At 46.6% G+C, this 54384-nt stretch overlaps 9 protein-coding genes across 12 annotated transcripts; 6 read left to right on the forward strand and 3 right to left on the reverse strand.

The window, feature by feature from the left end:
* The first annotated feature begins 2917 nt into the window (after nt 1–2917).
* On the forward strand, nt 2918–11937 carry LOC117846313 (uncharacterized). Its single transcript, XM_034727458.2, has 10 exons — nt 2918–3093; nt 3286–5780; nt 5869–5980; nt 6057–6151; nt 7082–7320; nt 7696–7782; nt 8320–8419; nt 9085–9298; nt 9408–10596; nt 11523–11937. The coding sequence occupies exons 2-9, from the start codon at nt 3357–3359 to the stop codon at nt 10571–10573; spliced, it is 4437 nt and encodes a 1478-aa protein (XP_034583349.1). The 5' UTR covers nt 2918–3093; nt 3286–3356; the 3' UTR covers nt 10574–10596; nt 11523–11937.
* A 438-nt stretch (nt 11938–12375) lies between these two features.
* On the forward strand, nt 12376–14729 carry LOC117846314 (small ribosomal subunit protein uS13z/uS13y/uS13x). Its single transcript, XM_034727459.2, has 4 exons — nt 12376–12534; nt 12621–12781; nt 13970–14158; nt 14437–14729. Exons 1-4 carry the CDS (start codon nt 12532–12534, stop codon nt 14540–14542), a joined length of 459 nt encoding a protein of 152 aa, XP_034583350.1. The 5' UTR covers nt 12376–12531; the 3' UTR covers nt 14543–14729.
* Nucleotides 14730–25686: 10957 nt separating this feature from the next.
* Nucleotides 25687–27041, reverse strand: LOC117846291 (uncharacterized). Its single transcript, XM_034727432.2, has 3 exons — nt 26564–27041; nt 26380–26489; nt 25687–26188 (listed from the first exon to the last, which is right to left on the reverse strand). Exons 1-3 carry the CDS (start codon nt 26988–26990, stop codon nt 25964–25966), a joined length of 762 nt encoding a protein of 253 aa, XP_034583323.2. The 5' UTR covers nt 26991–27041; the 3' UTR covers nt 25687–25963.
* A 4723-nt stretch (nt 27042–31764) lies between these two features.
* Nucleotides 31765–34846, reverse strand: LOC117845826 (uncharacterized). Of its 4 annotated transcripts, XM_034726912.2 has the most exons (5): nt 34446–34844; nt 34234–34355; nt 33902–34100; nt 33705–33818; nt 31768–32579 (listed from the first exon to the last, which is right to left on the reverse strand). In XM_034726912.2, the coding sequence occupies exons 1-5, from the start codon at nt 34479–34481 to the stop codon at nt 32574–32576; spliced, it is 477 nt and encodes a 158-aa protein (XP_034582803.1). In that variant the 5' UTR covers nt 34482–34844; the 3' UTR covers nt 31768–32573. The 4 variants fall into 4 exon arrangements, with proteins under 4 accessions (XP_072147907.1, XP_034582803.1, XP_072147908.1 ...); XM_072291806.1 differs by having other exon boundaries at nt 31765–32579; nt 33705–34100; nt 34446–34846; XM_072291807.1 differs by lacking the exon at nt 31768–32579 and having other exon boundaries at nt 32587–33818.
* A 3526-nt stretch (nt 34847–38372) lies between these two features.
* LOC117843364 (uncharacterized) lies at nt 38373–40876 on the forward strand. Its single transcript, XM_034723941.2, has 4 exons — nt 38373–39131; nt 40085–40385; nt 40478–40532; nt 40647–40876. The coding sequence occupies exons 1-3, from the start codon at nt 38373–38375 to the stop codon at nt 40498–40500; spliced, it is 1083 nt and encodes a 360-aa protein (XP_034579832.1). The 3' UTR covers nt 40501–40532; nt 40647–40876.
* Nucleotides 40877–43731: 2855 nt separating this feature from the next.
* LOC117843975 (uncharacterized) lies at nt 43732–45723 on the forward strand. The gene is made up of 4 exons (XM_072291808.1): nt 43732–43986; nt 44841–45144; nt 45271–45327; nt 45449–45723. Exons 1-3 carry the CDS (start codon nt 43819–43821, stop codon nt 45291–45293), a joined length of 495 nt encoding a protein of 164 aa, XP_072147909.1. The 5' UTR covers nt 43732–43818; the 3' UTR covers nt 45294–45327; nt 45449–45723.
* Nucleotides 45724–46749: 1026 nt separating this feature from the next.
* LOC117845722 (non-specific lipid transfer protein GPI-anchored 15) lies at nt 46750–47891 on the forward strand. The gene is made up of 3 exons (XM_034726786.2): nt 46750–47222; nt 47309–47434; nt 47571–47891. Exons 1-3 carry the CDS (start codon nt 46868–46870, stop codon nt 47687–47689), a joined length of 600 nt encoding a protein of 199 aa, XP_034582677.1. The 5' UTR covers nt 46750–46867; the 3' UTR covers nt 47690–47891.
* A 502-nt stretch (nt 47892–48393) lies between these two features.
* On the forward strand, nt 48394–49524 carry LOC117845723 (non-specific lipid transfer protein GPI-anchored 5). The gene is made up of 3 exons (XM_034726788.2): nt 48394–48706; nt 48799–48888; nt 49303–49524. Exons 1-3 carry the CDS (start codon nt 48394–48396, stop codon nt 49395–49397), a joined length of 498 nt encoding a protein of 165 aa, XP_034582679.2. The 3' UTR covers nt 49398–49524.
* A 2560-nt stretch (nt 49525–52084) lies between these two features.
* Nucleotides 52085–54106, reverse strand: LOC117845721 (protein ANTAGONIST OF LIKE HETEROCHROMATIN PROTEIN 1). Its single transcript, XM_034726785.2, has 2 exons — nt 53892–54106; nt 52085–53429 (listed from the first exon to the last, which is right to left on the reverse strand). Exons 1-2 carry the CDS (start codon nt 54052–54054, stop codon nt 52375–52377), a joined length of 1218 nt encoding a protein of 405 aa, XP_034582676.1. The 5' UTR covers nt 54055–54106; the 3' UTR covers nt 52085–52374.
* Nucleotides 54107–54384: the final 278 nt, after the last annotated feature.

Genomic DNA, 54384 nt, shown 5'->3' on the forward strand with positions numbered 1-54384 from the left:
CTGACGTCGGCTCCTATAAAGCAAGGAAAGGCAGGCACACGTAGGTGCAAGCTAGCTCACCACAATATATTCCAAATTATAGATTGTTTTAGTTTTTATTTTAAATTTATATATTTTACTACGTAGTTTAAGTGCATATAAAAACTATAATTCTGAAAAGCCAAACGACCTGTAATGGGAACCAACGCACCAGCCAGCTCACGAACGAAATTATAACTAACATCGACGTTGATCGAATGATGTGTGCGTTTGGTTCCTTGCCAACCAGAATAAGAATGTTAGCTGAAAAAAAAATAAAAAAAAGAGGACAGTGTGCAGCTGCTAGAAAAGCCCCGCCTAAATTGGTTGTGGATTTGTTAGCCCCGTACGTGACTGGCCAAAATATATATCCGGGCTTTTAGACTGCAGTATATATCATATCATATACGTCATGTTTTTTTTAAGGCAAATCATCTACGGATCGGAACGAGACATGGGCCATCAGAAAAACAAGAATGAGACATGGGCCTTAAGCGGGCCCACAAAGCCCAATGGTGCTCTTCGAGCGAGCTTGCCCCCTCGGCCCAGTCGATCAGTCAAGAGCCCAAATGAGCTTCTCAGTCATCAGTACCGGACGGAGCTGCAAACTTGACCATTAGCCCTCATCGTGCTGCGGATCTTATTTTTCCACACAAAAGTATATCGGTAATACTCCCTCAGTTCTTTTATTTGTCATTTTGGCATGCTTCTTACCATTTCCCCCCGCAGCCATGTGTTACTAAAGTCGTTATAAAAATGTAATGATTCAAAAATTATTCATAGTAAGTCCAGCAATGCCATTTTTATGTATAAGGCCAGTTTTTAAAATTCCACGCATTACTAGATTGTATCTATATGAGAATGAGGCATTATTCCTTCAATCCAAGCAACTCCATGAAAGATTTCCTTGGATTTGAATAGCACAAAGGGCCCTTTTGGTGGAACTTTACATAGCTTGAGCTCCACCACTAGCGTCAAAGGAGCCAGAGCCGGTGAAGTCAAACAATGTGACTTCACCGGCTTCAGCCGTTCCATAGTTTGGGCCTATTTGGTTTCCTTTGCTTATCCATAAGCAACTTAAAAATAAGCAAATAAAGTTACTTATAACCCAAACACTCTTGCTTTGTAGAGTTGCTTATAAGTTGCTTATGCATAAGCAAATAAGCAAGTTTTGAGTTGCTTATGGTTGCTTATGGGGCACTTTACTCATCCTACCCTCATTCTCTCTCCTCTCTCCCAGAACTACTCTGGTGCCGCTTCCGGCCGCCGGCCGCCTCCGCGCCGGCCGCGGCCGCCCCCGCCCGCCGGCCGCCGCCGCCCCCGCCTGCCGGCCGCCGCCGCCCCCGCCCGCCGGCCGCCTCCGCGCCGCCCGCCGCCGCTCCCGCCCGTCGCCGCTCCCGCTCCCGCTCGCGCCCGCCGCGTCGCTCCCGCCCGCCGCCGCTCCCGCTCCCGCTCGCGCCCGCCGCGCCCGCTCCCTCTTGCGCCCGCCGCCCGCCCGCCGCTCGCGCCCGCCGCCCGCCGCCTCTGTACTAAGAGCTGGTAATGATTGGGGGTAGTGGGAAATGGGATGGCAGGGGCAAATATGTCATATGCAATCAGATAAGCAACCCAAACCAAACACCTAGACTTATAAATAAGCAACTACAAATAAGCAAATAAGCAACTTATAAATAAGCATCCAAAACCAAACAGGCCCTTCATTTTGGCAGGAGAGGAAAAAATGGCTTCCATGAATAGTAGCACAACAACATCCGCTACAGTACTTGAGTCAGAAAAGCCAGAGCTACCTAGAGCTCTACCAAAGGAGCCCAAAATCAACATTTTTTCTTTATGGAGCCCAAAATCAACATTTTTTCTTTATCCCCAAGCGGCAGTTTCCCCCGGAGTGTGCCCTTTAACGAAGCTTGATCTCATGCATAGATAAATTTAGGATACCTATTATATTAAAAAATCTGAAAAATATCGAGCTCGTCCCAACGTAAGTCCTCCAATGCCTTACTTTTAAACTTTTTTTTTGTGAGGAGCCTTACTTTTAAATTTAGATACGTCACCATTGGAAATTGAATTGTACGTCCTTTTGCAGTTTTGCTTTGGAAGAAGACTATGAACTTGTTAGTACGGTGCATACCAATGAAGGCTGGCAAAGGCTGGCAGATGATGATGGGTCTGTGACAAGAAATGCTAAACTACGAGGTGTTAGTTGCTTTAGCACCAACCAAAAGATCGTTGCAGAGTTTAGTTGCCTAGTTGGAGGGAATAAAGAATGGTCATAAAAGCCATGAAAACGTAGCTGCTAACAAAATCAGCATTTTCATCTGTACATCAAATCTGGCTGGGATAAGAGATCAAGGTTTTAGCATTTTACCTAATTTGCAGATCAAATACCTATCGTTTTTTTTGCATAAACTTTAACACCAATGGAACACACATTCTTTTTTACCACTGCCTTTACATGCAAAAAGCATGCTATCAACTTTCAATTCTTTTTCCAAGCACTCTAAAATTTCTCAAAATATTTACGTGCAATCTCGTGATAAGCCCCCTATCCTCGCTTTGACCATACAACTTTTATTTTTAGAGGAAACCTTGATTCACCTTTCTATTGTACTTGCCTACCCAATTTATCCTATTTGCACCCGTTGTATTTTTAGCTTTGGTGATTTGGTTTTAAAATTTCTTGTAAATTAGTTATCGTCCAAAATTTATCTCTGTATTTTAGCGGTGCATACTGTTGAGGGAAAAAATATAATTACTTCTAAAAAAAAACCAAGGAAAAAAGGGAAACCGAGCCCAAAATTGACACGCAAAAACACCGACCCTCCTCCCAGGGTGTTAACGGCAAACATTGACAGCGCGAGGGAAATTATCAAGCAGCCCCCTCCCGGATCCCCCATTTTAGCCCCTAGACCCCCACGGCCCTCTCCCGACGACGAGCACGAGAAGCAGGCGAAGCCAATCCCCCGTCGGCTTCTCCCAGTCCCATCCTTCCCCAAATCCCCCGCGATCCCCGAAACCCTAGCCCCCAGCGCCGCGAACCAACCGCTCCGCCGCCTCCGCCGCGATCCCGCAATCCAGGTGAGCCCCAACTCGTCCTCCCTCGCGCGGAATTCCGCCCGGAAACGGCTTCCGGGCCGGGCGGAGGCCGCGCCGTCGCGGGATTTTTTTTTGGGAGTTCTTATCTCGCGTTGCTTCGGTTGAGGGTTGGGTTGAGATTGCTTGGGCGCTCACGAGCTGAGTATTTTTTTCTTCTCGTGGTTCGTGACGCAGGGCCGCACGGCGATGGTTTTGGAGCGGAGCGTTTGAGCTGTTTGGGATTCGTTCGGGAGGGTTTTTTTTTTATGGGTTCGGACGGGAATGGGCGCGGCTCGGCGGCCGCGAGGAAGCCGCGGAAGAGGCAGCTGGTGATGGAGTCCAGCGACTCCGAGGCCGACGAGTTCTGCATCTCGCCGCCGCAGAATGCTGGCGGCGCCGCGTCCGTGGGCAATGCTGGCGCCGGCGGTCGAGGTGATGGTGATCAGTTCGGGGAGGAATCCGTGGCTGTTAGTTCTGAGAAGGTTTCAGCGGTTAAGTCCACTGATGGAGAGGGTTCGGAGAAGAACAAGGGAGTTGAGGTTGAGAGGAGCAGTCCACAGCCTGTTGCCAAGAAGATCAGAGTTGAGGCCGTCCATGGTAGTGGCAGTGGGAGCAGCGGAGGTGCAGCTAAGGGTGGAACTGGTGGGAAAATGCGGCCCCGGGGGCTCCCTTCGTGGCGGTTTGAAAAGGCGGAGGTAAGGGGAGGGCGAGTTCTTGATGATAAAGGTGGGGTGGATATGAAGGCAAGCAGTGCCTCAAAGGTGAAAGAGCAGCTATCGAGTTTGGATGACAAGAGGAGACGGGTGGAGCTGCAGAAGCATGAAAAACGGACACCGTTGAAGACCGACCAGGGCAAATCTGCTGATTCTGGCCAACAGGAGGTTATTAGATTGCAAGGGAAAAGGGGTGTTTTGAAGATATTGCCAAAGAACGATAAGTTGGTCAGGGATACTGGTGATGGCAAGATTCTGTCGAAGAAAACTAAGGTGGATGGGGAGACTGGCAATGTCAAGGTTCTGCCTACTAATATCAAGGCGGATGAGAAGACTGGTGATGGTAGGATTCCAACAAAGAGAGGGGTTTTAAAACTCCTGCCGAAGAACAATGGCATGACGACAGAGACTAATGATGGCAAGCTTCTGCCCAGGAACAATAAGGTGGATGGGGAAACTGGGGTTGGCAGGATGGTGATGAAGAACTCCAGGGTGGATAAGGAGTCCATTGATGGCAAGATTCTTACCAATAAAACTAAGTTGGATGGAGAGTTTAGTGGTCACAAGGCGATGAAGAACTCTACCATGTACTTGGAAACTGGTCCTGAGAAGTTTCAGCCCAGTAGCAGTAAGGTGGCTGGAGAAAGCAATGAGAGCTATAAAGAATATGAGGAGAAAAGTGGTGCTATTGCAGAGTTTCAGAAGCAGGATGCAAATGGTGAGAAGAAACTTATGGGAAATCTAGTCTCTCCCATCATGTTGAGGAAAAGTGATCCAAGCGTAGTGGGAATTTCTTTGGGCCAGAAAATGAAACAGCAAAATTCAAAGCAACAACTGAAGAACTCCTCACTAAAGCATCATCAGGCTTCTCGGAGTCAGAAAGATGAGAATACTAAATCAATTGAGCACAAGAATCTGAAAAAGAGATTGCTAGAGCATAAAGGGTTGCAGGGAAATTTATCGAAGAAGGCAAAATCAAAAGCCATTGACCTGCAAGGCACATCTGGCCCTGTGCTCAACAAGCTTGGAATGAAGAAGCCAAGGGGAGGACCTGTCAACAAACTCAAACAGGATGTCAGGAACCAGATAAAACGCTTGCTTTTAGATAATGGATGGAATATTGAACTAAGACAAAGGAAAAACAAAGATTACGAAGACTCTGTCTATGTTTCTCCTGAAGGGACTGGCTACTGGTCAATCACTAAGGCTTATGCAGTTTACCAAGAGCAGTTTCAAAATCAACGCGATATGGGCTGTTCATCTAAGCTTAAGAATATTATGCCAGGTGCTTCAGATGCCATATCAACGGATGATCTAGCAATGCTGAAAAAGAACATAGTTAGGAGAAGGACGAATAAAGAAATTTATGGTGCTAAAAAGAAACCTGGGGCCAACAGAAGCAAAGGCTCAAAAGATATCCTTGCTGATAGAAGTTCTAGAAAGAAGCACCAGAACAGGGATGATGGGGTAAAAATCAAGCATCGGAGATGTGGGCTTCTTGTCCGCGGGGGTACTCATAATATGGAAGATAACATGGATGGCTATATTCCATATGAATGGAAGCGGACAGTATATTCATGGATGATAGATCTGGGGGTTATTTCTGAAGACACAGAGGTCAAATACATGAACAATAAGAGAACAAGAGCAATGTTGCAGGGTAAAATTACCAGGAAGGGTATTTTCTGTGGATGCTGTTCCAAGATTCTAACAGCCATGAAGTTTGAACTTCATGCTGGTTCGAAAGAGAAGCAGCCCTATGCAAACATCTTTGTAGAAGGTGGTAGGGTTTCTTTGTTGCAATGCTTACACGATGCATGGGAGAAGCACACACGATATGAAAAGAAAGGATTCTACAAGATAGATCTTGGTGATGATGAACATGATGACACTTGTGCTATTTGTGGGGATGGTGGTAATTTGGTGTGCTGCGATCACTGCCCCTCAACTTTTCACTTGGATTGTTTGGGAATTGAGGTAACCATACACATATCTGCAATGACTATTCTGTGGTTGCATGCTTTTATGTTATATTTAATTTAATTTATGTGAATTGCCTCTGCAGATGCCCTGTGGAGATTGGTATTGTCGCAGCTGTTTATGTAGGTTCTGTGGTTCTGCCCAAGAAAAGACATCTTCTCCTGAGTTACTTTCTTGCTTGCAATGTTCAAGGAAATGTAAGATTTTCTACTACGTGCAGCTCTCTCTCTTGCAATGTTCACTTGTATATTGCCTTACACAACAAGTCTGCAGACCACCAAGCTTGTTCACCCGGAACCGGGAGTGACTCCGTTTGTACCAAACCCAGTACCTCGATTGATTGCTTTTGCAGTCCAGGATGTGGAAAGGTACAAAGTTTTACTTAGTTCATTTTTTTTTGTTGCAACTTGCAATAATCTTGTTTAGTATTTTCCTGCACAATTTGTGTGCCATTCTGCCATCACATGTGCCAATATGCACATGATTCAATGGTTGGTGGTTTAACAACACACTAAGTTTTGAGATTGCATGATTTTTTGTCATTTAAGGGTTTGGTAATGCATAGGGAGATGAGAATACCTGCAATTACTAGTGTCAATCTATTTCAGTCTCATAGTAACCTGCACTAAAAAGGTCTTTTACTTCTGTATGATGGGAACATATCATGCATCAAACCTCAGGTTTACTGGATGCATGCCAGTTAATCTGAGAAAATTTTGGTCCTCCTGTATTTCTGGGAATGTATGGCATAAGAAATCTCGCTTACATGATGGAATGCATACTTTATTACATGGATCCCCAGCAAAATCATCTGCAGCAAATATAGATTCTTTCCAAATCTGCATTCAGTGCGTTATTGATGCTTACTATTGCTGAATGGCTTCAGGCGCTTAACTGATGAATCTTAAGGTGTTCTGTTACGCTTGATACTTCAGAATTTCTTGGGTAGAATATATTAATATTCATACTTTATTATATCTAGATGATGATGATGTTTCTGAGCTGCATGGCTGGTCAGAATCATGCCCTTTAAGGCTTATATTAAAGCATTATATCAATAAATCTCCAGGAAATTTGCTGCTGATAAAAAAAATGTGCATGTATATCTATCATGTTATAAATTTGCCTTAGCATTCAACATATCAGCATGCGGGATTTCCTGTTTTACCTTATACATCTTGTTAATCATGGTTAATGTCTTGAGAAATGTATGTATTTGCTGGTTCTTAGCTGTATATGTATATTAATTTTTAAAACACATGGACACTAAAGCTGTTCTGTTCGTTGAAATAACACAGGTTTATAAACGACTAAAAAAGCTTCTTGGGATAAAGAATGATATCGAGGCTGGATTTTCATGGAGTCTGGTTCGCTGTTTTGCTAATGATCAGGCCATACGCCCCAAAAATAAAGCACAGTCGGTCCATTGCAGCTCAAAGACAGCCCTTGCTTTCGCAGTTATGGATGAGTGCTTTCAGCCACACATTGATGAGAGAAGTGGAATTAATATGATTCATAATGTCGTATATAACTGTGGGTAAGTATGTTTTTGTGTTCTTGATTCATTGTGGTTGTAGCTCCATTAAAAATCAAAATGAATGGTTTTCCTAAGCTAGTTGCAATTCGAATGGAAGTTCAAAAACTCTTAGAAGCTGGGAATCTTGTTTTCTTAACCTTCTCTATTCTTTATGTTTGCAAGAGCATCTCTATATGAAAGTCAATTCAAATTTGGGTTCATGGGCTCTAGGAAGTACATATTTGGGGAGCAAGTGTTATCGTTCCTAGATCTTTCATCTTTATCTTAGTATTCCTTATACTCCATGTTGTTCTTCATAGCCATTCTAGATGTGCCATTTTTCTTTTTTCTCCCCAATGTAATCACTTATTGAAATTCTGTAATCTGCTATTGCAGGTCCGATATCAGTCGTTTAGACTTTAGTGGCTTCTATACATTTATCCTGGAACGGGGTGATGAAGTAATATCCGCGGCATCTGTAAGGTACATTTGTATTTTCTCGGTTTGAAAGGAGTTTCGGTGGTTGCCAGGAAGTGCTTACTGCCTTGTTATGTGTGTGGCCCCCGTGGCAGTAGGCACAAAACAAGTACCCTGTCAGGGTGTAATACAGATTTCTATAGCACTCCACTAGTCATTTGGTTAGCTATATGCTAATGAACTTAGATGCCAGTGTGTTAGCCATCCCCATCTGTTGTGTCACGATTATTCAATTCAACTTCTGCCTGCAACATGTGTATGCGGAAAATTTGTGTCTAGGGTGCTCTTTAGCATGATATTTGAGTTTCACATGTCTTCCATTTCACCAGTAATTTGTATCTGTTGTATAGGCAGTTAATCTACTATTGTTTTTGAAGTTTGGTATTTGTTCTTCATTCCTGACCAACCGCTACTTGTGACGCATAATAAATAATGTGAAACTTACAAACTTGCCCCTCATTTCTTGTTCTTGTTATGAATTTATGAATCCTAACATAATTTCAGTTCTAAAATGCTTCATTTATTTTTTTCTGCATGAATCAGGATTCACGGAACTGATTTGGCAGAAATGCCATTCATAGGCACAAGAGGCATGTATAGGCACCAAGGGATGTGCCGTCGACTACTCAATGGAATTGAATCGGTAATTTGCTTTCTCTTCTTAGTTGTACATTCATGTGAGTACTAGTGCTTGCTCTGCTTGCTGTCATATGTTTCTCCTTGCGTATTGTGTTGTACTTCCCATGTCCTTCAAATATATTTCTGCCTTTCTTTATTCCAGCTTACCTTCATGTGGGCTGCTGATGTTTATACATGCAGTTCTAGTATGTTTGCAGAATTGATCTTATTCACGCATTAGTACCAACATGTCTCTTGAGTCTTTCTTCACATGACTTGAAATTGTTAGATGCATCATCTGTACCCTAGTATGTTTCCTAAATTGACTGGCATACCTATTAGCAGACAACTGCGCGAATTATGTGTTGCCTTATAATTGAACATCCATTTGTGTTTATAACAAAGAGCGTATCGCAACATCTAAAATGGGTTTAATCTGAAATGGCATCAATTCTATCGTATCTTTATGAGGCCGAGGTATTGTACAAAATCCTATGGTCTAGTTCCTTGTTTTTCTGTTGTTCAGAAGAAGAGATCCACCAACTGACTTCAAGGTAGCCTTGTCTTTGACTTTCCCAAACTAAAACCCACGTAATGAGGCTAAATTTCTTGCTTTTGTAGCACACATGTATTCACAATCTTGTTTTCAGACTTTCTGACATGCTTTGGTATAATTTTATTGTTTTGTAGGCCCTTTGCTCTCTCAATGTTCGAAAATTAGTAATATCTGCGGTACCAGAAATGGAAAACACTTGGACAACTGTGTTTGGTTTCAAGCCTGTTGAACCTTCCAAGAATAAAAAAATCAAGTCGGTAAATCTCTTGATTATCAATGGCACCGGTCTACTAGAGAAAAGGTTACTGCCAACTGGTAAAGTTGATGGACAGACCACTGCCAAGCCAGGTTGCAATACCAAACTGTTCTAAGATCAATTTCTCTTGTGCTTGTAATTTCATTTCTTTTGGTAATGCTTTAGTTTCATGTCTGAACACTGCTCATTTGTTTTGTGCAGCTAATGCTGTTGGCTCTGACAAAACAGATGCTAAAGTGTTTGGTGAAGCAAGTGGATCTGCGACACCTGTTCATGTTTCGCGTGAATTTGATGTTGCTAATGATCTTGAAATTAAGTGTCATGAGAGTCCTCGCTCCTTAAATGGGAATTCAGCATGTTTGACATCTGACCAGCCTCCTGCTGCTGAAGAAAATGACGTAAAGAGAACTCTAGAAAGGACATCCCCAGTGTCTGTAGGTGATGATGAGTTGCATACACTTCCAGGAGTTAATTGTGGAGATAACATGCAGTTGAAGGCTGAAGCAGACAACACTCAAGAAGAGAAATGCAGAGAAATAAATGGGAAATTAATTACTGAAAACACTGTTGCAGAACAGAAGTGTGAAGATAAACCAAATTCCTGTCATTCAAATTCACGTGAGGTTGGGGCCATGGATCCATGTTCTTGTTTATCTAATGAGGTTGGGAAAATTGAAAATCGTCCATCTAGTGAACTTTTTGTTGGAGCTGCTCCCATAGCAGGCAAAACTGAATCTAATCTGACATCCGATTCTCCATCTATTCACTGTGCCAATCAAGAGCATGAGAAATCTGGTGCGGCTCCTGTTGACACTAACACACCTCTAGTCATTATGGATGAAAAGCCTGATAGTCATGAGCTGAAGACTGTGGTTGCTGATGGTTCTATTCAAAGCTCAATGGAAGCTAAAAGTTTGGAAGATACAACTAATATAGTAAATGGAACATCAAAAGATTCCTATATAGATAAAGATACTAGTGAGGATCACAGAGCTTCTGCAGTTGACAGTGGAGTATCTGTGAAGGGATCTATTAAGCAAACGGAGATTATCAAGGACAAAGTTGGTTCACTTTTACCAGGTTTGAAACATCCTAGTTGTAAAGATATCTTGGAGAAGTTGACTGAGTCAAAGTCACTTACAAGTGATATGGTTGAAACGGGTGGCATGGCTATGAAAGTGGGAATGACAGTTGAGAGTTGCAATGAAGCTGGAAAATCAGCTCCCATGCTTGACATTTCAAATGCTGTTTGTAAGGTTGTGGTTAAGCCTACTCAAACTTGTGGGGAGGGTCAACTTTGTGGAGAGGATGCCATATGCAGTAACAGGGAAAGTGACCTAGCTTCTAGAGAACCTGTCAATGCATGATGTTTTGTTTTCTGCTGTGAAAGGTATGATTCTAGAGAATGCAATATATCATTAAGCAACCTTATTTATGAAATGGTTCCTTACATTGCGCTTTTTAACTTTTTGTTTGGCTATTGAATTGAGTGCATATTTGCCAGTTTGTCGCCAGTAGCTGTAATTTACATGCTTCTCTTGTGGCAGCAACTTGTGGAAGACATGTTCTGAATTCTAATGTAGTCATATAACTCTTGGTTATGAATTGATGTAGTTGCAGTTGAATTAAGCTTCATCTGAAGTCAGGTATGGGTCATGAAACTTGACAGTTTGTCACAGTTATGATCCAGGATTTTTTGTAAATCAGACAATTGAACTTATGACATCTCAATTCTATTTTAGACAAGATAAATAAAAAAGAAACTGGATTGCTGAGTTGCATTTCTTTACGATCAATGCTTATTTACTGCCAGTTATTCTAAGATTTATGTGTCTTCATAGGTGATGCAATACTTGCTAGAAGAGGACTGACAAGTTCTTGTTCGAAAGTTCCTTTGTTGGTTTTCGTCTGCCCTTGTCATGGGCAAGAATATCTGAATAGCCAGAAAGGATTGCAGTTTGACTATCCTATGTTGGTGCTTAGACATTGTTTAGATGATGCTGTGATAGCTAGTCCGAAACTATTAGTGATCAGTGCTAGGTGTTACTTCTTCAGTAAGCTGGATTTGCCTTAGATGGGAAAGAAAATTAGCTAGATCGCAGTGGCTGTTTAAATTTCCCTAAATTCTCATCAAACTGTTCAATGATCTGGCATGATTCTAGTTCCAAGGGTATTTCGTCATTTTCTTTCAGTTCAATTCTGAGATTTCCCTTTTGCAGTCCTTACACTATTATACGCTTAAGCAAAGGTTCCTCACGATCTTTAACTCAAAAGGACTTGCTTTATTTTCTGTACTGACAGTGTCCGCTTTTGCAGCTGTGGCTCGTCGATGTTTCAGGACTTTTGGTGGTTCTTCTGAGGCTGTAGATCATGAAGCCTTTTTGAGTAGATGTTAGACTGCGCCGTAGAATATGGACAAGGGAGACCTGCAAGCTGGGTCATTTTTTTGCTGTACATACATACATACTCCTAGGTGGGAGTTCTCTGTTATCCTGGTCCACCTGAACTCTCTGAAGATGGTATATGGATGTTTAGAATGTAGACATGCCGACATGGGGCATATGATCCTTCGCTACATATCCTGTACAGAACTTTGAAAAGGTATCCTTTCTATATGATCCTTTGCAATTGTTCTGCTTGTGCAGTACCAGTAACGAAAATTCCGGGTATTAGCATCAAGCGTGCGACACTGCAGAGAGGATCAGAAGACGGAATGCTGGTTTGAGCTCTATTGTGGTGTTTTGTTTGAGAAATCACCTCATCCTGGGATGGTCCATCTTGAGTCGATTCTGTAAAATTCGGTGGATGATCCCGTTCCCTTGTTTATATAAGAAATGAGGTGGTGATGTATCAATCCATTTCATTTCTCAAGCCAAACAAGAATCTAACCTTATTCCTCGAATTTTGGCGATCTGTCTTGCAATCTATAAGTTTAAATTTAGTATTATAGTTTTGAAACCAAGTCACGTTCAAATCTTCAAAAAAAAAACATGGCCAAAACAAGAACAAAAAAGAAAAGAAAAAAAGGGTAAAATCCTGTTCAATGGGCTCAATGTTGTTAACGGCCCCGTTCCGGCCCAACCTGAAACAAAAGAGCCCGTTAAGCCCACTGGATCCACTCCCCTCGATCCCATCCCGCATCCATCCTAGCCGTCGACCCGCGGCCCCTAGGGTTACTTCCACCCGCTCACACTCCCACTATAAAACGCTCCCGCCTACGCCGCCGCCCCCTCTCTGAAACCCTACCCAGCGCAGCCGCAGCCCCTCGCCGCCGCCGCTTCCTCGAACTCCGGCGCGTGCCCGAGCTCCGCCAGCCGCTGCCGCCATGGTAAGCTCCGCCCTCCTTTGCGGACGCGCTGAGCCGTCACGGGGTCGGTGGTTTCGTCTGACGCGCGGCTGGGGTTGGTTTTGCAGTCGCTGATCGCGGGGGAGGACTTCCAGCACATCCTGCGTCTGCTCAACACCAACGTGGATGGCAAGCAGAAGATCATGTTCGCGCTCACCTCCATCAAGGGTGTCGGCCGCCGCTTCTCCAACATCGTCTGCAAGAAGGCCGACATCGACATGAACAAGCGGTGAGTTTTCAAATGGCTTTTGGGGTCGGTTCATGTAGCGGAAGCCTTTGGATCGTGGTGGGAAGGGGTGCTATGGATGGTTGCTTGTTTGATTTGTGGGTGGTTCGTCGGGAGTTTTGGGGGAGATCGCTCCCATTTAGTCGTGGATTGGAGAGGGCTAGGGAAGCAGCTGCAGCTTGATAGGTTTTGAGTAACAGCCATCTGATTAAGAATTTGAGTCCAAGAGGTTAGACCCTTTTTTAGATGTTAGTACTTTTGACATTAAGATCCTGTTTGTTGAGTAATAAACGAGGAATGATTGATGCTGTGTGAGAGATTGAATGTCTGCTGTTGCACAGATGTATTGACATAGGCTCATAATTTAGTTTTAAATGGTAATTTCCCTTCTTTGCTTATGTGTAACATGTTATTTATCACATCTAATTTGCCAACATAACTGCGGTGTTTGGAAGAGTAGTTTCATTGTGAAACTGAAGTTTGTTCCAACTTAACAAGTTGATTAAAACCCCTGCTAACTTTATCGTAAGTGTTGTATCTTTCGTTGCAGGCACTGGAAGTTATTCATGCTGTAGCTCTAGAATCTTAACAATATAGAACCTAGTTTTGATCAGTTTCTTGTGAAGAGTGCTTGTTCTCATTCACTTCAATTCAAGAAAGAAACATGATCAGTAAATCGTTCAATGTTCTTAGTTATCCTGAATTTAGGTTTGTTTTGCTTTCAGGTCTAGTTGGGCAATAGTTTTTTTTGTGCTTAAAAATTTAATAGGAACATATATTGACAAATTGTGATTGGCGGACAGTTAATCTAAGAAACCGTGGCTTTTATTAGTTTAATTTGGTTTTCCCCTGTTTCAAGCTTTGCAGCTGGGGATTTACTGTATCTACTGAATGTTCACTTGTAGCAGTCATCTGTAGGTCTGCAGCTATCCTTAGATGTCTTTCTGAATACTGTTTGAGAAAATGTAGTGAAGCCCATTGGAAGATGATTTTCTTTAAGAACGCATGCTGCCTTAGACATTAACCATCGCAGAAGTCTTGACATTTTGCAACACTTCTAGTTTTCTCAAGCAAACCACTTTCCAACCAATTTTTCTATGTGCTACATTAGCTGGCTGTGCCAGTGGGTTGTTATAGGTAGAAAACCCATTGCACGAAGTATATAGCTCTGATGATTATATTTTTGTGCAGGGCTGGTGAGCTGACCCCAGATGAACTTGAGCGCCTCATGACTGTGGTTGCCAACCCCCGCCAGTTCAAGGTCCCCGACTGGTTCCTCAACAGGAAGAAGGACTACAAGGATGGTAGGTTCTCCCAGGTTGTTTCCAACGCTCTTGACATGAAGCTCAGGGATGACCTTGAGAGGCTGAAGAAGATCAGGTGAGTCTCTTGGGAACATCTTTTGTTGTATGTTGCTTTGCATTCACACAGATTCATCGTCACGGCTTTGCCAGATATACTAGCTGCTTTTAATTCCGTTCATAAATGTACCTAGTCAGTTTAATTGTGTAATTGTGATGAAAAGCCTATTCATTTGTCTCGAAACCTCCAGCTGCTCTTTGCGCAGAATATGCTCACCTGTGGTTTATAAACCTCCATTCTGTTGCAGTTTTTTTCATTATATGACTGTCTTGTAACAAAAAACCCTTGTTATCCAGGAACCACCGTGGTCTGCGTCACTACTGGGGCCTGCGTGTCCGTGGACAGCACACCAAGACCACCGGAAGGCGTGGAAAGACTGTTGGTGTGTCGAAGAAGAGATAAACTCCTTGTCATCATATTGGCCTAGCTTATGTCTTGAGTATCCGAACCTTTGCACTGTGTTTTACTGGAGGATGTTTATCCCTAGGATATCTGATGAGCTATTTGGGTTCCTGAAATACTTGTAGCGACTCTTTTGGTGGCTGTGTTCCAAGCGCGGATTGAATTCAGTGTTCTTTGAAACCGTAAAGTTTTGCCTGTTTGGAAAATTCTATGCCCTTTTGTGTCGTTTGATCTGTTAGGCTACAAAGGTTGACTACGTGCTGTTTCAACCTGAGTTCCAAACTTACAATTTGGTGGAGGATCCGGAGCATGGTAATGGTTTCGTGATTGGGTGTGGACCAAAGATTGGATGCATTTGTGCACGAATCGAATGCGTGACTGGCGACCATTAAGGAGTTAAATCGCATCAGTCAAATTTGGTCGAAATTTGAATGGAAGGGTGCTTGGGATTTTGACGGAACGAACCGAACTGCTGTAGCCGTGGATGGGACTGAAAATAGAGCAAGCACCTCTCCGTTTTACTTTTCTCCGTTAACAGGAACTGCATCAGCACTTGATTAGTTTCACTTGTTACAGATGACTGCGCACAGCTTCTCCTATGAGTTTCATTTCCATGTTCATGGTGTATTCTCCATACCGCTTCAGAACTGATGATGCATTGTTGAAAACATCCCTTAGTATTCCATCAATTGATGACCAGCCAAGAAGCATATGCATAATGAATATGATGCTCTGTTGTGATGGATCATAAATTGAGCAAGAAAAGAAGCCAAATGTGACAAAGTTAAACACATGGACTGCTCCATCCCTTCAGTTGGAAGCACCGAAGCCGAGTAGCAGACAAAGTTACTGAATTCCTTCTCATGGAAAAGAGCAAGGGTCTGAATCCTATTGATCAACCTATCACTTGATGAATCTCTATCCAGAGAGCACACAGAATATATATCAATCCTTTACGCGCTCTTCTACATGCCCTCAAATTAACAGTGGAATATGCTACCTCAACAAGGACTGCATTTTGCAAAGGTTCATGTAAATTCAGTTGCACAGCTTTGCCACAACAGATTATCATCATTGCGCGAGGCATCACCAATCTTGAACCAGAAGGGCACATACACACACCAAGCTCCTGATACTTTGATGAGCCACTGGCACGAGTAAGCACTTGATCAGTGACCAACTGAACAATCAACTCAGCCTGCTCGTCATCCAAGCCATTACCCCTTGCAAGCTGCGGCAACAAGTCCTGACGCAAATCGAGCTCATGTGATGGCTCCTCATCATCACCCATACCCAGATTCATAGCTGATGCTGAGCCATCGTCGTAGGCAAGCACTTCATCCCTGACAAAATCTTGTTCCGCGTCACGTGGAAACTCTCCATCACCTTCTAGCTATCAATCTGGGTTATGAACCTCTTGTTCTCTTTATAGAACTGACGCCGTCCAAATCAACCGAGGAGAAGGTCGCGCCACCACGCGGTGGCGGCGTCGAGGGCCTCCGGCGTGCTGCGTCGGGGACGGGGGCTTGCGGCGCTCGTCGGTGGGTGCCGGCGTCGTGGGCTTGCGCGGCTGGGGCGTCGGGGAGGCGCGGCGTCGGCGGTCGGGGACGGCGGTGCGTGGGGCGCATGGCGGCACAGGGTTAGCACTAGCAGAGGTCGCCCGCGGCTGCTCCGGCGCCTCCCCGGAACATTTTCGGGATCGCGATTAATAGTCGCGATCCAAAACCGGGGTCATTTCGTAAAATGGCGGGTGGAATATTTTCAAAAAACCCCCTAATTCTTTTGAGTCTTCAGTCTAGTTTCTTTTGTTAGATGTTAGTACTTGACAATGAGATCCTGTTTGATACATGGATGAGGAATGATTGATGCTGTGTGAGGGATTGAATGTCTGCTGTTGGATAGATGAATTTACATAGGTTGATAATTTGGTGTTAAATGATAATTTCCCTTCTGTGCTTGTCTTCACCAAGCGATGTGCAACTTGTTAGTTTAGCACAACTAATTTGCCATATCAACTGCTGTGCTTGGAAGGTTGAATAGTTAGTTTATGGTGAAACTGAAGTTCTTTTCCAACCTAACAAGTCTATTAAAAGTTAAAACCACTGCTAACTTTACGTGAAGTGTCATATACATGCGGAGTGCGGCAGCAATGTTTTCATTGTAGGTACTGAAAGTTCTTCATGCTGTAGCTTGATAACTTTAACAATCTAGAACTAAGGTTTTGATCAGTTACATGAACAAACATGACCAGGAAAGGGTTCAATGCGTTTAGTTATCCTGAACTTAAGTTTGTTCTGTTTCAGTTGGGCAAGAGTTTTTTTTTTGCACCTAAATTTTGAATATGAAGAGAAATTGACAAATTGTAATTTAGTAACAGTTTTCTCCTTTTTTTGGTTCCCAAAGGTGATTGCTGCAATTAATCTAAGAAATTGTGGCTTCTAATGGATCGATTTGGGGATTTACCGTATATACTGATTGTTCACTAGTGGCAGTCATCTGTCGCTCAACGGCTAAATGATATTTGACAAAATGTAGTGAAGCCCATTGGAAACAATTTTTCCTTTAAGAACACCTGCGGTCTAAGACATTAATGTTGCAGTAGTCTTGGCATTTCGCAACGTTTCTAGTTTGCTCAGGTTTTGGTGTACTGCACAACTTTCCTACCAATATTCCTATGTGCGACATTAGCTGACTGTGCCAGTAGGTTGTTAGTCTTAATGTATGTAGCTAAAATGCCTATTGCATGAAGTTCATCTCTGATGATTATATTTTTGTGCAGGGCTGGTGAGCTGTCCCCGGATGAGCTTGAGTGCCTCATGACTGCGGTTGCCAACCCTCGCCAGTTCAAGGTCCCTGACTGGTTCCTCAACAGGAAGAAGGACTACAAGGATGGTAGGTTCTCCCAGGTGGTTTCCAACGCCCTTGACATGAAGCTCAGGGATGACCTTGAGTGGATGAAGAAGATCAGGTCAGTCTCTTGGTACATTTTTGTGGTACCTTGTTGCTCTGCTACATAAAGTTGTATTCATACAGGTTCATGGTCAGGGTATATTGTTAAAAATACTAGCTCCATTTTTTTCTGCATTAGTTGCTGAACATGCCAATTCATGATTGTACCTATCCAGTGAGCCATTTATTATCTTTCCTGAAAGAACTAATGTGACAGAAGCCTATTTGTTTGTGTTGAAAACTGTCAGCTGCTCTTGGCACAGAAAATATGCTCATAGTTCTGTTCTGTCGGTGCATTCCTATTATTAGGGGGTGTTTGGGAAACACCTCCTAAACTTTAGGACATGTCACATCGGTTGTTTGATACTAATTAGAAGTATTAAATATAGTCTAATTACAAAACTAATTGCACAGATGGAGTCTAATTCGCGAGACGAATCTATTAAGTCTAATTAGTCCATGATTTGACAATGTGGTGCTACAGTAACCGGTTACTAATGATGGATTAATTAGGCTTAATAGATTCGTCTTGCGAATTAGTATAGGGGTTCTGCAGTTAGTTTTATAATTAGCTCATGTTTAGTCCTCCTAATTAGCGTCCAAATATCCCATATGACACTTCTAAAGTTTAGTACCTCGTATCCAAACAGCTCCTTAATGGTGCTGTCTTGTAAGAAACCCAATCCAGGAACCACCGTGAACTGTGTCACCACTGGGGCCTTCGTGTCAGTGGCCAGCACACCTAGACCACCGGAAGGCGTGGAAAGAAGCACCTGGTTGAAATTGTAATCTGTAGTATTGAGATGGAAGAAGACAAAAACACAGGTGACCATGATTCCAATACGTAAGTAATACAATCCCACTTTGTCATTTCCATGCTCATGTTATTTTCCTGCTTGTTCTTTGCAATTGCACAAGTCCCCTGCTCATGTTAATTTTTGTAGCGGACCTATACTGTCTAATTTGGTACCTCATGTTAGCATGGAATTTAGATGAGGTTTGAGCATTTTGGCTTAGCTACGTTGGGCAGAAAGGATTTGAGGTCAGAAAAAGGTATACAAACAAGCGCAAGCAGCACATATTTCAGTGGTATATTGCTAGAGAAGAATTGATTTACGCTGTTATCATTCTGTCCATTATTTCTTTAAACCCTCTAATTTTCTTTTACTGCAAGATACAAGAGGCTGGGGTAGAGGCAGGCAGTGGTGGTGCACAAGCACAAGTTGCAGATGATAGTGTTTCTAGGGACAAGGTGTCAAGGACAACCTTGATCCTGTTCGCTTCAGCTTATTCAGCCAGCTTATCAGTCACCAAACAATGTTTTCCTCTCACAACAAATCAGCCATTTTAGCTTTTCAGCCGGCTTATAAGCTGAAGCGAACAGGCCTTAGCTTTACTCAAATGTTGACATTTTACACATTTGCATATGGTATATTTTTTAAAAATAACTTCTTTCTTTAATCCACAGGGACCATTGACAGATGATGTTTTTACTCGGTTCTGGTAGAGTGCTTCTATTTTTGGGTCATTTTGCAAGCAAGAGAAGAAGTGGTAGAGTGCTTCTGTTTTCGGGTCATTTTGCAAGCCAGAGAAGCAGCAGTATGCAAGCAGACATTTTGCTAGCAAGTATTCTGGGAGCAATTCAATATGCCATTTTGGACTTGTCAGGCTTCCAGTGAAGTAGATGCTTCCATTTTGCAATTAGGCATGGTACAGCCACCATTCTGCACACATGTAGTGAGAATATTGCTTCTAGATTGACATCCTGCATTGATGCAGTGTTTGGCTGCATATAATCGTAGTCTCAAATTGATAAAGACATTCATTTTTACAATCTCAAATCCAGATTCAGTGACAGCACTGTCTTCTCCTAGTCTGAAACTCTCGACATCCAAGGCCTGCCGAACCGGAAGCTGTGGAAGCCACCGTCGTTGACGCGGACAGCGGACCTCGACACCAGCGACGGATGGCCATCCTGCGCTGCTGCCGGAGCGCCGGAGCAAAATCTGGCCGGGGTAGACGCCTCGGCGTCGCCGACCCGTATATACAAGGCCCGTCGCCGTCTCAGCCTCTCAGGACTGCAGGGAAAGCAGCTCCCGACGCGCCGTCGCCGTGCCGGCAGCGTTTCCGGAGGAGCCTGGGCCGTGAGCGGCGCGCACGGGGAGCCGGAGGAACGGCTAGGCGGCGTTGTGGCTGCAGACGGCGTTGTGGGGCCAGCCGGCATCGGGGCTTGCTGTGCTCATCCGTGGCTGCCGCCTGCCGGCATCGTAGGCTTGCGCAGCCAGGGCGTCAGGGAGTCGCAGCGCCGGCGGAGCGGGCTCGCCGTCTGCTCTCCGACGCATCCCCGGAACATTTTCAAAAAGGCCCCCGATTTGGATCGCGATCAATAGTCGCGATCCAAAACCGGGATCCTTTCGTAAAATGACGGATGGATTATTTTCAGAAAATCCCCTAATTTGGATCTGGATCGCGATTATCCGATTTAGGGGTCCTTTTGAAAAGTTCCGGATCAAGTATTTGCAAAGCCCCCCTGATTCGACGGTTCGATTCCCGGCCGCCGCCGCCGCCGCCGCCGCCCCCCCATTTTCCGCCTCCTTCCTCTCCACCGGCGGTGGCGCCAAGATCGCCTCCTGCCCCGCAGACAGCGCGAGCCCGAGTGCGGCCCCTGCAGCTGACGTTCCCGCTCTGCCGCCGCCACCGCCGCTGGACCACGTCGTCATCGACTTCCCGGCCACCACCGCCGTCACGCGGCCCGTCGTCGTCCGAGGAAGCCGTCCGTGCAGCTCATGGTGTTGTTCGCCGCCGTTCGTGCAGCTCTGTCTAGCTCCAAGAACAATCACCATGGTCATCAACCGACTCGGTGTCAGCAAGCTAGCTCTAGCGACTTCTGGTGTACAATTAGTTATAGTTCTTATCGACCATGTTGGTTGTTGTAGTATATTTTGTTTGTTTAGGCTTGACATGATCAAGCATGTGTGTGTTGCTCCTCTGTAGAAAAGATTTCAAGGCTGCTTGATGCTTGTCGAAACAAAAACAACAAGTCAATGAGTCGTGTGTTTTATTCAGGCCTTCGAAGATGAAGCAACGTGTGTTTGGTTGTCCAAGCCAGAGACCGAGAGAGAGAACGAAACGGTGCCGAGCCACACGTCGCCGCCCCGGACGGCGTTCCTCCTGCGCCACCGCCGCCACAGACCCCGCCCCGCCCCGCACGTTGTCGTGCTCATCGATCCGGCCACGGCCCCGCCGCCGCCTCCACGAGCTGCTCCACAACACGTGGCGCGGAGGTGCCGACGGCCGTCAGCCCCATGGCGAGGGCGCTGGTCCGGGGCCTGTGGGTCGCGTGCATGGCCCTGGCCGTGCTCCTGCTGCAGGCCGTGTCCGGAGTGAGCGGCGCGCGCCGTTCGTCATGGCCGCAACGCTCTTCGCCGGCGTGTTCACGGCCGCGCTCTTCGGCATCTGGGTGGCGGACCAGCGGGCGCGGCCGGCGGCGGGGGCGGAGGCGGAGGCCAGCTCGTCGTCTTGGCGTTCGACATCGGCCATGGAAAGGCTCTGGCCATGAACTCCAGCGCGGCCGGTGACTGTGATTGTGATGCTGAAGCAATGTGTATATGTATTTCCTCTGTAAAAAAAAAAACATCCATGGCATGCTTGATGCGTGGCAAAAGAAAAGCAAGATCCACCTAGAACTGAACCAATCAAGGGAAGTCGATAGCTACTCTCCGAACATCTCAATCCCCAAATTTCGGTGATGTTGCTGGATTTGCAGGATCAAGAGCATCAACGAGAGCTGTTATTACTGCAACATCATCACACTTAGCTAACAGTGACATCCCACTGGCCCAGGCCAGATTTGCGTTACTGCAGCATGCGGCTACGGTAGCGACGAGAAACACTGTAGCGCCAGGAGATAGTCCTAGACTGAAAACGGAGAGGAGAGGGAGTTGAACCAGCTTAAATAGCTGACTTGAGGAACCTAGTAACTCCGGTTGCAACTTTTTGCACGAAGCGAGGAGGAAAACTGAAAAAAACAATTGACAGAAGAAATCCCATGACACAACAAGCAACTCCCTCCCTCCTCTGTTTTCCTTCACGGTGAAACAAAGCAACCAGCTTCTCTCCTCCCCCTCCAATCAGAAGCCAGTAGCAATAGCAATACATCGCATTGATTGCATCCCCTCTCCAACAATCCAAGCAGCCGGCGTCGCTTTTCCCGGTGCCCAGTCGAAGCAGGTGAGAAACACAGGAAGCTGCTTCCCGATCTCCTCCCGCACCTGGCCCATAATCATTAATCAACCGAGGAGAAGGGTGCGCAACGTGGCGGTGTGGCTGCGGACGGCGTCGTGGGGCCAGGCGATGTCGGCGCTTCCGGCATGCTAAGGCTAGTCCCAGTGCAAGGTTTCATTGCACTGTTTCTAAGGATGTCACGTCATCTTATGAGGTGTATTCTCATGAATGAAACAGGGAGTCCCAGTGCACAGTTTCATTTCACGATTTTATAGGATGCCCATGACATTTAATTGTGAGGCATGTGATTGGATATGGTTAGATGAAATGAAACTCTATAGCCCCCAATGCAAGTTGGAAACAGTGTATACACGGTTTCATCCTGATGAAACTCCTTCCCTCTCTCACTTCATAACTACCATGCCATGTCATCACATATGCTGATGTGTCACCGTATTTAATGTGCATAAAACCTTTATGAAACTTCCACTGGGATATTTGCAAAAGCCGAGGGCAGGGGGCTTGCGGCGCTCATTGGTGGCTGCCGCCTGCCGGCTTCGAGTGCTTGCGCAGCCGGGGCGTCGCGGGCTCGTCGTCTGCTCTCAACGCATCCCCGGAATATTTGCAAAAGGATCCTTGGATCAATGTCCAATTTAGGGGTGTGTTTTAAAATTTTGTAATACATATTTTCGAAAAGCCTCCTGATTTGGATTGATCGCGATCTAATTTAGGGATCCATTTGCAAATATTTTTGAATTCGTATTTGCGAAAGGCCCCTGAGTCGGACGGCTTGACTTCCAGCTACCGCCGCCGCCACTTCCGACGCCAGGACACGTCTTGGTGGATATAGATACCACGTCCCCCTGTTCTAACCATTCACGGCATGGCCCACCAAGTTGAAGCTGGGGGCACGTCCCCGTGGACATCTCGTGCCCCGTCGCGATCCCGGACAATGCTCCTACCGCGCCACCGCCACAGGTCCCGCATGTCGTCGTGATCATCGTCGTTATCCATGGCGCTGGCCGTGCCGGCGCTGATCCTGCTGTAGGCCGTGTCCGGGGCGAGCGACGCGCCGTTCCTCGTGGTCACGATGTTCTTTGCTCGCGTGTTCTTTCTTTCTTTTTAAAACAAACCAAGTTGGAGAGTGCCGATTATATTAAAAAGAAAAATGAGCTTAGACCGAGTACAACAACAAAGTAACAATGGTAACCAACGGATCGTGCCGAACTCAACTCAACTCGAAACAAAACAAACTTTGTGGGCGGTCAGATTGAGACATTGACAAGTACCGACTACTATGCCACAGCACCACAACTTGGGAGAAAACGCCAACAAGTAGCTCTCATCGCCAGCGATGTCATCCCCGAGGATGTCCCACGTCGAACTAACCGCTGCCACGCAGGACTGGCCGCCGCAGTCCGCTGCAAGCTGTGTAGTTACCACGACACCTCCACCATACCGCCGTCGTCCTCAGGTCACGCACACACAGTCGCCGATCTCCCAATCCACGGCCTTGCGTCGGCAAAAGTCAAAAGAAGAGCACACTGCACCATACCGAAGAGGTCACCGCTATGCAGGATCTAATGCTGAAGCACCGCTGCAGCACCATTTACACCAAACGACCAAAACACCACACCGGGTCCTGGCCCTCCAAGGCAACTCGAACGTGTGAGGACCTCGCCACATCCACCGCCGCACACCACTCATCGGACACATCACCTTAAAGGGAACGGGGTCTCGCCACTTCCGCCATTGGACTCCACGCCAAGAATCCGAACTTGCTTTGCCGTCGGGGGTGACATGGTGCCACTGAGCTACTCCACTAACTTCACCTCCACCTTGCTGCCGCTAGAATCTCAGCTGCACCACGTGCACAAACATAAAGTTTTTAGAGATAATGGCTCATCACCTTGGCGAAACGTATCAAACATCGACCAGAGGAGGGGTGTGCAAAAACACCAAGACAACGCCTCCAAGGAGGGGAACAACGCCCAAAGGTGTCGTCGTCGTCGCTAACGTTTGCACACAACCCACCTCACACACAGTTGAACGCCGACAGCAACGCCACTCCACCACCAGCGTAGATCCTCCTCGTCGCGGGTCGCTGTCAAGACCCACACCAGGCCCACTGCACAACTCGCACCACCATGGCACCACGCGGCCATGGCCTCGCCTCGTGGCCTTCGAGCGCCCGTCCTTGCCGGTGTCGCTCCACCTTCTCGCGCCGCGCTGGGCGCCACTACGGCCTCCTTGTGCCGCGCCTAACCCACAGACGCACCTGCACGAATGGCCGCCTTCTACGCATCCACTCGTAGCCATCACCGCCGCCACCTCATTGACTCTACGGCCTCCGCTTTCTTAACTCCGCACACGCGCACTCGCCGGATCTGGCCTCCAAGGCACCAGATCAGCTGACCGGGTCGCAGCCGCCGCCAACACCACCATTCTCGGTGGTACCATCGATCTGGTGCCGCGAAGTGAGCCGCACCGCTCACGGCCTCCACTCCACCCAGCCACACACGCACTCGTCGCCCCTGCACGGGAGTTCTGGTGCATCGTCCGGTAGCGCAACCGCCACCTCCATGCGCCGCTGCCTCTGCATCCACGCGACGCACTCCGACGCGCCGCCTCCTCTGTAGAAGTTTGTTTTTTTTCGAGAATATGCAGGAGAGCTGCGTACCTTTGTATTAAGAAGAATGAATAGAATTGTTACAACGCGGGCCTACCGGGCTCACGCACACGGTTTTGAAATTTAGCTTGAGCTTACATGGCAACTTAATTACATCCGTTTACACACAAAGGTCAGGGTAAGAAACCACTAAGGTACCGTTGCTTCAGCATCGTCATGCTGTTGTCGTGGCCACTGGAACATTGCTAAGTGTTTGGCTCCTGCCGCGCATCAATCAGCAGCTTATTCTCGGATTAGCTCAGTCAGTTGCAGAGGATTTCTTTTTGGGGCTCTATCAAAGTTTTTGTCGTTCCGCTGTTTCCAAATTGTCCAAGAGATCAACATAAACAACGAGTCCATCCCTTTTCTTAGTGATCTGCTCATGGCTCGCCGCTTATGCACCCAGTAGTCCGTTAAAGAGGCTTCAGACAGTGAGGTGGTGTTCTGTATGTGCAGCACTGTCGAGACGATGTGCCAAACCTCCTTTGTGTAAGGGCAAGCAGCTAGCAAGTGCACTGCTGTTTCTTGCTCCTGTTCACAGAATGTACACTCCGCGCTTCCCTGTAACCCATGTCGATGCCTTCTATCAGCCGTCCACAACCACTCCAGATGAAAAATTTCACTTCTATTGGTGCCCACGATTTCCAAATCAGCTTAGCGGCAGCGAACTTTGTGGCTCCAAAAAAGTTTGTAAAGGCCGCTTGATGCTTGTCGAAAGAAACACAACCAATTCAAGCTGTCATGTCTCGGCAGAAGATCCTGCAACGCCGCCGTCGCCACAGCCGAAGCGGGCCACGTCGCCGTGGGCATTCCGTGCGCCGCCGTCACGCCGCGCCCCGGACGGCGCTCCAGCTGCGCCACCGCCACGGGCCCCACACGCCGCCGTGCTCATCATTCCCGGCATGGACGCCGACGCCGGAGGCTGCACCCCCGAGCCGAAGCCGGGCCCGGGGCACGTCGCCGTGGACATCCTGTTCACCGCCCCGGACGACGGCACTCCTGCTGCGCCACCGTCGCCACGGGCTCCGCACGTCGTCGAGCTTCATGTGTTGTCTAGGTTGCAACTTTTTCAGGCTTGCGCTGCTGCAGCAGTGCGTGTACGTAATCTCAACCTCCAAATCTCGGTGATGTTGTTGAATTTGCAGCAGCAAGAGCATCCATGGGAGCTGTTATTAGGGCAAGATATCATCACTTAGCTAACACTCGTTGCTACTGCAGAGCAATTGACAGAAATCCATGAAACAATAACAAGCAACTCGACCCAGGGGAAGTTCCCCTGTTCCATCGATGGGCATAGCTAGAGTGAGTCTTAAAAGAGTATCAACCTGATCCGCAACCGACATTGGCGACAGCAAGCCATTCCCTAACCACAACTACTAAGACCTGTCAACCAAGAACACTGAGGCTTCCTACTCTTCAACCCCAGCATGCATCGGCTACAAAACAACCCTAGAAGAGGTTCTAATCCTAATAGCATAACAAGGGAGGTCAGCCTTGCGCAAAAGACAACTGTCCAGAACACATGGCCGGCCGGTTGCGTTCCTGATACTGGTACCTGCCCAAAACCCACGGCGTCGTCATCAGCTCCGGCGATCCAGCCCTTCCAATTCCAACAGCCGCTTCATGGCGCTGCAGTGCTTCCTCCCCCCGAAGTGGTCCTTCATGACTTGCTTCGTGTTCATCATGACATTGCACGCTTCGCATAGGTTCGGTCTGAAGCTCGCCTCACCCTGGGCCTGGGATTCTTCAGCGCCTCTCCTTCGCTTCGCCGCCACCAGTTGGTCATCGCCCCGATAAGGTGGAACCTGCAGCAAACCACATGATGAGTTGACAACAAGGAATTGGAACCTGGAACACACAGATGCAGCTGACATTGAGCAACAATGACCCTGGCCAAGTATGGCGACTGGCTGAAACACAGTTCGATCAAGGGAGCCCAGAAACAAAAAGATATGGAGAAAGAACACGGGGAACGCCAGGAGCACCAGGGCGCTACCTCGGTGATCGCCATTGGGCCGTGGGACTGGGACCTCAACGGAGACTCCTCACCATCGGCGCCGCATAGGAGGTAATTACCTGCCAGCCCCCGGCTGCCTCCGGCTCCGGCTGCACGCAACAAAGTTGGGTTACACACCAAGCCATTCAGAACAGTAGAAAAATTGACAAGCATCTAGTCTCACCAGTAGTAGGCTGCCGCTGGCCATCAACAAGGTGATGACGAGCACGAAGCAGATCCATACGGGCCTTGGCGAGCTGCTCCTGCGTCTCCAGCAGATCGCCACGGGTCCTGGCGAGCTCCTCTTCCTTCTTGTCCCGGGCAACCATGGTCAGCAGTAGCGCGTGAGGTGGAACTAACCCGAACCAGCGGGAAGCACGGAATGGCAATGGTGATCTTACAGCTTGCGGCGGAGCCAGTCGTTGGAAGCTCGGAGGACGCCGGCGTTCTTCTTGGCGCGGCTGCAGCAGCAATCGTGCCATCCGAAACAGCGAGATGCTGAGCATGTGAAGAAACGAAAGAAAGAACGAACAAGGCAAGAGAGAGGGGCTTTTGCCTTTGTAGAGCTCGTCGAGGCTGTCGTCCTCGTTCAGCGTCCACCGGCCCTGCATGTGGAAAGAAAACTTAGAGCTAGCTAGCAACTCCAATGAGGATCCACGAGTCGCGACGTGACGGTGCGTGGCCGGTCAAAAAACTGTTGGATTGGTTGGGGTTGGGGGATGGATGGGGGATTAATTGATGATGTGCCAGGGCCCAGGGAGCAGGAGCTGTGTTGTTGGATGTCTGTCTTTACGTGGTTACCGGTTAGTGTACATTAAGTGGTAGTATTAATGTATGGCTTTATAACTACTATAAAGTTTCACTATAATAATAATAACAATGATTTTTTTATTTGCCACGTACAACATATTTTCATACAAGTAACAAAACACCATTTCTCCTCACCTAGACTGCATAAAGATAATCTAGGCACACTCGATCCAGTTGAGATGATTGAGTACGTTTGGCTCGCGCATGAGCAGAGATGAGTCCGGCTCACACGCCCTAAACGGCTGTCAGGACGAACAAGCGTCATCCTTGTATTGTTAGTTTGTTTGACTTTCTTTTCCTTTTGTTAAATGGTAATGCACCTAATGGTAAGCTTGGAGGGAGCATCGAATTTCAAAAACTTGCTTGCAAGCTTTTCTCCTTTCCAAATTGTAGGTCGTTTTGGTTTTTTAGATGCATAGTTTATGTTATGGACTTCGATATAGTGTATGTCTAGATCAATAATAATATCTATGAATGTAGAAAAACTAAAACTACTACAATTTGAAATGGAGGAAGTACTGTCCACTTCTTCCCAATAAACATCAAGCCATTCAAGCGGTTGCTTGCTCAATAACTCAAGGCCAACTGCACAAGGCAAGCTCGTTTTGGACATGACAAGGCAAAGGCAGCTGACCTGCAGCCTGCAGGGCACAATGCAGCACGGTGATCAATGTTGTCCTGCAGAGCGTCTCCTGTTTATTACACACTCGCTACGTAATGCATCTTTTTCTTTGGAACATTGATGCTGAATTACCAAAATAGTAACACCCACCAACCGACATGGCCACTGCCTACATAGAAGAACACCAAGGCTTTCTACTCTTGAACCCCAGCATGCATCGGCTACAAAATAATGGACCAAACCGGCATGGCCACTGCCTACATAGTAGAGGTCCTAACAACCTAACAAAGGAGGCCAGCACTGCGCAAAAGCTGTGGGTTCAGCTTCACTTGGTAGATTACACTTCAGTCACTGCTCCAGTTGCCAATTATCCATAGATGAGCATCGTATCAGGGCCTGCAACTGTTTATTCCATCAAACCTGAAAGAAGCAGCGTTGTTAGTGTTTCACATTTGGTAGAAGGGCAATACATCTTTGTAGCAAAATTGCACATTTGCAACTAGATGATGTAATGTTTATTTTAATCAGTACAATTGTCATAAACATCTATGCTGAATGATAGCTGCAGCTCTGTTCAGCCCCTTCATGATATGCTATGCATAAATTGGAGATTATATGGTTTCAAACAATTGTAATTTCCCTTTTTCATGCCTCTTCTGAAATGCCAGTTACCGTAACCGTGTCAATCATATCTAGAAGGACCGGGACGGGTGACCGGGGAGTTGAATGGGAGCCTTTTAAAAAATCCTCTCCGAGAACAAGACCTATATCCCGATTGCCACTCAAACACACCTTGCTCCTAATCACCAAGATGAAACAAGTTAACTCGTGACAAGCTCACCCTACGAACGACTAGAAAAGCTCAAAGCATGCCGGAAGCAAAGCAAAGTGAAGCACCGAAAAACTTGCACAAGAGGAAAGCAAAGCTACTACTAAACCTTCACTTGTCTAAGCATGCAATGAATTAGGTACTGCACTCTCATCGTAAAGCTACAGGAAGCTACTTGCAAAGCTAACTGGCTATTGATCAAGCAATGATTGCCTAATCATTTCTTCCATAGCATAAAAGTGAAGGTACCACATTCACAAGTAAACAAGCCAAGCAGATGCTGCCGAACCTGCACAAGCTGCGGGTGACTTCCCAACAACAAGGTCAATTCCCAAAATCAACCCACACACCTCTCTTCTAGAATTGCCAGATCCACATAGCCAAGAGAGATGCTATTGGACCTAGGAACAATACTAGAGAGCTCTTGGCACCTAGCGGAAGCAAGCACGAAAAGGGCTAAAGAGAAAACAAAAGCTTCAGAGAAGAACCAGAACCACAGGAACCAAAACCGGAGGGGAATATTCCCAAAACCGGAGGCGAATCTTCCATAGCTGGGGTTTCCTCTTTTCAAAATCGAAACCTCCGGTTTTGCTCAGACAACCTGTAGGAGCTCCGAGAAAAATAGCAAAACTCGATCAAACGAACTCCAAAAATCATGAAATTTGGACCATGGCTTTCCAAGACCGTCAAGATTCTATTCCCAAGCAATCTCCCCAAAATAAGTAAGTTGCAAAAACCGAAACTTCCTATTTTCCAAAACTGGAACTTCCTGTTTTTTCCCGTGCGGGTCAAGATCCAAAGAAAATGGAAACCCAATCAAATGACATCCAAACTTCACGAAATTTTAGCCAAAGGTTCTCCCGGAAGAAGTGAGTCTTTGATAAAAGATCTCAAAAAGATCAAGACATCACCTTGAACTTCATGATTTTCGTCAAGAACATAAGAGAAGGGGAATTTCGGGGAAATCCAAATCCAGACCAAATTAGTGAGGGATTTGAGGGGGAATCACAACAAGGTTGATCACAAGGATCCCAACAACAAAAAACCTAACAGATTTGACGAGATTTGAAGCCAAACGCGAAAAATAAGAAATCCCCTAAAAATGCCTCCGAAAATACCAAAAAGATAAATTTCATATTCAAAGAGGATAGAATAAGTGAGCACGAAATTGATCTTTGGATGACACCACCATGTTCGGTTACAAGCTTTGGATGGCAAAAAATCAAATCAAAGTTTCTCTCATCTCTCCCCCTCTCACCCAAAGGCTCTCACAAACAAATGAGAAGCCCACAACCAAAGAGCCCAAGAGATGTAGCTACCCCAACAGCCACTCCTCATATATATAGGCATTTGATAAATGTCCAAAATACCCTTACATGAAGCACATAACTCAAATACCCCTAGGGGTAAAACCATCCAACCTTTTCTTCGTACATCTGATGGACCCGACGCCTTCACGACTTCGCTTCGCCTCAACGCAAGCCTCGCGATGGTGCCACGCATCCTCTAACTCAACGCCATTCGTCCACACCGGACTCGCCTCCCGATTTTGAGGCCAAATCGATCAAACCCTCTTGCACACCCCGCAGGTGTGACTCACCCCTAGTTTTGAGGCCAAACCCTCTCGCATGCCCAAAAAGGTGTGATTCACCAATGTCGACACATGTCTGGCCTCCACCAAGCCTTCGACGCCTCAAAGTCTTTCGCTCCCGCTTCTGATGTTTGACATGTTTTTGGTTTAAAGTATTTTGAACCAAATCTATGTGAATAACTAAAACTAGATGAAAAGAGAAAAAAAGAGAAAGGGAAAGAAGCTAATAGGTTGCATGAGTGTTTCATGCACGTACGTGATCATAGCGACTAAAAGCCATAGGTGCAGTTTCGTTTACAAAATGAGACTAGACGCTATCAAAGCAGCATGGGTCCAAAGGACAGTCGTATGTGCAGATGAAATACGCTTGGTATGTTCGAGTTGGCCGTATCCGAGGTATGCGTACATACGTGGGCAGATGAGGAGGCTGATGGAGCTGGGGAATAAACGTGTATTGATAGTTGACACACGTATACGTTCTGATCTGATCTCCTATTTGATGGTGCCTCATCTAGCAAGGCCCACATGGCATCGAGCTCGAAGAATCTAGTAGTTCACCACGTACATCGGCACGAGGAGTCCGAAACTCTAGATAGAGATGCCGGATCAATTTGGCCATCAAGCTAAACGAATAAACGAGTTGCAGATATTCTCCAACAAACTCAGCGGCAGCTGAGGGGATTTTGTGCAGCGTGGTGCCTTGGCAGGTGCCTATATAAAGCCCTATCCTCTCACGTCCAAAAGAGAGATCTTTTTCCATCGACCAGGCCTGCTCCTTCACGTAAGAAAAAGGAGATATTTTTCCCATCCACCACAGGCACCGCCAAGAGGAACAAAGGAGACGTAGCTCTTCCCATTGAGCTCCTGCAAGATCCTTTTCCATCCACTAGGATGGCCCTGCCTCTCACGTCCATCATCACCAAGTTTCATCCACCGTCGCACCTCTGTCCGAAATCAAGTCGAGGCCGGTGAGTGCAACAAGAAGCGGCCATGGCACCTCTCTTCATCTTTGGTGGTACAGGTTGATCTTGGATTCCTTCTCTGTCTCTATCACAGATTAGATGCATACACATGGTGGGGGCCATCCGCTCGTCTTGCCGCCAGCCGCGTTGGAGTGGCAGCAGAGGAGCACGAGAGGTCGAATTCTGGAGGTGGAGGCGTGATGTCCACAGCCCACGACGCTGCCCGCGCTACTCGCTCATCTTGCCACCAGCCGCATTGGAGTGGCAGTAGAGGAGTGCGACAGGCCGGATCCTAGAGGCGGAGGCATGATGTTCACGGCCCACGACACCACTCGCCAGTGGTCGAAAGCTGATGGAAGAGATGATGCCGCGCCTACGGCTGGAGACACTCGCATGTGCAGCCGAGAAGGCCGACGCTCACCGACATGCAAGCAGGAGGAGACGTCTCATGGGGCCATGCTGCCATGCACATACGTGTGGGTGCATGCATGTGCACCAATGAGCCAATCAGAAAGTGTCTCACGGGGCCATGCTGCCATGCATGTACGTGTGCGTGCATGCATGTGCACCAATGAGCCAATTAGAAGGCAAGGAAGGAAGTCGACCATCTTCGTGGTTTCCTGCGGTCCCGCCGAGACGTCACTTGAAGATCATTGCAACCTTGATGACTGACTTTGTCGTGACTTCAACTCAGCTTCAATGACACGACCATGCATACCCAACCCACCACTACTACAACTACAATGCGTCGTACGATACTAAAGAGGACGGATGATGCGGGCAAGTAGAGCGGATGTCCTAGCTACGCTACACCGACTCATGGACCGACGAGGCTATGGATGACGCTGACGCCACACTCACATCAACACCACACATGCATGGAGAACGTGAAGCGAAGACTGAAGACGACGACCACGACAACGGAATCAGAGGTGCTCTGGCAAGCTAGACTTACAGAGGTAATTAACCGGGAGCCTTTCGAGGCCCCGGGAACTAGATGACCGTGTTGCCCAGGATAAGATCGCTATCAGCAGGCTATAGAGTGCATAGGGACTTGTATTTTCTTTTCTGTAAAGATTAATAAAGTACACTGGCACGACCACACCATTCCAAAGGGTAGAAAAATCTTCATGTGATTTTTCTCCTCAAACATCGGACCGCCTACTTGACTCGCCTCCGTCCCGCTTGACTCGACCGACGCTGTCTTCATCCCAGTGTACTCTTGCTCTTCCGTGCACCATGTGGATCGCCCATGACTCTGCCCGAACTCCTCAGGTCCCTCGGTCCAAGCCTACTCGTGTTCACCTTCACAACCCTAGTACATCGGCATGAACCTTTCGCTTAACCTTCACCTCATGCCGTCGATCGCCATGTCGTATCCTACGCCTGCATATCACAAGCCAAGAGACACAACACACAATATAAGTTTTACACAAAAACCGCAACACAACGTACACAACACAACACCTCCGATTAGTCGTTAGCATAAACATGCACATATGAAATATTGACTCAATCGGTAAAGCTTCAAATCATCCAGTCAATCACTCATCACAAATAGACCAAGTCACATCTTAACTTGATGTCTCGTAACTCAAGATTTGAAGTTGCACAAAATTAAACCATCACCGTCTAGCTCAAACATCAAGTTTTCTAGTATCATTTGGCTAGTTCTTGGCTTAAGAAGAAGAAGAAAACGTTGTCCGTTCAATCTTCAATCAATCAAATAATTTTCTACTGAGATAGCCATGGAGTAATGGAGTAACAGTTTGTTGAAGAGGGAGAAATCGAGGAGCCTGAACTGGACCTGCAGCGAGATCCTCCACTACTAGGAAATGAACCTTTTGTCCACTCTCTTAGTACCGGTCACATTTGGACCCGGTATTAATGTTAGTATTAGTACCGGGTCCAAATTTGGACTCTCCCAGAGGTCCTTTAGTACCGGATGGGAGCTCCACCCGGTACTAAAGCCTTCCTCTGACTCCCCCCGTCCGCACGCTAAGTAATTTAATTGCACCGGCCCCTCTTCCCTCGAGGCACTCCTTATCCTCTCACGCCGGCCTGCTCCCTCCGCCTCTAGCTCCTTATCCTCTCGCTGGTCATGGAGCGCATCCTTATCCTCTCCCTCAGCTCCCTCCTTGGCCATGGAGCCCCTCCACCGATCCTCTCTCCCTCCCTCCCCGGCCTCCCCTTTCCTTTCTCCTCCGCTCGCCCCTCACCTCGTGCCTGAGGCGAGGAGGGGGGGGCACGGCGACGACAGTGGGCAGCGGGGTGAAGGGTAGGAGGTGAAGGCGGGGGAGCGGCGGGCGGAGCAGGAGCAGCGGGGTGGGGCCGGCGGGGGACGGCGGCGGAGGGAGCTGGCGGTGGGGCGGCATGGGAGGCGGTGCCGGCGAGGGAATTCATTTTATTTTAACTTTTTAATACCTTATAACTGGTACTAAGGACCTGGTACTAATTGCTAGTACTGGTTGCTAGTATTGAGAATCCCCTCTAGTACCGAATTGCTAGTACCGGTCTTAGACGTGGAATCCCCGTTAGTGCTCCTGTGGCTGGAGGAGATGCGCACGTGTGCTGGCGAGCTCCTTCTCCTTGTGGGTGAGCTGCTTCTCCTTCTCCAGATGCCAGCTGCAGCAAAAGCAGAGATCCATTTTATTCAAGGGAGCTCGAGGGAAAAAAAAAGCCATGCAGAAAGAGCAGAAGGGCACTACCTGGGCGTTCGTAGTCGGGCCGTAGCTGTAGGACCTCGACGGAGGCGACCGCCCGGCCTCGCCGGAGCCTAGGAAGTCGGATCTCCCACGGGCCTCCGCGACCTGCACCTGTGTCCACAGCAGGTTGGCCCTGGCGAGCTCCGCCTCCCTGTGGAGCAGGACCGCGCTGGCCTTGGCGAGCTGCATCTCCTTCTTGTCCCTGCATGCACCATCATTACTTGTCAGCACGAACGTGTTGGGCTCAGCGCGGCGGCGCCGGCGCGTGAGGTCACCGGGATCACCGGAAGCATGCACGTGCACCGAACGGCGGCGGCAATGGGAGGGGGTCTTACAGGTTGCGGGAGAGCTTGACGTTGGTCGACAGCAGCACGACGAGTAAGCCGAGGCAGAAACCGGCCAAGACCTCCAGCACGAGCTCGACGATCTCCTCCCAGAGGTCGCGCCTCCGCCGCCTCTGCACTCGGGAAGAGCATTTATTACGTCAGCAAGGCCGGGCCGGAGAGAAGGTAAAAGGGGCTGCCGGCCGGCAGCCGGGGTGGCATACCTCGAAGGCGGCGACGAACCCGCCGTCGGGATCCATCTGCAAGGGGTTGAGGGGGAGGAGATATCGATGAGGAGGCTTCTGGATTGGGATGGACGGAGGTGCGGCGGACGCGGCGGCGGAGACGTCGGAGTATGGGAGTGGAAAAACACTACTGTCGGTCTGTCGCCTACAAGTAGTAGAAGAGGATGGAGCGGCAGCTGCGAAGAGTCAAAAAGGCTAGCACTAGCCCAGAGAACCTATAGGCGCATATTGGCATGCAGTTTTATTTTTTTTTACTTTCTTTTTTCAATGCTGCATTATCGTTTTATTTTAACAAGAAAATAGTGACGGAGTATTCCTAACGTAAACACGTACTCAAGTACACCTTTGTAACATAAACATGCGCAACCCTTTGGCCGAGCTCCAAACGGCTCCGGTTTCTACTGCCATATTACTGTTCATCTATAAATCCCTTTTATTTCGCCCTTTCCCTCCTGGGTGCTATAGTACTGAAGCCGGAGCACTTCGGAACCTTGCTAAAGGGACTCTAATACTAATTGAAAACATGTTTGGAAACTTGGAGGGAGCAAATGAATTTCAAAAACTTGTTTGGAAACTTTTCTAGTAAGGATCTATTTGGAACGAAGGAATATAAAATAGAGAAATGGAAAAAAATGTAGGAATAAAATGTGAGTGTAGTGGTGAAATAGATGAACGGAAGAACGCAGGAAATGACTAGATTGAGTGTTTGGAACAAAGAAATTTTAACACAGGAATCACAAAATATGTGAGTGACAAAAAGGCATTAGTGCTTAATGATACATTGTTAGCTATATGTATTTTTTTTCCTTCGCAAGAAAAAACTACGTATCTTTTCTCGTTTAACTCATTTGCACGTGGGACCGTTGGTCCATAGACTCGCGGGTTGTCATCCTGCTGAGGCTTATCTGGTTGCATCGTGTGGCTCATCCCTCTCCAAAGCTGTTCCATGCTCTCTCTCTCTCCCTCTCTCTCAACTGCGAGCGAGCAGAGACTTGCGGGTGGCTGCAAGATGCCGGACCTTCGTTGAAGCGACGGAGTATCAGCAGAGAGCAATGCTAGTTAGGGAGGCCACGGGGAAGGCCACAGCGCTTCGGGAGTTCGCTTCCCCCACGTGCTTCACATAGCAATGGCGATGGTTCAGATCGAAGTGACCATGAGAATGAGAGCACAAAAGATTTGTGCTGGCGGCTAAAAGAGCTTTGTGTTGGCGAGTCGAGCACGCGCCAACAATTTTGAACCAACACAAATAGCGGTCTGTGCTGGCGGGCGACGTTTGATCAGCAGTTTGATCTCCATAGTCGTAATCATCATCCATCATAACATGATCATTGTCGTTTGCATCATCACCACCCACTTCATCACTGCCAGTATTGATGTCTGTGTTGTTGGAAGTACCTCCTGCCTCTCCATGGTGGGATCAAATTGTGTACCCATCCATAAAATCTCGCTTTATCAAATGCCTCTTGATGATATTAGTATCCTTTTGTTGCTACAATCAAAACACGAATAACGTATTTGATTTGTCTTGCAAATGCAAGAGTGCTTCTTCGCAGCCTCTACAAACTTCGCTACCTCTGGCATGAAAATAGGCGAATGTCTCTATATGCCATACATCCATGCTCTTTGATCCATCTTTAACAACCTATGACAAGATTTCTATGTATATTAACTAATTTAATGAGCTATTCCGTAAACGAAATTGAATTATGGATGTATTAACTAATAAGTAGCAAGAAATTTGATAAAAAATAATTCTATATTACCCTAAATGAAACTCAATTAAACAATTATATATTACCCCAAAGCTAATGAAGCTAGAAATGATGGATAGAAGTTGAAAAAGTAGGTTGGAATGGTACAAACTCACCTTATGTAGCCACCTCCTCTAGAGAAATTAAGAGCAAAACCTTACCCCTAGATTTGGTGTTTTTAAGTTTTTCCCAAGCTCCTCTCGGGTAAGCTCCAAATGGAAAATTGACTAAGGAAGAAGATGAACAGAGCATTTATAGCGGACTCTGAGCTGGCGGGCGATATAAGCCAACTACCAGTACATATCACCCCATCTGTGCTGGCAATAGATTTACGTCGACTGCCAGCATAGTGGCCTCTATGCTGGCAAGCCACATAAGCCCATCGCCGGTACAGATAGGGTGATCTGTGCTGGCGGGTACTTGCGTTGCCCACCAACACAGCGGCCACTGTGCTGGCAGGTGCTTCCCCGCTAGCCAAGGAAGCTTTATACTGACGGATGCCAATTACGTCTGTTAGCACACTAATTTGCCTATGCAGTATAAATCATTTACGACGCTGTGGACGGGGATGCCGGACAGCAACGGGGGCGGATAACAGCTAGCTGCACCGGTGAGGATGTGGTCCAAGCTCGTTCTTCAGTCGAAAACTTCTCTTCCTGGTTCTCTCTCTTCTCCTAATCTTGCTTTCGAGCCACGTGAAAGCTTTCTCCGTCTCTCTCGCCTCGGGCTTACGCGAAACCTTTAGCTCGGACTGGATGTTTTATTTCCTATATTTTGTAAAGGAAACGAATCCTTTCCTCTGGAATCAGCCGGTGAATTCCTTCATTCCAAACGATGGGTGACGTAAACAAAATAGAGGAATGCATTTCCTTTGAAAATCCTGTGAAAAAACTCCATTCCAAACAGGCCCTAACGTACTTTCAAAAAACATCAAGCCATTATCTTGAAAGAAAGAAAAATATCAAGCCATTCAAGCGGTTGCTTGCTCAAGAACTCAAGGCCAACTGCCCAAGCAAGCTCGTTGGAAATGACAAGGCTAGGCAGGCAGCTGCCCCTGCCCTGCAGCCTGCAGAGGCCACAGTGCCTCACGGAGATCAATGTCGTCCTGCACAGTTGGTCGCCGGCCGCCCGGTCCGGTCTTCGCCCCCATAGGCCCATAGACGTTTTTACACGATGGATGGACGGCAGGACGGAGCTTTTTGCTTCCCTTTGGCGACAAGCTTCCCCTGCAAATCTTCTGCTTCCGGAACGTTGGCCCCATGAGCTAAGGGGGTGTTTGGGAGGCATGTGCTAATCACATCGGATGTTTAGATACTGATTAGGAGTATTAAATATAGCCTAATTACAAAACTAATTGCACAACCTCTAGGCTAAATCGCGAGACGAATCTATTAAGTCTAATTAGTCCATGATTTGACAATGTGGTGCTACAGTAACCATTCGCTAATGATGGATTAATTAGGCTTAATAGATTCGTCTCGCGATTTAGCCTAGGGGTTATGCAATTAGTTTTGTAATTAGACTATGTTTAATACTCCTAATTAGTATCAAACATCCGATGTGACAGGCTGCTATCCAAACACCCCCTAAGTTTACTGTTCTCCTGAACAGCCCTTTAATCTGTTCAAACATCCATTTGTATCATTTGAATAGCCTTTTAGTTTGAACAAATAGCTAAAGCAACGGTGACTGACTGTTTAGGGTGACCTCTGGCTGCATTTGGCCAAAACAACTATGAAAATGTCTACTAAAGGATATGCATTTTTTGAAAGAAAATATTGTCGCGGAAAAACTTTATGGCTAGCCCAATTTGCCAAATAAATCAGAAACCTAGTCCTCTCTTGCCACAGCCAATTATAACAGCTCCTAAAACACTGGGGAAGTGATACATGATCAACTGATCACCCGTATTAAGAACACATGCCGTTAAGTATTGTGTATGGTATTGGGCATGTGCATTTTTCCTAAATCTTGCAAAATGATGTAATCCCGTCCGTTGCAAAAATTTCAATTCTCATATTACCCAAAGCCACGTTTTGCTCAAACTTCTTCCGAAATCAGATGATAAGTTCGGCCAAATAAAATTTGGGTGGCACGGCGCGGCGGCAGTGCGGCACATAGGCACAGCACACTGAACCAAAGACGCTTGTTTTCCATGGAGCGCACGAGCAGCCGGCACGGCCTCCTCCAGCCCGCCGCCTCCCCCTGCGCCTCCGACTCCTCCGTCTCATCGCCACGCCGCGAAACCCTCGCAGAGGCGGCCGGCGCCGGGGAGGAGGAAGCCGTCGAGACAATGCCTGGCCGCCGCCGCCGCGGCGGCGGCGGCCGCCTAAGCGTCAAGGAGACGGGTAATAAGCAGAAGGCGGACGCCGACCTCCCCCGCGCCGGCGCCCTCCGTCCTGCGCTCGGCCCCCGCCGTGCTCTCTTCCCCAGCGCCACCACGGAGATCGAGGTGGCGCCTCCCTCCCCTTTTCCTCCGTCTTCCCGCCTCCTTGCCAAGAACGCGGCGTGCGGCCTCGGCGGCCTCGCCGTGAGCGCGGCAGGGCCGGCTGGCCTGGAAGGGAGGCTGGGCGGGCAGCAAAGGGAAGAAGAGGCGGCGCTGGGGCCGTTGGCAGGCCGGCTGCGGCAGCTGCGCCGGGAGGGCGGCGAGGGCTGCCTGGAAAGCGAGCCGCGGGCGGAGGAGGACGCCGGCGGCTGCATCCCGGAGGCCTTCGCGGCGAGGTTACAGATGATGGAGCACACGCTGGCGAGGTTACAGATGATGGAGCACACGCTGGGGACGCTGCGCGAGACCATGAACAACTGCAGGGAGGGCATGGCGGCAAGTCCGGTCCAGGGCGAGGAAATGCTAGCGGGGAACGAACCTATCGACATTTGGGCGGAATATTTGGAGCCTGGGCGCAAGAACAACAAGGTTCAGTTCGGCAGTTCTTTCTTTCTTTTCAGTTGCATTTACACAGATGATAACATCTCGTATCGTGTATAAGTATAATTAGTCTGACAACTTAACAAGTATTAGGAATGATGTGAAAGAGAAGTAGAGGTGAAGAATCACCACTGAAATTACCCGAGCTACAAAATATGCAGTGACGCGAGAGGAGCCCAAATTGTTACCATTTGTGCTACACGTATGAGCTGAAGGAATGTTGCGCCGATTCGATACTTGCACTAAGAAGTACTAGATACCAATAATTAGTCGGCTTCCCAACACATTTTTAACGACTTCAAGATTTTGCGATGTCGTACTCGTTATAGATTACATTAGCTGAAGGAATGTTGCGCCGATTCGATACTTGCACTAAGAAGTACTAGATACCAATAATTAGTCGGCTTCCCAACACATTTTTAACGACTTCAAGATTTTGCGATGCCGTACTCGTTATAGATTACATTTCACTTCTAACTACCCATAACTACCTGGCTTCCCATAAATACATTGTAGTTGTGTCAAATCCTCCAAGTGAATTGTCGACTTTGAATCAACCTCATGAGTACTTTTGATTACTTTGTGATCTTCTAGGTCATATGATCATCTCCAGGTTCACAAAGATCAAAGAACTTTAAGTACACAGGTCAGCATGACTGTGTCCTGGATGTCTTAGCCCAAAGTGTTCATGCATTTTACACACAATTATTGATAATTCCAGAACTATCAAAGTTTCATTGAAATTGCCACAAGGTACTGTGTGAAACTAGCACTGTAAGTTAGATAATTCAACATCTAGAACCATCACAGTTACTGAGGGTTATGTAAGGTATTGTAAATATGTCGAAATGGAAGCAAGACAAGTGTTTTCTAGCATTGACTTAATCATTGCATACATTTGTGCCTTGAACCTTTAAGAGAAGCTGCCTAAATTCTTGCAGATTGGCCGTACTTGCAACTGGAAGTGGACTATTTCAGTGATTGCTTTCGTTAGCGGTCTGGTGCTCCTCATTAAGTTTCGGACTCTGCTCCCAATCGCCTACCTCACTCACATTGTTGGCACAATCGCTGTTTTATGGATACTTGGCAGCATTGCTTTCTGTCGTCGACTCTTTGGGGCATCTAGGACCATGAAGGGTTTCAGCCACCATGTTTCACGGCTCGGATATGTGTGCTTCTCACTCCTCGTCTTGTATGTCATGTACCTCATCTCGCAGCATGTTTGTGGTACTTCTATTATTGGTGCGGCTCCAGCATTCTTAATTCTTATTTCTTACAATATCTCTTTATAGAGCTGATCTAAATGCTTATTTTCTTTTTTTTTTGCAATATAGGTTTGCTTGGCAAGCGTCGTTAGAGGTGCCAGTGCTAGCACTTACATCATCTTAGGTACCATTTCTACCGTTCAAGCACTTATCGCTTGTTATGTTTCCAATATAATAGCGAATGAATTGGATTGGCGCTGTAGAGATTAAGCTTCTTTTCTCCTTTGATGTTTTGCAGGCTTGGGCCTGAAAGGCAGCGGAGTGTGTTTGTGTGATGGTGCCTATGACAGATATGAGGTGGTGGATGCTGTGATATCTAAGATTAGTTTATTTTTCTTTGATGCCTGGACTATTAGGCACTAGCTAATATTGTCCCATGGTAATATGGTATGGCTCATGTTTTGCAAAAATTAGTATTTATGTATATATACTGAGGAAATCTACCTTGCAGTACTGGATCTTAAGTAACCTTTCACTCTAGCTATGAGTAACTCTTCAGTTGCTTTCGTTTCTGAAGCCCTAGCACTTTCTCTCATGTCGTCAGATCGTTTTTTGGTCCCCGATGGAATAAAGGAAAATCATAGGAATTTCAGAGGGTTTTGATCCTATAGTAAAGTTTCCTGTACATTCTTTTGTTACAAATGGTCGCAGTTTTCGAAATTACTTATTGTTTCCATATGATGCATGAATCCATAGAATTTGGAGGGAGACTACGATTTATGGGAACTACAGTGGACCATTGAAACGGATCAGCCTCAACATATATGTTAACCATCAAAAGCAGTAGCCATTACAAGCCAGGGAAAAAAGAGAAGGAAAGAACACGGTCAGGAGCATAGAGAGGATTGCTGTATTGCTTCCAAAAGGCTTCGTTATGAATTTTCCTACATTTTGAGTTCACATAGGATTACAAGCTCAAAGCAAGATCAATTATCTGTCTTTCCTATTTCTACGGTTCAAGAATCACACTCCGATTTCACAAAATCTGCAGAAAATCCACGTACGCCAAGCCAACTGGCTTGCTGGCCAAGGCAATTGCTCGTTGGAAATGACAAAGGCTAGGCAGCTGCCCTGCAGCCTGCAGGGCACAGGGATCGAGGTTGTACAGTACACTCTTTTCACACGATGAACGTTGAACGAGCTTGTTGGTTCCCTTCCGCGACAAGCTTGGCCTGCAAAACGTTTGCTTCGTAAATGTTGGCCATGAGCTACGTTTGGGCAAAATAAACTGTTTTGCGAAAAGAAAAGGTAAACTGTGAAATTGCTAAAGGATACCTACTTTTGAAAGAAAATGTCACGTCGAATGTTTAGATACTAATTAGAAGTATTAAATATAGACTATTTACAAAACCCATTACATAGATGGAGGCTAAACGACGAGACGAATCTATTAAACCTAATTAGTCCATGATTTGATAATGTGCTGCTACAGTAATCATTTGCTAATTATGGATTAATTAGGCTTAATAGATTCGTCTCGCTGTTTAGCCTCCATCTGTGCAATTAGTTTTATAATTAACTCATATTTAGTCCTCCTAATTAGTCTCCGAATATTCGATGTGACACGGACTAAACTTTAGCTCGAGGAACCAAACGCCCCCGTAGTTGCAGGGGGAAAACACTTTAAATGTAGCCTAACTTTGACGCATTCATTTGCGTATAAATCAAGCACATGCTTCTTTTCTTGCCCCGATTCTAAAGTAATAGTCGATTATCCTAAGTCAAATTATCAAACCTAACCAACTTTATAGGAAATATGCATCGACATTCATAGCATCAAATCACTATCGTTAAATACATCATGAAATATCCAATTAGTACATTTATTTGGTATCATACATGTTTTTGTAAATGTGGTCAAAGTTGAAGAAATTTTACTTAGAGAAAATTAAGAGGATGGAGTGTGTAGAGCTGATATCAGGCATATACTTGAGTTTGAGTACTTATATTAAAAAAATGCAGTTCAATACTGCCGTGGGGATTTACAGTTTTTCTAGTTAAAATTTTACGATGAGTTGCAAAGATTTTGAACTTTTTTTTCTAAAATTTTGCGCGACATTGCAAAAACTTCTAATACTCTCTCTGTTCCAAATTATAGGTCATTTTAGGTTTATTAGATTTATAGATTTTGTTATGCACTTAGATATACCCCATGTCTAGATGCATAATAATAACTATGCATCTAGAAAAGTCAAAACGACATATACCCTATGTCTACATGCATAATAATAACTATGCATCTAGAAAAGTTAAAACGACATATAATTTAGGATGGATGAAGTATTAGATTGGGCATTGCATTTTCCCCAAAATTTTGCAAAATGGCGGCATGTTATGTTTCCCGTCCGTTGCAAAATTTTCATTTTTTTTGTTTACCCAAAGCCATATCTGTCCAAAGTTCGTCCGCAATCAGATGAAGGCAAAGTTCGGCCAAAATTTGGGCGGCACACTGAACCAAGGCGCTTCCTTCTCCAGCACTCCGAACCATATTTTCATGGAGCGCGTGGGCAGCCCGCAGCCGTGACGACCTCCTTCTCCAGCACGCCTCGTCCCCCTGCGCCTCCGTCTCATCACCACGCCGCGAAACCCTCGCCGTCGGGGAGGAGGAAGGCGTTGAGACCATGCACGCCGGAGGCGGCGGCCTCAGCGCCGCGGAGAAGGGTAAGCAGAAGGCGGACGACGCCGAACTCCCCGGCGCCGGCGGCCTCAGCGCTGCGGAGAAGGGTAAGCAGAAGGCGGACGACGCCGAACTCCCCGGCGCCGGCGGCCTCAGCGCTGCGGAGAAGGGTAAGCAGAAGGCGGACGACGCCGACCTCCCCAGCGCCGGCGCCGGCGCCGGCGTCCTCCGTCCTGCGCTGGGCCTCCGCCGTGCTCTGTTCTCGAGCACCACCACGGAGATCGAGGAGGCGCCTCCCTCGCCGCCTCCTCCGTCGTCCTGCCTCCTCACCGTGAGCCAGCTGGAACGGAACCAGGCGACGCTTGACTGCCTGCAGGCCGAGCTGCAGCAGCTGCGCGGCGGGCTTGGCGTCGGCGAGGGCTCGTCGTCCAAGTGCCTGCAAGGCGGCAAGCCGCGGCCGGGGGACGAGGCGAGGTGGTGCGCCGGCGCCGGCGTCCCACGCCACCCTCTCGGCCCGAGCTCCGCCGCCTCGGAGATCGAGGAGGCGCCTCCCTCCCCGCCTCCCCTGTCCCGCCTCCTCGCCCTGAACGCGGCGCGCGGCCCCGGCGGCCTCGCCGCGGCGACGTCAGGGCCGGCGGCGAGTCTGGCGGACGAGCTGCAAAGGAAAAGGGCGGCGCTGGCGCTGATGGTAAGCCAGCTGCAGCAGCAGCGCCGGGAACGCGGCGAGGAGGGCGGGTCCAGACGCCCGGAAGGCGAGCCTCGGCAGGACGCTGGCCCGGCGGCGGGGATACAGATGCTGGAGCACGAGCTGGGGACGATTCACGAGAGCTTGAACAGCTGGAGGGACCGGATGGTGGCTCTTCGTCTCCAGGAAGAGGAACTGCGCGCGTTCACTGAATCTCTGAAGGCTTGGGAGGACTTTTGGAAGCCGGTGCCTGTGCCTCAGCGCAAGAACAGCAAGGTGCGGCACTTCTTTCTTCCTTCATTCGTTTAATTGACTTGCATTTGCAACGATGGTAAAATTTCAGTCCCTCCAGCGCAAGAACAGCAAGGATTAGGAATGATTAATGTGAAAGAGTAGTGGTAAAGAATCGCCATAGCAACTGCCTGATCGCGAAGCTAGGAAATATGTTGTGGGTGCCAGCTTGTTGCTGATTTTCAACTAGTTGTTTAATTGCCTTTGTTTGCAGTATCATCTCAAGAAAGTTTACACTGATTTGATACTTGCATTAAGAAACTAGCTACCCCTTGGCTGCTTGTCTTTCCAACAAATCATCAGCAACGTCTAGTATTTTGCCAATGCCTACTTGATTCACTATAAGTTGCATTTGCATTGCACTCCTGACTACTCTTAACTACTCAGCTTCTCATCAGATTGTAGTTGTGGTCAAGCCTCCAAGTGAATCGCGGATTTTGCCCCAACCTATGAGTACTATTGATTCCTTGTGAATGTACAGACTAGCACAGTCAAATAACTCAAGTAGATCGGTCGATTGTCGACATGAATCCGTCCTGGATTAGATGTGTTAACCCAAAATATCTTCGCAGTTGCACCTTTCTAAATGTAATTATGGGTCACTGCAGTTAGAGCCATCAAGTTCATTGAGCTTACTTTGAAATACTGTGGGGACTCCCAACCTAGCACTGGATGTTTGAAAAATTAGCACTACAAATCATCAAGATTATTGAGGTTTATTGAAAGATATTGCAATTATGTTGAAATGGAAGTAAGATGAGCGTTTTATTGCATCAACTACATCATCGCATACATTTGTGCCTTGAACATTTACAGAGAAGCTGTCTAAATTCTTGCAGGTTGGTGGTACTTGCAACTGGAAACGTATTATCTCGGCGATTACTTTCGCCAGCGGGTTGGTGCTCCTCATTCTGTTTCGGACACTGCTCCCACTCCACTACCTTACTCACATCGTTGGCGCAATAATCTCTGTTTTATGGATACTTGGCACCAGCATTGCCTTTTGCCGTCAACTGTATGGGACATCTAGGACCATAAAGGGTTTCAGCCGTCATGTTGCCCGGCTCCTGTGTGTGTGCTTCTTGCTCATTGTTCTGTATGTCTTGTACCTCGTCTTGCGCCTCCTTGGTGGTACTTTTACTGGTGAGTCTCCCGTCATTAGCACCCACTCCAGCATTCTCGAATCTTTCTAATTTCCTTTACTTTTATCATCTCTGTATTGTCTCTTTTTGGAGCTGAGCCAAAATGCTTTTCCTTTCTGCAATATAGGTTTGCTTGGCAAGCGTCCGTAGAGATGCCGATGCTAGCACTTACACTCCGGCTTAGGTATCATTCTACCATTCAAGCACTTATTGACCACTTCTTATGTTTCCAGTATAATAGTGAATCGATTGGATTGTTTTTGCAGATATTTTTAGCTAAATTTTCTTTTCTCCATGTTTTGCAGGCTTGGGCCAGAAAGGCTGTAGAATGTGTTTGCGTGATGCTGGCATGTGACTAATAGTACAAAGTGGTGGACGTCTAAGCTAGATCAGTTTTTTTTAAAAATTCCTGGACTATTAAGCCCTAGCTAATTTCGCCTCGTGCTAATATGCTACTACATCCGCTTTTGTAATATGGAATTTAGGGCAAGCTAATAATTAGTTTGTCGTAAATTCATATATTTAAAAATGGAGGCAGTACCAGTCATCTTTGGAATTTAGGGCAATCTACCTTGCACTACTGGATCTTAAGTAACCTTTCACTTCCCAGATGAGTGACTATGTTGCTGCCTTCGTTTCTGAAGTCCCATCACTTTATCTCACTTTGTTAGATTTGTCTTCCTATTTTTTACAACATCATGTGTGTTGCTTGCTATTTCCTCCATCCTAAAAAAGTATGACGTTTTGGACAAACGAATTAGTTCATTTTGAACTAATTTTATTATCCTAAATGACATATTTAAAGATGGATGTAGTGCAAGTTTTGCAATGTTCCCATAGGCAATAGCTGAACATTGGTGGCTCAATGGTCAATACATGCTAAAACTTGACATTGTTGGACTGAACTGAAGGATCAGGTAGCCTCTCCAATAGCATAACTTGTTTCTAACCCCATTGTTTTTGTCGAAACATGCCGATCTTTGTACGTTGATCTTAGTTCTCCAATAGCACCAGCATCACCAATTTTGAACTCTCGATCGGCGAGGATGATGATTGGGCCCGCTGGTTGTTCTGGTTTCGTGGGCCGACGCTCATGGGTTGTGCAACGGCCGGCCCTTATGGGCCCATCAACTCTCCCGATTAAAAACAGGCCGCTGCGTGCATCTCTCTCTGTCTGGCCGGTGACACCAAACCTACCGGTGCCACCAACCTACTGCTCACAATTCCTTATAAAACCTCTAAAAAAACAATTCCTTAAAGACAAAAACAAAAAGAACTTGTGCTAACAACACACGGATTGCGTCACCAAGTTTGCAAGTCCTGTAGCTATTCTTCCTTCACCAATTGACATAGTTTTTTTATTTTATATGCGCCAGAGACTCAGTTAAAATTCAATCATGCGAATTTAAAAAAAACTGTCGCCGCAATACGTGTCACTTGTACTTCTCCATTGGTAACTTGTCTAGATCTTCCATTTGATCAATGTGATGTGAACTAGCTGCAAGTAAGGAGAGGTAGAGATGGTTTGGCCACCAGTCCATCCAAAGTACGTTCCAGACAGATCACTCCTCTTTGTCTTCCCTATAAAAAGCTATGTGCTGTTGCCATGAAATCCCAACACACTCCACAGACTCCATTCCTCGATCGCAGCTCTCAGCCCAAGAAACCTGAAGTCCTAAAGCTTGGCCGGATCACCAACCGTAAACAGCACGGCTCGTGCTACCATGGCTCGGGGGTCGTCGGCGCTCGGCCTGCGGGGGGTCGCCATGGCGGTGGCTGCGCTGCTCGTTCTCGTCGCGGCGCCGCCGCGGTGCGCCGCGCAGGCGGCGACGTCGGGGTGCACGGTGTCGATCCTGAGCCTGGCGCCGTGCCTCTCCTTCACGGCGGGGAACACGTCGTCGCCGGGCGCCTCCTGCTGCTCGGCGCTTGCCGGCGTCGTGCGGGCCGCGCCGCGGTGCCTCTGCGCGGTGCTCGGCGGCGGCGCCGCCGCGTCGTTCGGGGTCACCGTCAACGCCACGCGGGCGCTCGAGCTGCCCGGCAAGTGCAAGGTCCAGACCCCACCTGTCAGCCAATGCAACGGTAAGCTAACCTTTGAATCCGTGCGACACGCTAGTGGCTAGTCGTGGACGATCTTCGAAGCTGACCATTGAACCTGGCCGTGGCAGCTGTGGGTGCTCCGGCGGCGTCTCCTCCGACGGCGGCGACGCCGGACGCTGGCTCCGCATCTCCCTCCGCGCCGGCGGCCACCGCCGAGGCTCCCACCGCGCCGCCGCCAGTTTACAGCACCACAGGTGATTATCACTGATGACTATCTACTACTACTTTTTTCTGTGTTCAAATTTCAAATGCATGTCACATTTCAATATGAACTGCACGTTTGCGTAAGTTTGCTCATGAGCATATGTCCGCGCGTTTTCTCCATCGCAGGAGCTGGATCGAAGGCGACTCCGGCGACTGGAGCGGTCTCGTCGCACGCCGGCGTAGCTAAATCCGCGGCGATCTCCGTGTCTTTCGTCGTCGCAATCGCATCCATGATGGCTTTCTGAGTTCAGTATAACGCAGTGTCTTTGATTGGTTCATGTTTTGCTTCACTGCACACTCTGTATCTGAATTTCTTAAGAGTCAATGGACTGTATGTTTTGCGTCTGTACAAACAGTATGGTAGATGAATTCGAAGTATGCATCAATTGCTTGATCATTATTGTTTCTTGTGTGTGTATAATTATATATGAAGACACCGTTAATTCATATTACAGCACAGTGTCATCCAAGATCAGACATCTGAATGCACATATCAGAGAATAGACTCAGAAGTACATCATCAGCATGTAAAAAAGGATTGGTCAAGCTAGTTCTCAAAACAATCTAAATAACAGCTCAAGAATCAGATACAAATCTCCTCAACATTGTGTTACAAATTCAATAAGAAACTGACAACCCAGACCCAGGAAAGAATGGCCGGAGCTGACTAGATGAGCTTGGAGCAACCAAACTCTTTCATTTATGCTTAAGCATAGAAACCTTTCCGTAAATAGGATGTTGCAAGCAAAGGCCACCTGGATTCACAGCCATGGCCAAACACCTGTGTGGTCAGGGAGAGCATGGTAACATCCTGGTATAGTACGATTCCAACAATCCCGGCATCAACACACCATTGGCCACCTCCTTCACTGTCCTCACAGACCACTTTCTGCCAAGAATCAAAGCTTTCGACGTATCTTCATGCAGCCTGATGATGGCTGCACGAACGATGGGGACCGCCCTAGCGATGACGAGTCTGGTGGTGGTGCTGGCTTTCTCCCGGGCTGCGGCGCAGGGGAACGGCTGCTCGAGCGTGATGATGACCCTCTCCCCGTGCATGGACTTCATCTCGAGCAAGGCCCCGATCCCGGGGATCTCCTGCTGCTCCGTGCTCGCCGGAGTCGTCCAGACAGATCCCCGGTGCCTCTGCATGGTCCTGGATGGCACCGCGGCGACCTTTGGCATCTCCATCAACCAGACGAGAGCGCTGGAGCTCCCTGGAGTCTGCAAGGTCCAAGCACCACCGATCAGCCAATGCACAGGCATGTCGATGTTGTAATCCAATGCAGATCATAATCAATTCCTACTGCCCCTTAAACCCATCAGACATCAGTGCATGTTTGTATGATTTCAGGTGTCCCAACAGCACCTGCACCAACACCTTCCAGCAAGTCAGCAGCAACAGAGGAGGAAGCAGCTGACGCAGCTGCAGATGCGCCTTCAGGTGAAGTCATTGGTAAACTTGAAATTTGTTTTCATTTCAGATGCTTCTGGTAAAACAACAGTTGTCCAATTCCAGTACAAAATGGAAGACCAAATTGTACATCTCTATCTCTAGTGATTAAAGGAAAATATGGTTTGTTGCTGCCAAATAGATGAGTTCTTATGCTGCTTTTGGACTTCAGATGGTAATGCAAAGAATCCTTACACTATGTACCAAATGTCCCTAGATGATAAAACTTAGCAGCATTACCTGCAGTAGTTTGAATGCTTACAGCATTTCAGAGCATTAAGATGTATGTAGCAGTTCTTTTATTTCAAATTGCTCTGTGTGCTAATAGACATGGAGTGATGGAGGTTTGGCTGTTAATTGGAAAAAATATTTGGTAACCTGATAAGAGTATTTGATTTGATGCAGGAAACGGAACCTCAAGATCCACAAACTCAAAGAATGCAGCAAGTTTAATGGCCACAATGCTTATTCCCGTTTGTGCATTGCTCTATGTCTTCTAAGTGTTGCTACAACTTCTTCACTGGCTATCTCAGCATATCGGAATTAGATCTTTCCTGATCTTGTATAATCATGATTCTTCATTGCAGCACATTTTGCATGATATGCCTTTCTGACGTGTCGCATCAAACATACTTTTTCATCCAGTGAGAAAATCAATCCTCACCAATTTCAGTGGAATTGGTGATCGATAGCACATGGTGATTATCAAGGATAAGGAAATCGCCCACCAAATTCCAGTGAAATTAACATATGTCACGAAAGCTTTCCTGCTACTCTGAGCTAATCATTTTGATTGACATCTCGATGTCAAGCAGCAGTTTTCTGAGAACCAGGCTAATCGTTACCAATTTCAAAGAATCATACATTTATTTACAAAATTGTAGTCATATTTTGCTACCAAAAAAATTATTTTGTGACGTGTTGAGATGTTCATGTCAAAAAGTAATGCGAGACTTTGAAAAATAATTGTGCCAAACATGAGTTAAAACGTAAAAGATAGTTATCATCAACAACATTCTAGAACAGCATGCATTCTACAAGCCAATGTAGCTTAAGGACTTACTTCTCAAACTCGTGGTAGAAGTCGAGGAAAAACACCACATTGCAGGCAATCAAATAATGACACGCGGAACTAGCTAACATTAACTAAGAAAAGAAAATAACAGTGCCCATGGTAACTGGTAAACAATGAATAATACACAGAATAAGAAAATGAAGCATAGCATGGTAAGTGAAAAATGTAAATGTGGCATTACCAGCTGATTATGTGGATCTTAGAGAGATCACCACAGCATTTTATTGCACTGAACGAAAATGGTAATGCTAAACTGGTTTACTGATTTCTCAGTGGATAAAATAAAAATACAGACGATTATCAGTAAATGCTTCAAGAAGAAATAGAGCGAATTTCTGTATGAGAAATGAACAGAGTATGCTTTAACCCATAACTAAAGCACAAACGACAAAATACAGCATTGCAGTTGTGTGAATTTCAAAATTAACTAAAGCTGCTCAGAGTTCAAGATCAGCATATCAGAACTCATTATTGGCTTTTATACTTCCACCAAAAATGCGCATGTACTAAATAATGTGGTACACACAAGCAAGTTTCTTTTGGAAGTACAAAAGGCACTTCCTCAGTTAGTTCCAGAACATGTAAGATTTCCACCAAATAAAAATAGGTAGATAAGGATATCAGTGGTTGATTTGGAGAGTTCAGAGTTAGGTTGCCTAATGGCTAGTCGATAGGGCTATAGGTGGTTGCCTTTGGTTCCTAAGAAATCACTATGAATTGTGAGTAACATTCTCTTTCTGTTGTGTTTAGGCCTGCAGAATAGTATGTGATGCATTGGGAGTCACCATTGATACAGAAAAAAACAACCAACCTCCTATGTGCCTGCGATGACTATAACCACCCAGAATCAGAAAAGTCCAGGCGAAACTGTGGGTGCATATAGTAGAATGGACTCACCTCATTCTATTTCATCTGACAGGAATAAGCAGTCAACAGCAATAATGCTACCAATTTCCTGCACCTAAAAAAAACAGCAAAAAACACACCATATAAAGAAATCCTACTGAATCAGCACATCACCAATTCCCTGAGGCAACACATCTATGGATCTAGAGATAGCTGTATTCATTCTTATAAACATTTGAGGCGTACGATAAGTTACAGGAGCAATAACTTCACAATAACTTGTTTAGTACTTATAATGCAGAATAAAGGGGCAGAGGACCTGGACAAATTTTTCTTCATTTTCATCTGCTGCCTGTAAATCCGTATCTGACATTTCTTGTTTTTCTCTGTATCTATGCACAAAAGATTTCACATGTGTTGGCAACCATGGTTCAAATGCCTTTTAAACTTTGTTTGCAATAGATTGGTAATGAATTTGGAGATACAGCTTGCAGGAATATTTACAATGGAGGGCAAGGCAACATTAGTTATGCCCATTTGGATTTTGCTTGAACACTCGCAAGTAGAAAGCAATAAAAATTATAAATAATTTTACTTCACTGGATATTAGCATGTTCTGTTCAAGCAATATTATGATTAAAACATTTTTGCCATGCAAAGGATTTAAAGAGAAAAACAGGATGGTAATAGTTTCAGACGTTTATGATTTATGATTTGCATCTATGGTAATGATGTTTATGATTTACCAAGAAAATTTATATAAAGCAATTTCACAGAAAGGGGGGTGTCCCATACTAGTTTCATGCAGCAAATTTAAACGAAAAGTTAAATATCGCTTGAAGGATTACATGTATGCAGCTGCTTACGTTAAAGAAGATTAAATTTTAGTTCAATGGAAATTACAGATTACGATTGAGAAGAATATAATATCATAGAATTCTCATTGTTACACCTGTAGCAGATTCCATTATACCTTTGATAGTAGTATGAATTGGACAAATTCGGCAGACCAGTTACTTCTATTCTCTACTTGTTTATCTTCCACATCTCTCATGACTATGCAATCTTTCAGACCAACTTAGCGTATTTTTGTCAGGTTATGTACTTCATGCTACATCTCATGACAACATAAAATTCTAGACCATCTTATCGCATACTTATTAGGGTGTGGGTTCACACAATCAAATTCAGGCTCTCCCTATCAACAAAAAGTCTCATCATAGAAATGGCGACCTTGTAGCCAACCTAAAATAAGATACCAAATCATTGAAAAATAAGATACCAATTACCAAGTCATTCATGAATTTGTTACATTATGCAACACCATGCCGACATTATCATGATGAACACAAACCCAATCATGAGGGCTAGTTCTTATACTTTTCCAACTAGCTAAATCCTAAAGTAACAATCATGCCATTTCTGGATATTTTTTACTGAATTGCACCCAGCAAGTCTTACTAAAATAACAGAAACTAAGGGAAGAAACATAGGAGAAAAGAAGCAAAGATGCTTCATCACAACCCCTGCGATACCACGAGCCAACCTAGTTCAGTTCAGCAGAGAAGCTTGGGAGCTTCACAACTTTGGAGATGTGCTGAAATGTTGTCTCTCATTGCTTTGCCATTAGGATCCACCTGCTCGCAGTTTTCTTCACTGTAGCCAGTGTCATGATGTTTTGGAAGCTCAACAGTCGAAAGCAGTTCATCTTTGCAGTCTATAAGTATATTGTGAAGCAGGCAGCAAACAAGAATAATACTTGGCAACTTGTTCTTATCAGGCCTCCACATGACTTTGTGTAAGATCCTCCAGGATCCCTTCAGCCGTGTCAGTGCATTTGTTCCAAGAAGCCTAGCAGCTTTTTGGCAAGCATTAAAGTTGAGCATGGGGACAGACAGATTTTTCCCTTCATATGGAGTCATAAGCCATGGGAGCAGAGGATAACATGAGTCACCAGCAATGTATTCCCTTATCTCTGCATTCTCTGCTGAAACTTTGACAGGGCCATTCAAACGGTTCCCAGCTTCACAGAGCTTAAAAAACCCAGAGCATTTCATCAGGCGTGAGAATGTCATGCTACCAGGCCAACCAGTAACAATATCAATAAACCTCATCTCATCATCAACAATCCCTTGCAAGAACATACTGTAGTTCTTGGCTGGATCACACCAATCTTCAGATGACTCAACAGCAGGAAGTGTCATGATTATGTGGGTGGCATCAACAGCACCACAACAATTCGGCAGACCATAAACAGCCTCCAGTGTAGCCTTGATCTCCTCAATTCTCTCTTGTCCCGGCCAAGCCATATGATACCGAGCCCTCTCTTCCATCGACTCGATAAACCTCCATGTCACCTGTGAAACAGTAGACTGCCCCACACCAAAAGCAGCTCCCACCGACACCTGCGAATCACCAGATGCAAGCCTCCTCATGGCGATTGCCACTTGTTTCTCCACACTGAGCAGCCTGCCCTCAATGTTGATCAGTCCGGACGGCGGCCTCGAGATCAAATCCTCCCTTACAATGGAGCAGATGTAGTCAAAAGTCTTCCTCGAAGTCCGGAAGAAGTGCCTGAATGCTTCGCCCTCATCTGAAGGGATTTTCTGACCTGTCCAACAGAGCAAATCGAAACTTAACCACACACAGCCAGGCCAATATCCTTTCACATCATAACAGCATCACATTACAAAGCTCACAATTTAGCACAAAATCAAGCTAAAAGATTTAGTTTTTCGTCAACGCTAAGGCTGCGTACCCCCAAATCTTGGCACATTCACACGGATTGGTCCCCAGTCATGGAAATCGAAATCCACTGAGGATAGGGTAAAATCCACCCACCGAATCAACTAGCCCCCAAAACGGATGGCCCTGAAGCGGTAGCGACCCACGCACGCCCATCTGGGCAGGCGGCATGCCCGGATGTGCAGGAGGGCGCGGCGGCCGCCATAAAGCCCGGGTGGAGCGGCCGCCGGCGCAGATTTGGGGGAATGCAGCAACCACGGACGAGAATTCACGGAAACGGCGCTGGCGCGGGGCAGGGAAAGGGAAGAATCGGGCGGCGTATGCATACCTGTCTCGGCTTGCTTGTGGAGGAAGGTGTACCACCACTCGGTGTCGAGGCCGCGGAGCTCCGGCGGGAGCGGCGGCGGCGCGCTCCGGGTCCTGGCGACCTTGAGCTTGCCGGAATCCTTGGACTTCCGCTTCCCCTTCTTGGACTTCTTCAACGGCGGCATCTCCGCCCTCTGTCCTCTCCGTTTCTTTCTCCTAGTGCAGTCTGCGCTCGTCTCCTCCCGTCGGCCTCGTTTTATCGTGCCCCGGCGGCCCGGCTCCAGCCTCCAGGATTAATTACCTGGCCAGGTGATTTTCTTTCCTAACCTAACAAAAATATCTTACCATCACAAACTGGCAGGCAAGTGGAACCATGAATTTTGTAATCCCACTTGTCATTGACTATTAACAGTAAAAAATTTCCATGTGCACGCTATTTTTATTTTTAGCATTTTTGTATGTAATAATTATCATAAATGCTATTTTCTGTATATCACAAGCAAAAGTGTATAGGA

Source organism: Setaria viridis, chromosome 2, assembly GCF_005286985.2.
Source record: "Setaria viridis chromosome 2, Setaria_viridis_v4.0, whole genome shotgun sequence".
In the NCBI taxonomy this organism is placed as follows: domain Eukaryota; kingdom Viridiplantae; phylum Streptophyta; class Magnoliopsida; order Poales; family Poaceae; genus Setaria; species Setaria viridis.

Excerpts from the sequence above, each read along its gene's own strand:
- LOC117846313 (XM_034727458.2), top strand. The coding sequence starts at position 3,357 with ATGGGTTCGGACGGGAATGGGCGCGGCTCGGCGGCCGCGAGGAAGCCG. Across the intron at positions 7,783-8,319 it reads ATATCCGCGGCATCTGTAAG|GATTCACGGAACTGATTTGG; the intron begins GTACATTTGTAT and ends TGCATGAATCAG. Across the intron at positions 8,420-9,084 it reads TACTCAATGGAATTGAATCG|GCCCTTTGCTCTCTCAATGT; the intron begins GTAATTTGCTTT and ends ATTGTTTTGTAG.
- LOC117846314 (XM_034727459.2), top strand. Across the intron at positions 12,782-13,969 it reads GACATCGACATGAACAAGCG|GGCTGGTGAGCTGACCCCAG; the intron begins GTGAGTTTTCAA and ends ATTTTTGTGCAG. Across the intron at positions 14,159-14,436 it reads GAGAGGCTGAAGAAGATCAG|GAACCACCGTGGTCTGCGTC; the intron begins GTGAGTCTCTTG and ends CTTGTTATCCAG.
- LOC117846291 (XM_034727432.2), bottom strand. The coding sequence starts at position 26,990 with ATGCAGGGCCGGTGGACGCTGAACGAGGACGACAGCCTCGACGAGCTC. Across the intron at positions 26,490-26,563 it reads CCAGCGGCAGCCTACTACTG|CCGGAGCCGGAGGCAGCCGG; the intron begins GTGAGACTAGAT and ends TGTTGCGTGCAG. Across the intron at positions 26,189-26,379 it reads GCCCAATGGCGATCACCGAG|GTTCCACCTTATCGGGGCGA; the intron begins GTAGCGCCCTGG and ends GGTTTGCTGCAG.
- LOC117845826 (XM_072291806.1), bottom strand. The coding sequence starts at position 34,481 with ATGGATCCCGACGGCGGGTTCGTCGCCGCCTTCGAG. Across the intron at positions 34,356-34,445 it reads GGTTCGTCGCCGCCTTCGAG|AGGCGGCGGAGGCGCGACCT; the intron begins GTATGCCACCCC and ends TCCCGAGTGCAG. Across the intron at positions 34,101-34,233 it reads GTCAAGCTCTCCCGCAACCT|GGACAAGAAGGAGATGCAGC; the intron begins GTAAGACCCCCT and ends TGGTGCATGCAG.
- LOC117843364 (XM_034723941.2), top strand. The coding sequence starts at position 38,373 with ATGGAGCGCACGAGCAGCCGGCACGGCCTCCTCCAGCCCGCCGCCTCC. Across the intron at positions 39,132-40,084 it reads CTGGGCGCAAGAACAACAAG|ATTGGCCGTACTTGCAACTG; the intron begins GTTCAGTTCGGC and ends AAATTCTTGCAG. Across the intron at positions 40,386-40,477 it reads TTGTGGTACTTCTATTATTG|GTTTGCTTGGCAAGCGTCGT; the intron begins GTGCGGCTCCAG and ends TTTGCAATATAG.
- LOC117843975 (XM_072291808.1), top strand. The coding sequence starts at position 43,819 with ATGCTGGAGCACGAGCTGGGGACGATTCACGAGAGCTTGAACAGCTGG. Across the intron at positions 43,987-44,840 it reads CTCAGCGCAAGAACAGCAAG|GTTGGTGGTACTTGCAACTG; the intron begins GTGCGGCACTTC and ends AAATTCTTGCAG. Across the intron at positions 45,145-45,270 it reads CCTTGGTGGTACTTTTACTG|GTTTGCTTGGCAAGCGTCCG; the intron begins GTGAGTCTCCCG and ends TCTGCAATATAG.
- LOC117845722 (XM_034726786.2), top strand. The coding sequence starts at position 46,868 with ATGGCTCGGGGGTCGTCGGCGCTCGGCCTGCGGGGGGTCGCCATGGCG. Across the intron at positions 47,223-47,308 it reads ACCTGTCAGCCAATGCAACG|CTGTGGGTGCTCCGGCGGCG; the intron begins GTAAGCTAACCT and ends TGGCCGTGGCAG. Across the intron at positions 47,435-47,570 it reads GCCAGTTTACAGCACCACAG|GAGCTGGATCGAAGGCGACT; the intron begins GTGATTATCACT and ends TCTCCATCGCAG.
- LOC117845723 (XM_034726788.2), top strand. The coding sequence starts at position 48,394 with ATGGGGACCGCCCTAGCGATGACGAGTCTGGTGGTGGTGCTGGCTTTC. Across the intron at positions 48,707-48,798 it reads ACCGATCAGCCAATGCACAG|GTGTCCCAACAGCACCTGCA; the intron begins GCATGTCGATGT and ends GTATGATTTCAG. Across the intron at positions 48,889-49,302 it reads AGCTGCAGATGCGCCTTCAG|GAAACGGAACCTCAAGATCC; the intron begins GTGAAGTCATTG and ends GATTTGATGCAG.
- LOC117845721 (XM_034726785.2), bottom strand. The coding sequence starts at position 54,054 with ATGCCGCCGTTGAAGAAGTCCAAGAAGGGGAAGCGGAAGTCCAAGGAT. Across the intron at positions 53,430-53,891 it reads CCACAAGCAAGCCGAGACAG|GTCAGAAAATCCCTTCAGAT; the intron begins GTATGCATACGC and ends TCTGTTGGACAG.